The sequence below is a fragment of the Cornus florida genome, unplaced genomic scaffold (genome assembly GCF_030987335.1).
Source record: "Cornus florida cultivar Cherokee Brave unplaced genomic scaffold, ASM3098733v1 CherokeeBrave_3.0.0_Hap2_Chr04, whole genome shotgun sequence".
Classification (NCBI taxonomy): Eukaryota; Viridiplantae; Streptophyta; class Magnoliopsida; order Cornales; family Cornaceae; genus Cornus; species Cornus florida.
In genome coordinates, this window is record NW_026775574.1 from 82,203,904 (window position 1) to 82,275,992 (window position 72,089).

Genomic DNA, 72,089 nt, shown 5'->3' on the forward strand with positions numbered 1-72,089 from the left:
ATTACAGATCGAGGTATTAATATCTAATTATTTATTTATGCATTATAGATATTATGTGAAAATTATGAAGTTCTAAAATATGGGATTCATGTAAATTTGTGATTAATACTTGACATGAATTATTATAGTTTACATGTGGTATCAGAGCTTATGGTTTAGGAACTCATTATTTTTTACTAAAGTTAGCATAAATAATATATATATAAATTAAAATTAAAATTAAATAATTAAATTTGTTTTGAAATCGTAAGTGCATAATGAATTAGTATGATGGATCAGTTGATCAATTTATTTTGGTTTGCATGATCGATTTTTGAACCTGTAAATTAATTTTCATAAATTGATTTCTTAACGTTGTTGAATTGTTTCATAGTTGAAGTATATGTATGAGTTTGATTTTTATTCCGTGCACGATTAGAATAGCAATTGGAATTGAAATTATTAGTGTTGCTTTTTGCGTAAATCAATGTGATGAATTTTAATGCTAACTATTGGTTTTGTACAAACTTATATATATACCTGTTATCATATATCATTAATTACATATATGATAAATTAATGGTGAATGATTTATTTTATTGTAGAAAATTAAATTTCTGAAATAATTTGTGAGTTTAGAAATTTAATTTAATTTTGTTTGACATCAAATAATTTATTATTTTGTATCCAAACATACATACATATTGGAGAATCAATTTTAAAATGATTCAATTATGATCTTCAAGTCCGAAAATAAAAATAACATATTTTATTATGTATATAAAGTATAAGGATGTTTTTTATTGAATTTTTGGACTATTAAGTTTCTGGAATCGAACCTACCTAAATTTGGATCGATTAGTTTGAGTATATATGTATAATATTAAATGAGTAAATTAATGATTAATTAGTTGCTAACTAATTTAATATTCATATTATGTAAGGGTTAGTAGCTACCAAAGTGGCCTAACCATAATGGTCGATGAATATTAATTTTAGTAGTATATATAACTTAATGATGATTTAATCTCTGTCTAATTTAATATTCATATTATGTGAAAGTTGGTAGCTACCAAAGTGGCCCAATCATAATGATTGATGAATATTAATTTTTATAGTAGACATAATTAATCATAAATTAATTACTATCTAATTTAATATTCATATTATGCAAAGGTTGGTAGCTACCAAAGTAGCCTGACCATAATGGTTGATGAATATTAATTTTAATAGTAAACATAATTGCAATATTTCATGAATTATGATGCTTATTATTTTTTGTGATATTCATGAACATTGAGTTTATTTAATTATGAGAAATAATTCTCCAAAGAGAATTGATTTTTAAGTGATTAAATAAAAATTAAGGGATTGCATGTATTTTTTACTTAGGTAGATATAGGATATCCAAAGGTAACTTATCTGTTTAATTAAATAATGCATCACCAATGAATGTATACATATAAATACAAAATAAGTATCATTATTAGTATTTTATAGTTGTCACCCAAAGGGATACTATAGTTATACATTGTATTTATATTTTTAAGTTATATAAATGTATTGTTAACTCAAAGTATTATTGTTGTGAACATTTTATCATATTATATTTATTTTATTATATCCCTTAATTCGCGTGCTATATCTGTTATTATTCTCAATAAGACTAACTTATTATAATGGAATGAGTAAGTTGGGTTCAAAATTTAGATATGTTAAATCAAGATTTAACATTTTAAATTGAGAAACCTACTGTTATTACTGATAAAAAATAGTGAGGAAGAAAAAATTCTCCATAAAGTTTGGGAGAGATCGAACAGAGTAAGTATTATGGTTATGTGAATAATTGTTTCCCACAGTGATAGTGCTAAGGAATATTTTGACTAGAAGAATGTTTTCGTATTGTAGATAAATATCTAAAACAAAAATTATTAATTTATATTATTACTATGCAAATTTGTTAGTACTCTTACCATGTGTGGGTATGTTCTTAAGATAACTAATATTGCTACAAAATTAAGAACCTTACGAATGATTATGGATGTGAAATTTCTCATTAAATTTATTCTCAATTTATTGTCCACTCAGTATGAGTCATTTCAAATTAAGACAAGTGGAAGTAAATGAATTGACCATTATGTTAATTTAGGAAAAGTCAAGGCTTAAATAGTTGGTAATCATTATGGTTATCTAATTACTCAAGAAACTATAAATAAATTTTGTGAATAAGCTTAAAAAGACATTAAGTGAACAACACCCAAAATTAAAAGATTTAGGTTAATCTACTAAAAGAAATGAATGTAATAATGAAAAAATATCATTAATGTATTGAATGCTTTTAGAAAGATTATATGAAATATAAAGAATGATGCGAAAAAGAATAGTAAGCTTTTGGTTTTTGTATATTTCGAATTACTTATTAAAATTCTTTCTAATACATGATATGTTGACTTAAGTTTTAATGTTTATATTTCTAATAGATGTAAGAATTTCTTATGGCCTAAACCACAAATTCAAATAATAATTTCTTATTTATGACAATTGAGAAAAAGTTTTGTTGAAACCATTGTGACATTATGTTTAATGTTAGACAGTGGATTTTATTTAAATTATGTTAAACTTTTTATGTTTATTCAATTTTCTATAATTTGATTATATTTCAAAACTTTATGTTAATGGTTTTTTATTTAAATTTGATAATAATGTTTATTCAAGAAATTCTAATTTGTGAGTTATCGTATTATTGTTGATGATTTCTGTAAATTCAAACTTGATAGTTTATTTATTAAAAATCTTTGATCTTGCAACATAATGTAAGAATTAAGCGTAACTCAATTAATAGAAAATTTATCTTTATTATGGCATAAAAGACTAGGTCAATATTTAGTGAAATGTTAGAAAAATTAGTAAAGGATGTGATTCTTCTAAATCTAAACTTTACTGATTTTGGTGTGTGTGTGTGTGGATTGTATTAAGGATAAATAAACCAAACACATAAAAAAATGAGCCACAATAAGTACATAACTTCTTAAAATTATTCATACAGACATTTGTAAACTTTCTGATGTTCTATCTTTTGGAGGAGAAAATTATTTTATCGTCTTTATAATTGATTTTTCACGTTATGGATATATCTATTTGTTGTATGAAAAATCTCAAGCAGTGGTTACTCTTGAAGTATACATAAATGATGTTGAAAAACAATTAAATAGAAAAATGAAAATCATAAGGTCATATAGAGGTGGTGAATATTATGGAAAGTATGATGAAACGGATTAATACACTAACCGTTTGTTAAACTCCTTGAAATGTATGTCATTTGTGTTCAATACACTTTGTTATACATGCCATAGCAGAAGCGTGTAGATGTAAGGCGTAATCGTACTCTTATGGAATTGGTTAGGTGTATATTAAGTAATTCCTCGTTACCCATAATATTGTGGTTGTTAAGTAATCTAAAGGGTACAAGTTTTACTATCCTAAACATAATATTGTGGTTGTTAAGTAATCTAAAGGGTACAAGTTTTACTATCCTAAATATAGTACGATAATTATTGAAACCGATAATGTCAGATTCTTTGAGAATAGTGAAGTCAGTGGGAGTGATAAAAATAAGAATGTGATCATTCAAGAAATTATGGTACAAATTTATTTATTCATAACTTCTAAGGAAATAGTTGTTCCTTCAGTTGTTGAACCGTATAACAATGAAAAACAATTGAATGATTAACAACTCCATAATGAGATTGTTACCAATGAATAGATTGTAGAAGAATCATAAGGAATAATATTAAGACAATCTCAAAGAGAAATGAGATATGCTATTCCGGATGACTATGTGATATATCTGCAAGAATCTGATTTTGATATATAGTGAGATATATACGGATCCGGTTACATATTCATAAGCCATTAACAGTAATGATTTTAGTAAATGGATTAGTGCCATGAATGAAGATATTATAAAGAAACTTTCTCTTCAGTATCTAAGAAGGAATCTTTTAAAATATCATGGCATTAGTAGCTTATTATAATTTAGAGTTACATTAAATGAATGTAAACGCAACTTTTATGAATGAAAGTTTATAAGAGAAAGTCCATATGGAACAACATGAAGGCTTCACATTAGAGGGTAAAGAATTCATGGTCTGTAAATTTAAGATGTCAATATATAGATTTAAACAAGTTTCCTAACAATGGTATATTAAGTTTAATGATACCATTATTTCTTTTGGTTTTAAGGAAAACACAGTTGATCAGTGTATATACTAGAAGGTTAGTGGGAGTAAATTTATATTTCTGATTCTATATATTGATGATATTTTGTTTATTAGTAGTGATCTTAGTTTATTATATGAAACTAAAAGTTATCTCTAAGAACTTTGAAATGAAATATATGGATGAGATATCATACATGATAGAAGTAGAAATATTTCACGATAGATCATCTGGATTTTGAGAATTGTCTCAGAAAGCATATATTGAAGGAGTTCTAGACAGATTTGATATAGAACATTATTCAACTAGTATAGTTTCATATAGAAAAGGTGATAAATTCAACCTAATGCAATCCCAAAAAATGAGTTACCCAACTGTGATACTCCTCGGATCCGAGAAACGGGTTGATCAGGCCCAAGCCCAAACCCGAGGGAATATCTGACAATTAATATTTTATAATGAACACGGAATACTAAATGAATTAAGAAATGAAAGGAACTAAAAATAGAATCCGCAAAATATTATAATTATTAAAATCCATCAAACCCAAACTCCAAAACTCCATCAGTTTACAACTCGGGAATCCAACTCTAGTGGACCCCTATTAAACATCCAGACTGAAATAAATCAACTGTAATAAACATCCAGAAAAACTATGGGGAGAATCCTACATCGTCGGAAGAGTAAATAGAGACCTTTACTCAGCACGAACACGTCTAAGCTTGGAACTGTCGTGTACCTGAAAAATAGAAGTAGGTCAGGCCCACGCGTAAGTTCTATAATACTACAATCCAAACAGAGGCCCGATACGCATATACATCCTAAACAATTCAACAATAGCTAATAGTTCGTAAATATATATAGTCACACTAAAGGACTCTCACTGGACTACAGGCCGGTCTCAACATGAATAGAGGCAACATGCTAAAACGCACACGAAGTGGGCATGTGTACCTAAACCTAAACAGGGTACACCTCTAACCATCGTATCCAGTTATGTATCCCAATGCATATACGCTCCCAAACCGTCGATCCTGAGACTCAAGCTCATATCGAGGTACCATAACAATATATTTAAAGTCCCTCCTGAATCCTAGTAGTGCCGCTCAACTAGTCGTTGCCATGACACTACAATTAATAGGATTTAACTTTTAGTTAATCCATTTCATAATCCAGAGTGGGTAGGTTTTGGTATTTTGAAACCAAACCGTCCCTAGTATACCACCGTCCCATACCGGTGTATACTATCTAATCATTCAGCAGTTGATAATATCAACAATTAAAATAAACATCCGCTAAATACATATTTCCATTACTGATACTAACAGGCATAGTGTAAGCATCAATAAACAGAATCAGCTATATACATAAACAGATTCAGTTTTAAATCCAACACTGATACTAACAGGCATAATATAAACATCAAGAACCATAGTCACAGTATAAATATAAACCTACTCAGTTTAGGTTGTTTTATAAAATCTGGTACAGTGATAGGATTATTTCAAATTGTTATCCAACACTTAGCAGTTGATACTACAGCCATTTAGAATAACCATCAACAAGTTCATTCCTCCAATAGTTGATACTAGCAGTAATAGTGCAAGCATCAAGATAGAATTACAGTATGTATATATACATGCTTAGTTTTGGTTGTTTCACAAAATTCAATTGATGCTAAATTTAAAACTTAGTTCCATTTAACACTAACGCATCCTACCCATATATAATTCAAATACAAGATCATGGTATATGGTATAAGACATGAGCCTCTTCTAAACATTACATATTCAGTTCGAACCTCATATGAAAAGTTCCAGAATCATCCACTGCATGAAAAACCAACTAGAAACGAAGAAAAAATTGAAAAACTGAGCAAGGAGACGTCTCCAAAAATTGGAGCCGCCTCCTTTAGACCTTGGAACCGCCTCCACACTAAGGGGAGCCGGCTCCCTCCCTCTCTGCTTCGTCGTTTCCTCCTCCGATGAACTCTGCAGCCTCTACACCTCACTGTTATGGCTTCCAAACCCTGTAACCTAACCCTAGTGTGTTCCCAGTTCGTGTTTAAGTCCTTATACCACTACTAATGATGAATTTAAATCAAGAATTAGGCACACAACTATCAAGTTTTAACAGTTTAACAACCATGCAACACATACTGGTGTGTATCAAACTTTAGCACGAACAGAGAAACTTTTTAAGTTACAATTAATCCTGGAACAGTTTAAGAATGCAAAGAACACGAAGTCTAAGGGAGAGAGTAAGGATAGAACTTGCCTTTGAGATCTCTGTTCAAAATCTCTACGCCATCTTCTAAGACCTCCGGCGAACAGAATTGTTGTAAACCTCCTCTGTTTTTCTCTCTGCTACTTCCACAGACGTGTGTTGGTTTTCTTTTCTTTGTGTTTTTTTTTTTTTTTTATTTGTATGTAAAACCCTAGGTAGCCTCATTACGTCTATTTATAAGGTTACATAAAACCTAAAGCTCATTGAAGCCCTAATGTGAAACCTAATCGACCCATAACACCATCTAAGTGAATAAGCATGTCTGCTACTTACCACCAATCCTACAGTAACGTGAATTTAGGAAAACAAGTAACTTTAATTTATTTTAATTACCAATTAACCAAAAATTAAATAAAACAATTAACAAAGAATTAAAGAACACAATTAAGCAAATAAAATTAAACTAAGTAAAACAATTAAATAATTAAAGTCAATAAACAGGGTAACCAAACAACTAATTAAATTAAACCAATTAAACCATTAAATAAAATAATTAATGAAAAGAAAAAAATTAATCAAAATACTGAGACTATCATTTTGAAAATTAGGGGTACTACATTCCTCCCCCTCTAACAAAAAGAATTCCGTCCTCGGAATTCGCTCTTACCTTCTTCCAAAATTTCAGGAAACTGCGAGCGACTGACATCCTCTCGTTCCCAAGTAGACTCAGTCTCATTGTGATGACTCCACTGGACACGAACCAAAGGAATAACCTTATTACGAAGGATCTAATCCCGATGATCTACAATACGACACGGTGGTTCCAAATAAGTTGCATCCGGCTGTAACTCAATCTCCCCAACATCGATATATTGATACCGATCCTCATCTCGCAGAAATTTCTGCAACATGGAAACATGAAACACGTTGTGGACACGATCCAAAGTATCTGAAAATGTCAACCAATAAGCAATAGCTCCAATGCGATCCGTAATCATGAATGGACCGACAAATCGCGGTGACAACTTCCCTTTCTTCCCAAAGCGCATAACACCCTTCATAGGAGACACTTTGAGTAGAACTTGATCCCCAACCTGAAACTCCAATACCCGAATACGACGATCAGCATAGCTCTTCTGCCTACTTTGGGCAGTACGCATGCGATCTTGAATAAGAGCTATCTTCTCAAAAGTATCCTTGATGAACTCAGGACCCAAGAATCTGCTCTCACCAACCTCCATCCAACAAACAGGCGATTGACAGGGTCGGCCGTATAACTCATCAAATTGTCCATCCCAATAGTCTTCTGAAAACTATTGTTATAAGCAAACTCCATAAGCGGTAAGTAATCCTCCCAGTGGCCCTTGAAATCAAGAACATATGACCGAAGCATATCCTCTATAATCTGATTCACCCGCTCAGTCTATCCGTCAGTCTGAGGATGATAAACAGTGTTAAGATGCAACTCTGTATCCAAAGCCTGCTGAAAACTCTTCCAGAATCCCGACACAAAGCTCAAATCCCTGTCCGATATGATAGACAACGGAATGCCATGCAACTTCACAATCTCTGAGATGTAAAGCCTTGCCAACTGCTCCAAAATGAAATCAGTGCAAATAGGCAAGAAATGAGCTGACTTGGTCAACCTATCCACAATGACCCATATGGAATTATGCCCCTTGAAAGAATTTGGCAGTCCTTCCACAAAATCCATAGATATGCTCTCTCATTTCCACTCCAAAATCGGTAGTGGCTGTAGAGCTCTTGGCGGCCTCTGATGATCAATCTTAACCATCTGACAAGTACTACACTGAGAAACAAAAAGAGCAATGTCCCTCTTCATACCTACCCACTAAAACTGCCGCTTTATATCTTGATACATCTTGTCACCTCTTAGATGAATAGAAAGCTCATAGTGGTGAGTCTCAGTCATCACATCCTTCCTCAAATCATCAGCAAAAGTGTGATACCCCTCGGATTCGAGACACGGGTTGATCAGGCCCAAGCCCAAACCCGAGGGATATCAAACAATTAATATGTAATACGAACACAGATGGCAAAATGAATTTAATAAATAAAGTTTAAGCTAAAAGAAACTAAAAGTAAAATCCTTTATAATTAAATACTTAGAATCTGATAATCCAAAACTCCATCAGTTTAACAACTCGGGAATCCATCTCTAGTGGATCCCTAATAAAAATCCCACACTGAATGAAAGTAAAAACTGAAGATAAAATCCAAATCTAATATCTGGAAAGAAGTCCTACGTCGTCGGTAGAATGGAAGATCGTCTCTTCTTAGCACAAACAAGCTCTAGACTGGAAATGTCCGATACCTGAAAAATGATGAGTGGGTCAGGCCCACATGCAAGTTCTATACTACTACCACCCAAGCAGAGACCCGATACGCATGTACATCCTAACCAATCCAACAATAGCTAATAGTCCGTAGATAAATATATATATAATCACACTACAGGACTCTCACTGGACTACAGGCCCGTCTCAACCTGACTAGTAGGCACCATGCGAAAATGCACCCAACGGTGGGCATGACTACCTAGTCCTAGCAGGGTACACATCCAACCATCATAGCCAGCTATGCATCCCAATGTATATACGCTCCCTAACCAACGACTCTGAGACTCAGGCTCATATCGTGGCACCATAAAAATATATTTAAATTCCATTCCAAACCAACGTGTCACTCAAGTATTTATTGATCTGACAAAAAAGACAGGTAGGACTTAACTTTTGTAGTTAATCAATCCCTTGTTCCAGAGTAGGTAGGACTTAGCATTTTTAAGCTAATCCCCCTAGTATGTCACCGTCCCATACCGGTGTATACCAAACATCCATCTAGAATTGATAATATATATATGACAGCATAACATATCAATATCAACATATCCAATCATAACCATAACAAGAATGTTTAACTGGCAGGCTTGTTTAACACATCCAGTACCTGATTCTCCAACAAATTTTAAATGCAGAGAATAAATATAACCATCCTGTAACTCACAATAAGCATAATAATAACATTAACAGAATTTACATGCTTACTTGTATTTACTCCACAACATCCCACAAGTTGACATAAACAATTTTTGCTAATCATCAACTAGTTCCTTATTAAGTATTAACTGAATTTATATTAGTTAATAGGCTTAATCCCATACCCCTGTTATATGATTTACATATTAAACACCTAATTCAATTGCTAAATTAAAATTAAACAACTTGAATCATCCGCACAAAGCAACCATGTAAACTTTCTTAAAAGTTTCATAATGTCACTTCTACTAACCTTCTATGGTATAATATGTATTATCATGCCTTCTGAAGTTTTAGTAGGAATTTAAACATCACTGAGAACCTCTAATTAAACTCTCAGTTGCCCCTGGAAACCCATTAATCCAAGCACAGTAGCTAGCAGTTTCGCAGAAAACCAAAAAAAATGAAAACCCACGAAGGAGCCGGCTCCACCCAAAGTGGAGCCGCCTCCATCACCAAGTAGAGCCGGCTCTACTACAAAGTAGAGCCTGCTCCATCTTTTAATTGAGCCTGATCTACTTGAAATAGAGCAGGCTCCTTCCCCTGTGCGTCGTTTTTCCAATTCCGGCGGTGTCCGGCTGTGTTGATCCTCCAAACCAAATTTCTTGCTGATTAAAACTAAGTCCTTGGGTGTTCAAAAGTTAATTAACTTCCTTGATTAATAATCACATTCAGTGGGAACAATAATTAAACAAAATAGTTTTAAAACGATTAACATGCACCTAAAAGAAAACATGTTGTTCAACTTCTTCTCCAACTCCGGCAACTTTGTTCCTCCAACCCAAGTTTCTTGTTGATTTAAAACTAAGCCCTAGGGTATTCCAGAGTAATTTAAATTCATTATTCATTAATTGAATTCAATTGGAACAAGAGTTACACAAAACAGAATAAAACATGCAAAATACTTAATCGGAAACACAACCTATTTTGAACAAATTCCATGCAACCAAGCAGTTTAATTTAGTTTTTACCCATCCTGAGATTGTGTTAGAGATGCAAAGAACACAGGCCAAAGAGATAGAGCTAGTATAAAACTTGCCTTACACCGACGTCGTTCAACAATCTCCGGCCAACTCTCTGTTTCTTCCTTTTGTTGCTTCCCAAATTTCTCCCAGACTCCTCTAAACTTCTCTCCATTTTCTTTATGTCGTGACTAGGGTTTTTGATCTCTAAACCCTAAGTAGTCGTCTAATACTATAATTATAGGCTTAAGTAAAAACCTAAACCCTAATTCTAATTGAAAGAGAATTATACAACCGACAATATAACAATCCTATACTACGTTGGCTACAACAATGACGCTAAAACAAAACCCTAATTAATCCTACTAACGTAAAAACTCATTTACTTAATTAAATTATTTAATAATTAATTCTATTTAAAGAAAACAATTTCATCAAATAATTAAAACCCAATCAATAAACAATTAAAGAATTAAATAGAATAAATAAATTACAACACTTAAACAAGTCACAAAATTCAAATAATTAATTAAATCCAATGAAACAATTAAACCAACAAATTCACAACTAAACACATAAAACACAATTTAAATAATTAAATAAATTCCAGAATTATCCTTGTTAAATTAGGGGTATTACAAGAAGGTACCACTAACCGTCCCTTGTACCGCAAACCTCCATCAGCCCCAACATAATAGAATGGAACCTCTCCGGAAGCTATCTCTGTAACTTTGTCGATACACTGCTGATCGGTGAGTTGTGCTTGTAAAACCTTGTGAATGATGGAAGGTGTAACCACCATGCAAGTAATCGGTTGGTCAATTATACATCAACCTTCGCAATAGCACGAATCATTGTAAAATAGGGCTATTGGTCGGGTAAGTCGAACCACTGGGACTGCGCTAGTCTATGGCGACCTAAGTGTCTAGAATCGTTCTTAGAATGATAAGGGGTAATAAGGGTTTGTTTGTTTGTCACTGAAACTACGAATTCAGAATGCATAAAACGATAAATTGAAGGAGATTAAAAGGAGTGAAACTTAGGTGGAGAGGACTAGGGAAATGAATCCACCACACACCTCATAAACATGCTAGCTTGCAATTAACTTGGGGAACTACTTGTGTAAATGACCATGATATATAGAGATGCATGATAACTACACTATCTTCAAGAAGTTCATACAATCAGAGCTAAGTATAAACCATCTAAGTATAATCCCCTAGGAATGGCCTATCAAATCCCTTACTTTGTATGGTAAATGCACATGTAATCAAAGACTAAGTATAATCCATCCACGGTTGGTATGAACCATCTACCTAACTATATTAAACTAAGGGTGTAGTATGGTTCATCGTTCCTAGGAATGGACTATCAAAACCTTCACAAGACATGCCAAGAAAATCATTTCATATTCTCATCTCCATTCTCACTATGAAGATATAAGCCCTATAATCATGAAAACATACAATCTAAGACAAGATGATACATTTAACACAATCATTTATTGAATTGAAGAACATTTACAACATGTGTAAGTCTCTAGAATACGAAAAGATCACAAATGCACTTCATTCCCCAAATTAAAACAAGATTATAGCATGCTTACAAAGGAGGCTTCATCGCCTCCCTAGATGGAGGTTTAGTTACCCATTGATGTACTAGAGGAAGGAGGAAGCAAAGCCTTGACCTCCATTTTCGAGCTCCCCTCTTCTAGCTCCAAGAACACACCTTTCTTGCTCTCTTCTCTCTCCTCTATCTTGTAAAAATGAAGCTTAATCATTTTGTGTGGCTCTCCCCCCTTTATCTAGATAAGAAATCCACCCAAAAAGCCCTCTCTCTCCTCCACGAAACATCCCCAACCAACTCATAAAGGAGAGCTTCCAAAGTAGGTAAAATCTGAGCACAAGTGGGCTGAGTCGTGTAGAATTCTGCCCTAATTTCGAGTGCTCGAAATAGGGCCTCGAGCACTCGAAAATTGGGCAGAATGCCCTATGCTTGGTTTGCTCCGCCCGGACCTACTTTGGTAAAATGGCCATAACTTTGGCCTCCGAACTCCGAATGATGAACCGTTTGAAGATTTGGAAATCTGATTCAGAGTTCTAAAAACTTTATGTTTTGGTGGAGATCCAATTCTCAAGTCTAGTTGGTCGAAATTGAAGATCAAGGCAGAATTTCATTGCTGCCAGGCAGTTCTGCGCACCTCTGGTAACAAGGCCATAACTCTCTGCTCCGAGCTCTGAATGACAAACCGTTTGAATATTTAGAAAGCTAATTCAGAGCTCTAAATCTTTCATGTTATGATGGAAGTCCAGTTCTTGAGTTTGGTAGGTCAAAATGGTGAACAAAGTTTGGGCTTCACTGCTGCCAGAAATTCAGCTTTTGAGCACATTGTTGATCAAAAATCCACAAGGGCTTATTTTTGCTCCCTTTTTGCAATTAAACCTGAAAATGCATAAAAACACACAAATGAAGATAATCTACAGAATTAAACAAACAACGGACTTAACTAATGCAATTTAGGGCGCTTGAATATACAGTATTCGGCGCTTATCAGCAAGCCATAAAAGCGTCCGACAACTCATCTACATTCTTCAAAGCATCCACTCAGTGGTGAATAAGGGAGAAAGACTACCAATCGGTTGGCGACTGAGTGTATTCGCCACCACATTCGCTTTTCCTGGATGGTACTGTATAGAAAAATGATAATCTTTCACAAACTCCAACCACTTGCGCTGTCTCATATTCAGCTCCCGCTGAGTGAATAAGTACTGCAGACTCTTGTGATCACTAAATAACTTGAAGGACTCACCCAACAGATAATGCCTCAAAATACGCAAAGTAAAGACCACAGTTGCCAACTCCAAATCATGCGTTAGATAATTAAGCTCATGAGGCTTAAGCTTCCGAGATCCATAAGAAATGGGTCGCTCCTCCTACATCAAAACACATCCAAGACCCTGCAATGAAGCATCCGTATAGACAAGATACTCTATCCCGCTCTGTAGAGTAGCCAGAACTGGTGCAGAAGTCAACTTCCTTTTGAGCTCATCAAAAGCTCGCTGACAGTGTTCATCCCACACGAACTGTACACCCTTCTTGGTCAGATGAGTGAGTGGTCCTGCTATCTTGGAGAACCCCTGGATGAACCGACGATAATATCCTGCCAAACTGAGAAAACTCCAAATCTCGGTAGGTGAAGTAGGCTGTCCCCACTCTACCACAACTGAAACCTTGGCTGGATCAACAGCCATCCCCCTCTCTGACACCACGTGACCCAGAAACTTCACTTCCCGCTGCCGAAATTCACACTTCTCGAACTTGGCATAGAAATGGTGCTCACGAAGCGTCTGCAAGACTATACGAAGATGTCTAGCATGGTCGTCCTCAGTCCTAGAATAGATCAAGATACCATCAATAAAGATAATGACACACTGATCCAAATAAGCCTGAAAGACTCTGTTCATTAAATCCATTAACACTGCAGGTGTATTAGTCGTCCCAAACGGCATGACACGGAACTCATAAGAACCATATCTCGTGAGAAACGCTATCTTAGGAACATCCTATTCCCTAACCCTCAGTTGATAATACCCAGATCGCAGATCAATCTTGGAGAAGTATGTGGCTCCCCGTAACTGATCAAACAAATCATCGATCCTGGGTAAAGGGTACTTGTTACGAATAATAACCTTGTTCAACTCCCTATAATCTATACATAGGCGAAACGAACCATCCTTCTTCTTCACAAACAGAACCGGTGCTCCCCAAGGTGATGTACTCCTACGAATAAAACCCTAGCTGAGTAACTGCTGAATCTGATCCCTGAGCTCTCTCATCTCCACTAGTGCCATCCTATAGGGTGGCCTAGCAATAGGCGCAGTGCCTGGAGCTAAGTCTAGCAGAAAATCGATCTCGCGACTAGGTGGCAACCCTGGAATCTCCTGAAATATATCCGGGAAATCCTATACAATCGGTATGTTATCCAACGATACAGTAGTCCCCTCATTCGTTTCTTCCTCCACATGAAACAAATAGGTGCTAATGACTCCGCTAGAACGCAACATGGTGACGACATACATGTCCTGACCAGGTATGGTAAACACAATAGACCTATCAAAACAATTAACTTGGGCATGGTAGTGAGACAACCAATCCATCCCAAGTATCACATCATAAGTGTGCATGTCTAGGACCAATAGATTAGCTAGAAACCTGAGTCTGCCAATATCTAGTGCCACAGGCCCATCACTCTCATGTATAATAGCTATATCACCCAATGGTGTAGAAATACCCTGAGGTCTAGTGCATACCCTCGTCCTCATCCCAGATAAAACAACAAAAGTCCTAACTACAAATGAATGTGTAGCACCCGTATCAAATAAAACACGTCCATGAAAACCATGTATAGGAAACTTACCCTCAACAGCCTGAGGTGCCTGCATATCCTGTGGCTTAGGGTTGTACACCCTGCCATAATGTAACTACTGCGGTGCCTGTCCCTGAGGCTGCGGCGGTGCCGGTAAAGCCAGATGTGTCTGTCCTTGAATCCAAGGAACCTGTGGAACTGGTAAAGGCACTGGCGCTCTCTGTCCCTACTGCATATGCTGTCCCTGTCCCTGTCTCTGTCCTTGTCCCTGTCTGACTGTAGGACACTGCCTGGAACTGTGGCCATACTCCCCACAGGTGTAACAACTACCCTGGAAAGTACCGAATGGCCTCCTTTGTCGGTTAGTGATAAGCGCTGAATACTGTATATTCAAGCGCCCTAAATTACATTAACAAAGTCCATTAATTGATTATTTTATGTAGATTAACTCCATTTGAATGTTTTTGTACATTTTCAGGTTAAAGTGCAAAAAGGAAGCAAAAATGATGCCTTGTGGAATTTTGAACAAAAAGGGTGTCAATTCTGAATTTCTGGCAGCAGTAGAACCTGACTTTTGTTGCCATTTTCGACCTAGCAAACTTAAGAACTGGACTTCCATCATAACATGAAAGATTTAGAGCTCTGAATCAGCTTTCCAAATCTTCAAGCGGTTCGTCATTCAGAGTTCGGAGCAGAGAGTTATGATCTTCTTAACAGAGGTGCGCAGAACTGCCTGCTGAAGTATTGCCTTTCTCCCCATGAAGTTTTTAAAGCACTGAATGAGCTCTCCAAATCTTCAAACAGATCGTCATTCGGAGTTCGGGGCACAAAGTTATAGCCGTTTTACCAAAGTAGGTTAGTGCTTAGCAAGAAGAGCATGTTGCACATTACACTAATTTAGAGTGCTCGAGACCACCCTTCGAGTGCTCGAAATTCTGGCAGATTACACTCAGAAATGGCTCAATTTCAGCCACTTGCACATTGGTTTCCTCAATGCCATCTTCCTTCTTTATGAAGTGGTTGGAGGTGTTCCTTGGAGGAGAGAGAGCCTTGACTTGAGCTTGATAAGAGAGAGGGAGGACCACACAATAGCATTATCCTATATTCTAGCAAGATAGAGGAGAGAGAAGAGAGCAAGGAAGAGAGTGTTCTTGAGTGCTACAGTAGGAGCACGAAAATGGAGTCTTGGATGGAGCTTCTTCCTTCTTCTAGCTTAGCAATGGGTAACTAACTCTTTCTCTAGGGAGGTGATGAAGTCCCTCCCTTGTAAGCATGTCCTAGGATAGTCTATTTTAGGGATTTGCCATGTATATTTTATGGTCTTTTCATAACCAAGAGCACCTCATTTGTTGTAATGAATGTTGATACATGTATGGATGATTTCTTTAAGTTGATTATTTTGTTTTAGATGATGTCCTAGAGTAATCATATTGCTTGAGTTTTCATGGTGAGAGTGGAAGCAAGGTTATGAAATGGTTTCATGGCATGTTGATAGGTGACTTTGATAGACCATTGCTTAGGAAATCCTTTGATGGTGTATGCTTAATCTCTAACTCCATGTGCTTTATCATTTTGTCATGAACTTGATAGTCTCTCATTTAAGTAAATGTGTATAAGCTACACCTTAGTTAGGTAGTCTAAGCATGTTTATCTTTTGATGGATTATACTTGTTTGAGACCTAATGTACCTCTTGACTACTTACATGGCAACCATGTGTTGCTATGTAAGTCTTAACCATCATATGTTGTTTTTCCCCCAATTTAGGTCTAATCTAGCATATGTATAGGGATGGAGGCGAATTCACTTCCCTAGTCTCCTCTTCTTAATCTTTTCATCCTAAATTCCTTGCAAATTAGTGTTTTATGCACTTTGAATTCCTAATTTAAGTGACAACAAACAAAACCTCTATGAACACCCTTTTATCATCCTAAGAATGACTCTAGACACTTAGGTTGCCCTAGACTAGCGCAGTCCCAGTGGTTCGACTTACCCGACCAATAGCCCTATTTTACAATGATTCGTGCTATTGCGAAGGTTGATGTATAGTTGATCAACCGATCAGTTAGCTTGTGGCTGACCCTGTCCTGCCTGTGGTCCCCCATTCTGCTGTCGCTGAACAGGTGCCACATCCCTGGGAGCATCTGAACCCCCCTTGTGCTTCTTCCAAGGCTGCTGTCCTTGGAATCTGCCCCTGTTGTTCTGTTGGTGTCCGTTCCCATTCCCTTTCTCAACTGATTGATTAACAGATTCTCTATTACCCCGCTTCTCACCCTTGGCCTTTTTGATGTCCACGGTCAACTGATACTGCTGTAGAGCGGCGTCTACCACCTGAGCATAGGTAGTATAGGCTGGACTACTTGTAATAGCTCTCTTGATAGACCACATCAGTCCCTTGACGAAACTGTTGCGCTTCTTCTCTTCTATATCCACCTCCTCCGGTGCAAAGAGAGACAAACATGTGAACTGTTACTCATACTCCGCCACTGTCATATTCCCCTGTTGCAGATTTAGAAACTCAGTCTTCATAGCTGCCCTAACTGCATAAGGAAAGTACTTTTCATCAAAGCGTGCACTGAACTGATCGTAAGTCAATGCCATCCCCTCCTCTGTGGTGGTAATTGACTCCCACCATTGTAGTGCATCCCCAACCAGTTTGAATGTAGCAATCATCTACTTCTGAACCTCTGTGCACTGAACCAAGCGAAAATGTCGCTCGATATCCTATTTCCACTGGTGAGCTGCTCTCGCATCGGTGGAGCCTGTGAACTTAGGGGAAAGAGCTCCTAGCCTTTTCCCACGGATCCGTCTGAACCACTGATGCTGGTACAGGTGCCTGTTGAATCTGTGGTTGATTCCAGAGTGCAGCCATAACTCCTACTTCTATAGCTCGAGCAACGAGGTCATTAAGGTGAGGAGGAATCTCTGGATCTCTGACCTGGTCCAGAGTTTGCTGAACATTCTCCTGTTCCTCCTGAAACTGACCCATGTTATCCTGAAACCCAAGCCTTTGCTGCTCTTCCTCCATTTGCTGACACCGTATGAGATATTGTTGCCTACGTGCCGCTCTCATTTCCTTCCTAGTTCCTTGTATGTTCTGTCTGTTTCTAGCGTTAACCATCTGTTAACACGAAAGGACAAACATCAGTACCATCTGTCTGTTTCTAGCGTTAACCATCTATTAACACGAAAGGACAAACATCAGTACCATTTCTATACGAATCATAAGGAATACAATGAATCCTAACTTAAGCTCTAATCAAGAGAAAACGCTACGCGGAAGAGTTAATACGAAACATCCTAGAGACACTTGAACCTGGAGTGCTCTGATACCAACTATGATACTCCTCGGATCCGAGACACGGGTTGATTAGGCCTAGGCCTAAACCCGAGGGAATATCTGACAATTAATATTTTATAATGAACACGGAATACAAAATGAATTAAGAAATGAAATTAAAGCTGAAAGGAACTAAAAATAGAATCCTCAAAATATTAAAATTATTAAAATCCATCAAACCCAAACTCTAAAACTCCATCAGTTTACAACTCGGGAATCCATCTCTAGTGGACCCCTATTAAACATCCAGACTGAAATAAATCAATTGTAATAAACATCCAGAAAAACTATAGGGAGAATCCTACATCGTAGGAAGAGTGAATAGAGACCTCTGCTCAGCACGAACACGTTTAAGCCTGGAACTGTCGTGTACCTGAAAAATAGAAGTGAGTCGGGCCCACGCGTAAGTTCTATACTACTACAATCCAAACAGAGGCCCGATACGCATGTACATCTTAAACAATTCAACAATAGCTAATAGTTCGTAAATATATATAGTCACATTAAAGGATACTCACTGGACTACAGGCCGGTCTCAACCTTAATAAAGGTAACATGCTAAAATGCACACGAAATGGGCATGTGTACCTAAACCTAAATAGGGTACACCTCTAACTATCGTATCCAGCTATGCATCCCAATGTATATACGCTTCCTAACTGTCGATCCTGAGACTTAAGCTCATATCGAGGTACCATAACAATATATTTAAAGTCCCTCCTGAATCCTAGTAGTGCCACTCAACTAGTCGTTGCCATGACACTACAATTAATAGGACTTAACTTTTAGTTAATCCATTTCATAATCCAGAGTGGGTAGGTTTTGGTATTTTGAAACCAAACCGTCCCTAGTATACCACCGTCCCATACTGGTGTATATTATCCAATCATCCAGCAGTTGATAATATCAACAATTAAAATAAACATCCGTTAAATCCCTATTTCCATTACTGATACTAACAGGCATAGTGTAGGCATCAATAAACAGGATCAGCTATATACATAAACAGATTCAGTTTTAAATCCAACACTGATACTAAAAGGCATAATGTAAACATCAAGAACCATAGTCACAGTATAAATATGAACCTACTCAGTTTAGGTTGTTTCATAAAATCTGGTACAGTGATAGGATTATTTTAAATTGTCATCCAACACTTAGCAGTTGATACTACAGCCATTTAGAATAACCATCAACAAGTTCATTCCTCCAACAGTTGATACTAGCAGTAATAGTGCAAGCATCAAGATAGAATTACAGTATGTATATATACATGCTTAGTTTTGGTTGTTTCACAAAATCCAATTGATGCTAAATTTAAAACTTAGTTCCATTCAACACTAACGCATCCTACCCATATATAATTCAAATACAAGATCATGGTATATGGTGAAACATGTTCTAATACAATTTTCCATCTCAGAAAAAGCTATTACAGAGAACTAACACTGCAATTCTATCAACTCCAAACATAGTGTAAGTATTTGTTCAAGTTCTTTACTGTCTAAGCTATTCCAAATGGACAGATTAATTAACACCCCTTCTGGAACCTTAACCCAGACATGAGCCTCTTCTAAACATTACATATTCAGTTCTAACCTCATCTGAAAAGTTCCAGAATCATCCACTGCATGAAAAACCAATTAGAAACGAAGAAAAAATTGAAAAACTGAGCAAGGAGACGTCTCCAAAAATTGGAGCCGCCTCCTTTAGACTTTAGAGCTCCTCTAAAGTCTTGGAGCCGCCTCCACACTAAGGGGAGTCGGCTCCCTCCCTCTCTGCTTCGTCGTTTCCTCCTCCGATGAACTCTGCAGCCTCTACACCTCACTATTATGGCTTCCAAACCCTGTAACCTAACCCTAGTGTGTTCCCAGTCCGTGTTTAAGTCCTTATACCACTACTAATCATGAATTTAAATCAAGAATTATGCACACAACTATCAAGTTTTAACAGTTTAACAATCATGCAACACATACTGGTGTGTATCAAACTTTAGCACGAACAGAGAAAGTTTTTAAGTTACAATTAATCCTGGAACAGGTTAGGAATGCAAAGAACACGAAGCTTAAGGGAGAGAGCAAGGATAGAACTTGCCTTTGAGATCTCTGTTCAAAATCTCTACGCTGTCTTCTAAGACCTCCGGCGAACACAATTGTTATAAACCTCCTCTGTTTCTCTCTCTGCTACTTCCACAGACGTGTGTTGGTTTTCTTTTCTTTGTGTTTTTTTTTTTATTTGTATGTAAAACCCTAGGTAGCCTTATTACGTCTATTTATAAGGTTACACAAAACCTAAAGCTCATTGAATCTCTAATGTGAAACCTAATCGGCCCATAACACCATCTAAGTGAATAAGCATGTCTGCTACTTACCACCAATCCTACAGTAACGTGAATTTAGGAAAACAAGTAACTTTAATTTATTTTAATTACCAATTAACCAAAAACTAAATAAAACAATTAACAAAGAATTAAAGAACAAAATTAAGTCAATAAAATTACACCAAGTAAAACAATTAAATAATTAAAGTCAATAAACAAGTCAACCAAACAACTAATTACAATTAAACCAATTAAAATATTAAATAAAACAATTAATCAAAAGAAAACAATTAATCAAAATTCTGAGACTATCCTTTTGAAAATTAGGGGTATTACATTCTAAATCATATTTGTTTGATGTTGAATTTAATTCATATTTTTACTTATACAAGTCACATAAAAATAATATATGATACATGTTATAAATAAGTTCAGATGTTACATATAATTTAGGTTTGAAACATATTAAGTTCAATTCCTAATGTTATTTGTAAAATATATTTATTTGTGTAGGTGCAAATATTTGGAAGAAAGAAATTAATCCACACTTATGAAGAACCATAGAATTCTATTATTCAACCTAGAAAGAAAAATATTACTTAGTATATTGAAACTATTTAAAAATTTATTTATAATTTGCTTTCAATTTATAAGTTATATATATATATATATATATATAAAGGCTAAGTTGTACAAAAACATCTCTCTCTCTCTCAATTGTATTGAAGCTATTTCAAAATATTATTTTTTTCATTTATATTATGCCTATTTATATATCAATTATTATATTAATGTAATTTTACATTGCTAAATATATTATTTTGTGACTAATAATAAATAAAATGATATAACTTCAACTTACAATGGAATTAATTGAAGTTATAAAATGAAGAATATTAAGTAAATAATATAACTTCGCTATGCCTTCCTTATTGTCCTTTTCTACTCTTGTGCCACTGGTAGAAATTAGTTTTTTTATTTTATTTTTTATACAAATAAGATAGTGAAAACAAAATGTAGCCATTCAAATTTCAAGTTTCCCAAATGTATAATACCCTACTAAAAGAATTTGTAAAATTTTCTCTTCACAGCTTTTGACAAGATTTACATTGGAAATGTATAATAGTGGAGGTAGAAGAAGAAAGACGAACCAAACAAAATAATGGAGAAGAAGAAGAAATTAAAATGTTTTTTTAAAAAAGGTAAAAGTGAAATATGATGGATATTTAGTATAATAGAATAAAATTATTTTTATATAATATATTATATAACGTATAACGTATTAGTATATATTATATGAGATATTTGTACATGTGATAAAAGAAATTGTATGTCAGTAATTTTGTTACTTAAGTGGATGACTAGGTGCTGAGATGGCATTAAGTTAATGTTGACAAGACAAGTGAACTGATGTGGATTTGATTTGAGCGGTTGGATCATCACTGTATAGACTCTAAGATAAGTGAACTGATGTTAATGGAAAGGAATCCTCTCCATTCGCTTCTCACTGGAAATTGTCAAGTGAGGGGTTAAATGGCTGATGTGGCACTTCTGTAAAATGTGTATTTACTAATGGTAGTTTATACTTTGTACATCCAAGTTTTGTATACTCTGTACCTGTATTTGTATTTCACTTTCAATTTGAAATTACCCCCAAAATGAAAGTTGAGATTGGAGCCAAAACTGATATATATATAGTCAATCTGAAATATCCCTCTCATTTATGAAATATGCAAACTAAACTGTATGATCAAGTGCAACTGAGAAAGAAGACAACCACGAACCAAACATAGATTTTGGAAAAGAAGAAGATGAACTTAGGACGTTTTGTGAAAGACAAAAGATCTCTGTTCAAAGAAACTCCGTTTGGAAAAATCTCCATACATTCCGGCGAGAAGCTGAAGCTCCGATCATCCGGTCCGGCGAGAAGATGAAGCTTCGATCATCCAGTCCGGTGTAATTTATACATCTTCTTTATGCACCGTATTATTGCATTTTTCCAAAATCGTATTTGAGTTTCAATTTTTAATTTCTCCCCAAAAGGAAAGTTGACCTTCCCCTGCTATATATACTATGTCTGAAATATTAGATAGGAAATCTCTCTCTGAAATTTCAAATTCGGTGACGAAACTCTCCCAAAACTCTGCTATTTATGTTTACGTGTAAAAAACTCTCTTGGTGAAGGTGGAAGAGGCATAGCAAACAAAAGGAGATCTAGTCGGAAAAATCACCATATATTCCAGCAATAAGCTAAAATTTCTGAAAAGGAGAGATGCCCCAAAATATTTCTGATAGTCCGAAGCTAAAGCTCCAATCATTATAAGTATTAGGTTATTATTTTGAATTTCTTATAACTTTATTCATAATGACATATCAAAGTTTATCTTATATGACTGAAATCCAGTGATGATTACTGGTAATCAAAAAATTTGAAGGCTGGGTTCATCACCTACTTTTTGTAACAGCATACAGATTAATTTATTATACTCACAACTTATTAAAACATGCATCATGTATGAATTGCATATTGCATCAACATATTTTCTTAACACGTTAAAAAAATTAACTTTCACAACTCAATTTCACAATTCCTAAATTAATAATAAGAATCACAAATACTTTCAATATATATATAGGAAAATTTGCATATTCCATCACTTACTTTTTGTAACAATATACAACACAAAAGTTGGAGTCAAATTATTATTATCACAACCTTTTTTAAACATATATCATGTATGAATTGCATATAGGATCAACATATTTACTAACACGTTAAAAAAAAATTAACTTCCGCATCAAATTATTATTATCACAACTTTTTAAAATATGTATCATGTATGAATTGCATATAATATCAACATATTTTCCTAACACGTTAAAATAAATTAACTTCCACAACTCAATTTCACAATTCCTAAATTAATAATAAGAACCTCAAATACTTTTAACATATATGTAGGAAGATTTGCATATTCCATCACCTACTTTTTGTAACAGCATACAATACAAAAGTTGGAGAGATCAAATTATTATTATCACAACTTTTTAAAACATGTATCACATATGAATTGCATATAACATCAACATATTTTCCTAACACGTTAAAAAAAATTAACTTTCACAACTCTAAAATCTATATAATTAGTGAATTATTTCAAAACCCTAAAATTTCAAATAAATTTATATTTGGATACTGAACTATACCGATACATAATCAATGTTTAAGATTTGCAATTTTACTAAAAAGGAATGAAATTAAATATTTTTGTATATAATATATTATTATACTTTTATTTAGATACTAAACTGTAATTTGTATATATATATAATGTATAATTGTATGTTGTATGGGGATTTATAATTTTACTAAAAAGGAATGCAATAAAATATTTTTGTGTATAATATATTGTTATACGTATATTTAGATACTAAACTTGATATATTTTTGTATTTAAAATTTGTATATATATAATGTATAAGTGTATGTTGTATTGAGATTTGAATTTTACTGAAAAGAAATGGAAGAAAATATTTTTGTATATAATATAAGATTTGTATAATATTTGTATATATATTTTTGTATATATATAATGTATAAGTGTATGTTGGAGATATCGATTCTATGGACTATGAAAGGAGCGAGAAACGTAGACTGAAGTAAGAAAAAAATCTGTTGATAAATGAATCCCAATTTGTTGACTATTATTTATCAAATCTTGTTCTAAAATCTGGTTTGAAAAAATATCTCTCGTTTGTCCCTCCTGACCGAACCTGCCAAAAAAAGGGGCTCATCTTTGAAAAGCGCTATTCGTATCTCCTCTTCCGTCCCTACTCGAAGCAGAACGCAAGTCTGCACTTAAGGGAAGGCAGCAAGTATTCTACGGTACATATAAAGCATATAGCTAGCATTCCTTTTGTTGTATTAGTACATGTGATTAAAAAAAAAAAAAGTATAATCAGTAACTTATTTGAGTGAGTGTTGAGTTGGATTGTGTCAGGGATTGATGTGGCAAAAAGGCTGAGGTGGTTTGATCTCAGCCCTTGGATTCTCACTGAATTCTGTTAAGTGAAAGGTGAAATGGAACGATTTGAATCCAATGTTAATTTGATCTGAGTTATTAGATCGTCACTGTACAGACTCCAGTGAGAGGTGCACTGGAGTTGATTTTTGTTCCACACAAAATATGAATAGCTTGCATATAGCCGAAATTGTTGACCGGCAATGACAGCTTCCAGAAAATTCTTGATGACGCATTGTCCGTGGTCCACTTTCTTTTTTTTTCGTTTCTTTTTCCGAAAAATGAAGATGGTGCACTATTCTTCTGGACCAAGGAATTATGAAATATGGTGCAGCTTTGAAATTGATTTCACAATTTCCAAAGGTGGGCTACCACTTGCATACTTGCTCCCCACGGATGATGACGTTGGTGCAAGTGGATAACTTAATTTCGAGCCATATAAATTTAACAGAATTCAATTCCTTTTTCAATACCAATTTCAAATCCAAACCAAGCTCAAGCTCTAAGAAAAAGCAGCCTCTCCCTCTCTCCTTCCACTTTCTTACTTCGTCGACCTTTCAATTCTACCAGGTAACTGTGAAAATATATCTCCTCCCTCTCTCTCTCTATATATATATCTATTGTATGTATACATAGATAATGCTTTTGCTAGGACTTGAGTTTTGATAATTATAGGTGTTGAGTAATCATTTATTTTCGAATTTCCAATGTTTTATCGGCTTTTGTTTCGCTTAAAGATCTATTTGGCACAAATAATTCCATGTATAAATTTCGTTCTTTGGAACTGAAACAATATGTTGGCTACTTGGGGCCTGATTGGTGAAGCTGTGCTTGTGAGTTTTGGTAATTTTTTTTTTTTTTAAATTGATTATTTTACTTACTATTCTATTTATAATTGAAAAATAATAAAATAACACTTTTACTTTTACTATTTGAGTACAATTAAAAACAAAAAAAAAATAATTTACTATTTGAGTTTAATTAAAAAATAATAAAATAATGTTTTATTTACTATTAGAGTATAATTGAAAATGAATAAAATAATAAAATAGCATTTTTATTTTTAGTTTTGAAATACGAAAAGTCAAAATAGACTTACCAAAGGCATTATGCAGGTTTTTTATTTTTTAAATCTGTGTTCATCAACAGCATTGTTTGTTAGCATATATGCAAAAAAACCTATTTGTTTCCTCAACTAATCGACTACCATTTGTGATGTTTAGCACCAACATCCTGACTGATCAGATGATCTTAACTGTAGCGTCCTCAGTTTGACTGTTTCCTTGATAATTGGATGGGTCATTTGATCGGTGAAGTTTTTTCAGTCCTACTGTTTCGGTAGCCTACCATAGTTCTTTTGGTGAGAAATGGACATTCCTTCTTTAAAATTATTTTTTAAAATTAAAAACATTTCATTCCACTCTATTTTATTCTATTTTCATCTAACTAGCCTTAAGAGTTCGAAGTTATCACCAATGTTTTGAATACGAAAATAAATAAATAAATATATATATATATATATATATATATATATTCGATACCATTTAAATATTATACATTACATAATTTGATAATATATTTATAATATAATATTTATTATATTAACTACTATCCGATCAAATTAATTATAAATTATAATTTATATCTGATTTATTTAACTAACAAATTATCAACTTCCAATTGTTAATGAATTATTAGATAAAATGTTTTATATATGTTTGGAGTTATTAGATCGAATTCCAATAAGAATTTGATCCATACTTGCATCATGAAACTTGACACCCACCACTAGACTAGACTTGTATCCACTTTAATAATGGATACTTGCAATGTGAATCTAGAACTATGTCGTTTTGTACTTCAAATTTTACCATTTAAAGTAATGAATTTTATTACTAAATATGGGGAAAAAAATTCATCTAAAATTAGAGGCGTAGACAATTTGGTTTGTTCCAAATTTGAGATGTATCAAATCAGATCGAATTCAATAAATTTTAAGATATGAGAATCAAATCAAATTGTTAGATGCATTGGAGTGAATAGAATAAAATTATCGATTTAGTTTGGTTCTATAATTTTAGTGTTTCAATTCTTTTTTTAATTTTAAATAAAAAGCGAACTGAATTAAAGTTTAGAACCGAATTTGAACCATTGCATACTCAAATTAGATGAAACCGTATGGATTGATTTGGATTCCGGTTCAATTTATAGGTTTATTTTTATTTTTTATTTTTTTTAAAATTTATTATTATTATTATTTAAATTTTATTATTATTATATGATTTTGCAACCCTACCTGAGGAGTCGAGTCACACAGGATGCGGATTGAAGGAAGGGCATCTTGTTACAATTTTTTTCATTCCTAAAATACCCTTAAACGCAGCAGCCTCGTATATACTCCTCACTACTACGTTTTTGCTCCTCAACTCCGCGGCGTAGATCCGAGGAGTTTGGGAAACCCTAGCTCTAAGAAAAAGCAGCCTCTCGCTCTCTCTTTCCGCTTTCTCACTTCGTCGACCTTTCAACTCTACGAGGTAACTGTGAAAATATATCCTTTCTCTCTCTATATCTGTTTTATGTATATATAGATACTGCTTTTGCTAGGACTTGGAATTGGATTCATCAGATATATTTTTGTTTGAGTTTTGATAATCATAGGTGTTGAGTAATCATTTTTTTTTCCTAATATCATCGATTTTATTGGGCTTTTGATTGGCTTAAAGATCTGTTTGTTATAAATCATTTCATGTATAAATACGCATATATACATATGTTTCTTGGGTTATTAATATGTCCCATATTGAAAAAATCTGTGGTGAGGCTCAATTTGTTTTTCAATTAATACTGGTCTATATATATGTGTATATGCGTTTATATATACTCATTACATGGAGTGTACAGACTGGTTTGTGTTTATTTGACGATGGAGGAGAGGTGTGTGCAAAAGCTGATTTGGGCGTATGAAAAAGCTATTGTTTGAAGAAAATCATTTACCATGTGCTGTTAAAGTTGGTTCTTTGGATCAATCCTTCCAAGCCTGTTTGGGTTTGGATTTGGATTCTGTTTGTGCTTCAACCTTTGGACAGGGTTGAGGCATGGTATCTTTATTGGCGAAGGAAAAATTGGTGCTTTGGAACTGCAAACCATATGTTGGCTGGTTAATGTGTAAAACCAACTTATTCTGATACTTGTTGATATGCTAATAAATTTGCAGGACCATATTTCTAGAATATTTTGCTTGGATATGGCCTGGGGGCCATTTTGAAGTCTTATTATTTTATAGAGCTGTGTTCATCAAAAGCATTGTTTGTTAGTATCTATGCAGTATTTTTATTGCTTTTGGAAGCAAATTGAATTGATTCGGTTATAGTGTCCTGTACTCCAATTTTATTAGTCTGTTTTTTATCGGCCTTTCAACATTAGACACCTGGAAGCAATTCTATTTAATTGTTTACCTTTTTTTGAGTAGTAGGAGCTAGTTTTAATTTATTTTGAGCACTAATAATGTGTGCAGTAATTTTTTACCAGTAACCACGATTGCTGAATATAACAACATTAAATTAAAGGCCTGTAGAAAAAGGAGCACCTATGAAAAATAAGGCCATGTGCATATTGTGAAGTATCATAAGACTGCAACCTGGGATTTGTCGATATCTGCACAAAGTTCCCTTTTGTGAAAAGGGAAATGAGTGCTACCCTTGATCACTTATACTCCCCTAGCATTTGACTGCATTTTGAAGCTCAAATAATGCTTTAGGAAACTCCTTTTAAGTGGTCATTGAGAGTTATGATTGGCAGTGGCAAGACATGATGGTTCTTCTAAGTACCTTTTTGAAGTCAATTGAAGATGGTTTCTAGGTTTTTTTTTTTTTTCTCCTCCCTTTAAATTAAGAAATGCGAACCTATATTTTTGAAATAAAGAGAGGATTATAAAAGGAAATGATGAGATGCAAAGCACTTTAAGCAGAATTCTCAAACGTGAAATAAGATACGGGAGGCAACATCCTGTAAGTTGACACCTGGTGCCCAACATCATTCTTGAAGAACGCTTTATGATATTTGATAATATTTATCGTATATGCCAGTGTTGTGAAATGGTTATTTAGATCACTCATCAACTAGGTTATCAGTGCATTGGTGGTTGTTTTTTTTTTTTTTTTTTTTTTTTTTCTCCCACTAAATGAGTCTCTATAAACTTGAGGCCTCTGAACCATCTCCTACTGCCGCTATAATCCCTAGGGTGTGTGCATTTATTACATGCTTATATTTCGTATATGCCAATGTTGTGAAGTGGTTATTTAGATCACTCATCAACTAGGTTATATCAGAGCATTGGTTGTTTTTTTTTTTTTTCACTAAATGATTCTCTATAACGTGATGTCTCTGAACCATCTCCACCTGCCAGTATAGTCTCTAGGGGGTGTGAATTTATCACATGCTTATATCTCTATGTTTATGTTTAACTATCTAGTTTTTATGTGTTTTATATTTGATTTGGCCTACTTGGATGAGAGATACTTATTCAAAATTAAAAAAATAAATAAAAGGCATGTGAAATGGGAAGACTGCTTTGTGATTCTTTATATTGTGAAACACGAAAGTGACGAAACATCAATAGTATCTATCAAATACCATTTCAAGTGTTCATCCTATAAAACCATCTGTATGGTGTATACTGCCCCAAATTCATAAATTATAATCGGGGAATTGTCTATATGAGCTGCAATTGCTTCAGTGACATTGTGCTCAGGATTAAGATATGTTCTCTTTTCTGTTTGCACTTTTGCAGTCATGGCTGGATTGGCACCAGAGGGTTCCCAATTTGATGCTCGTCAATATGATACTAAAATGAATGAGTTGTAAGTTTCCTTTTTTTTTTTTTCACCTATTCCATAATTAAGTCATTGTGGTTGGACTGGCAATAATATGGTATTTTTGCAAAAAAGATGTCGTATTCCATAATTAACTTGTAGTTCACTGGCAATAACATGGCTTTAATTTTTGTTTTTGTAGCTGTTTCTTATCCTTCTTCCTTTTCTTTTTCCTGGTTTATCATTTTTACCTTGTGATACTGATGATTTTGGTTTGATGAATTGATGAGATCAGACTTGGGGCTGAAGGACAAGAATTCTTCACCATGTATGATGAAGTTTATGAGAGCTTTGATGCTATGGGACTGCAAGAAAATCTCCTGAGGGGCATCTATGCTTATGGTAGGGGGTCTCACAACTTGTATTAGTTTATAATAATTTCACAAAGGTAACATTCTGACAATTTTGTTTATGATAGCTGGCATAGAACCTATTTGTTTCCTCAACTAATTGATTACCATTTGTGGATATTTAGCATCAACATCCTGACTGATCAGATGATCTAAACTGTAGCTTCCTCAGTTTGACTATTTCCTTGATTAATGGATGGGTCATCTGATTGGGAAGTTTTTCAGTTCTACTGTTTCAGTTGCCTACCATAGTTCTTTTGGGGGCGTTTAAGCTTTAAAGTTTATGTGAACTAATTTCAGCTATTATACGAATCTGATATCTATCCATGCATTATACAATGTTTTGATCAGAATTGCTGGAAATTCATGTTGTATAATATAATGAGTTAATGCGTTCTAATTCTTGTTTATGTTGAGTCCCCCTTATTGCTAAAATGGAGAGCTGAAAGTTGGACCTGAATTTCTTTTTAGGTTTTGAGAAGCCCTCTGCAATTCAGCAAAGGGGGATTGTTCCTTTCTGTAAAGGACTTGATGTAATTCAACAAGCACAGTCCGGAACTGGAAAAACCGCAACTTTCTGCTCTGGAATTCTGCAGCAGCTTGATTATGGGGTAGTTGAATGCCAAGCTTTGGTTCTTGCACCCACTCGTGAACTCGCGCAGCAAATTGAGAAGGTTATGCGAGCACTGGGTGACTATCTTGGTGTGAAAGTTCATGCTTGTGTAGGAGGTACCAGTGTCCGTGAAGATCAGCGTATTCTTTCAAGTGGGGTTCATGTTGTTGTTGGAACTCCTGGTCGAGTATTTGACATGTTGCGGAGACAGTCACTTCGCCCTGATTTCATCAAAATGTTTGTGTTGGATGAAGCAGATGAAATGCTTTCACGGGGTTTCAAGGATCAGGTAGTTGATTTTTCTTTTCTCAGATCTGCTTTTCTTCACCATTAGCCAGAGTTGTTAGCGTGAGTTTGTCAATTGTTTATTTAGGCACATGAGGAATATCGTTTCATTGATTTTGTTCTATTTGTAGTTTTGAGCACAATTTGATTCTTTATGCTTTTATTGAAATGGTTCTTTGTCTAATGCTGTTAAATTATCCTTGTCAGATCTATGATATTTTCCAGTTGCTGCCACCCAAAATCCAGGTGGGGGTTTTCTCTGCCACAATGCCACCTGAGGCCCTTGAAATTACTAGGAAATTCATGAATAAACCTGTGAGGATTCTTGTGAAACGTGATGAGCTCACTCTTGAGGGTATCAAGCAATTCCACGTCAACGTGGACAAGGAGGACTGGAAGCTTGAGACACTCTGTGATCTCTACGAAACCTTGGCCATTACCCAAAGTGTCATCTTTGTTAACACCCGGCGCAAGGTCGACTGGCTCACTGACAAAATGCGCAGCCGTGATCACACGGTCTCCGCCACCCATGGAGACATGGACCAGAACACGAGGGATATTATCATGCGAGAATTCCGTTCTGGTTCCTCTCGTGTGCTCATCACCACTGATCTCTTGGCCCGTGGTATTGATGTCCAACAAGTCTCTCTTGTGATTAATTTTGATCTGCCAACCCAACCGGAGAACTACCTCCATCGAATTGGACGTAGTGGACGTTTTGGGAGGAAGGGTGTTGCCATCAACTTTGTGACCAAAGATGATGAAAGGATGCTGTTTGACATCCAGAAGTTTTATAATGTGGTAATTGAGGAGCTACCAGCAAATGTTGCTGATCTCCTTTGATGAGGTTTTGACTTGGTGAGGTAAATTATTCTCTGCATGGACTATGGAGGGTCATTTGTCATCTTATTCCTAGCGATCTAGTGCCTTAATTAAAGCTGTACTGAACTTAAAGTTGGGAAATGTGGGTCCTGTGCAATGGGGACTGGTCTGTTTCCCAATTTGTGTGTAGTAGCCTAGTAGGAATCCATTGTTGCAATTTTGTTGTTTTCTTTATGTACTATGTTGTGTTGTCTTTGAAACAACCCCGTGAACTGAATTGTTGTTTGAATTGATATTTATCGAGTATTACAGTTGGTTTTTATTGTGCTAGATATTAGAACATGATCAGTTGATTATGCAATTGTTGGCTTCTATGATATGTCCAACTTGATTTTGGATTCCAGATATGTTTTAAGGAGGGGGGCCATTTGTCATCTTATTCCTAGTAATCTAGTGCCTTAATTAAAGCTGTACTGAACGTAAAGTTGGGAAATGTGGGTCATGTGCAATGCGGACTGGTCTGTTTCCCAATTTGTGTAGTAGCCTAGTAGGAAATCATTGTTGCAATTTTGTTGTTTTCTTTATAGACTATGTTGTGTTGTTTCTGAAACAACCCCCTGAACTGAATTGTTGTTTGAATTGATATTTATCGAGTATTACAGTTGGTTTTTATTGTGCTAGATGTTAGAACATGATAGCAATTGTTGGCTTCTATGATATGTCCAACTTGATTTTGGATTCCAGATATGTTTTAGGAAGGCATAGCATTTCTGTTATTTTCTTCATTTCCTATTTCCTGATTTTAATTTGAGCTTTCTATATTTGTTTTCACAATTACCTACTTTGTTCTGCTCGTGCCTTCTCGATGCATCAACTTTTGCAGAATGAGGCTATATTGTGTTCAGCTGCTGACCCCTCCTGTCTTGCATCATGTGGTCGTTCTGTGGATTTAGTTAAGGGTTTGGGATATTTTTTTTTGTTTGAAATCGATATAAAATTTGGGTAAACTGCGGTTGTTTCTTGTTTCCCGGCAACCCTGCTTGGTTCATTTTGAGTTTTGATGGGGGCTTTAGTTAAGGTTGCAGTTCATTTTCTTGGATGCAGAAGTGTTTATATACAAATGCAGTTTTTCATGTTGATCCCATGTCAATATTATCTGTTTGCACTGTGCATCATGTTTATTTGTCCATATGAGTCTTATGCAATGAGTTTCAAAGTAAACTCACTTTATTAATAGTCCATGACCGGAATGATACATTGAAAATATTGTCCAGGAAAAAGAAAGTAAAAGCATATTGCTTAATCTGTGGTGGTAAAATCTCCACAGCTTTGTGACTCCTTAATGCTGTCTGTTTCAAATGTGGCCCAACTTTTTTTTTTTTGGTTGGAAATTGCTGTGAAATTATTACATGTTATGATGATTGTCCACAATTCAAAAGCTGCATTTGACAATTCTTTGGCATGCCCATGATAGATGTGGCATGACTTTTTAGGCTGGACCACAATTCAAAATCAGTTTAGATTGGACTGTACTACAAGGTCCACAGCCATCCAATAATTTTCTGTAAAATTTTAGGGGTTCTTGAATCCTTATCCTCCTATAGAATCATTGCCTTGTAACACTAGTGATTGAACTTGCGTTTGTGTGATTGAGTTGTGCTTTCCAGATTGAAATATGCCAATCAAACTTTTCAAATCTAGTTAACTAATTGGGATTTCTCCTCTAGTGTCAAATACTACGTGTAACACTACAGACGTCATATTTGGTTCAGGTTTGATTAGTATTGATTTTTCTGTCATAAATTTGATACTCTAGTATGCTGATATCATGTTCGATATTTACTTAAAACTCGAGAATGCCTTTAGAAAGTTTGAATAGATTATTTTGTCTATTAAAGAACATATATTTTACATTAAAAAATAATAAAAATACAGTGAGTATAATTGTGATTTAACATTTGGATTAAAATCAATACTTAGTGATTGGACTCTTCTTATAGCCTCCATAATATTTTACTGGATAGAAGTACCCATTCTACATGCAATTACTTGGGAATTACCAATAATGGAGTTGGTCTCTAATCCACAACCCTAAGTTTAGATATCCATATTCATGTAATCCAAAGGTATAAACATTAATCGGTCATTATGGTTCATTTTATTTATTATTACTTTTTAACACCAACAAGCATAACAATCAAGAACAAAGAGAGATACAGTATGCGAAGATATGCTCCACTCGACGTTACTACATTCGGCTTCAAGAGCTTTCTTACTCAATAGGGAATTATGGTTCATTTTATGAAAAGCTGAGTTCTTACGCAAACATTTTTGTACTTCTAAGGGAATCACCAAATTAAATTCCCTTTCTTACAAAAACTTGAGAAAGATCCAAAGGAAAAAGTAAAGTAGGCTATCTGCTTTCTTAGAATAACCTTAAATTTCTCTTTCTTACACAACAAGAGAAATATCTGAAAGGGTTTGTTTTCGTCTTTTGGTGGAGATATTGTACTACATTGATGCAATTTGTATTAAAAATTAATCATATCGTTAACAAATCAATTTCATGAAATTAATCATATATCTATGCTACTAAGTAAGTGTTATAAGGGAATATTTGTCCTATATCGGATTCGGATGAAAAATTGATTGAATATAAATAGGTGAGTATGAAGTACTATCTATCAGCTTAAACTTTTGGAGTAAATGGGCAATTGTACGTTACTTTGATATTAAGGTCAGATCCGATTGTTGATTCGGTATCATGTAAAGCAACTAGAGTTTAAAAAGTTTAACTGTAATGAATACAGAGAAGATTATGATAATTTTTTATTTATTTAAGTACTAATATTTACTGAGATTTGGTATTTTTTTTTTAAGAGTTAATAAATCATATCTCACGAACATCAATTGAAACTTTTGCCTAATAAGTCATAGCCAACGGCTAAAAAAGAAAAAAATATTGTAACTTTTGTTCTTGAGTATCGTATCGTGGCTCTTTTTGACTAGTCAGTCCTTGCCTCCTTGGATTACACAAAAAAATGTCTACTGGACAATTACATATATAATTATATATATATATATATATATATATATATGTAAGTGAAAAAAAAAAAAAAAAAGTGAAAAATAAAAACAATACAATACCCCGTCAACTACGGCACCTAGAATCAATTTTTGGTTCAATATCAATATATGTATATTTATAGACTTCTTTAGTCTTTCGTTAGCTCCTTATCTTAGACATTCGTGTTCTTTCCTTGCTAGACAACATCAGAGACCCAAATTCTTCCTCCTAATCTCTCTCACTGAACAAATCCATGGGAGATTACAGATCAAACACATATGCTGATGGGAGGATGCAGATGGTGAGCTACTATGGAAATAGACCCACCACTACAGACCCACACGGTTTCAGGTCATACAGTGCTTCTTACGGTTCTTCTGTTGCTCCGCCGCCAATCACCCAAATGGGTGGTGGTGCGAAGGATTTGAAGTTGAAGAAAGGGAAAAGCACAAGTGGGTCATCTTCAAAATCTTGGAATTTCAATGATCCAGAGTTTCAGAGGAAGAAGAGGGTTGCTAGCTACAAGGCCTATGCTCTTGAAGGGAAGGTCAAAGGGTCCTTTAGGAAGAGCTTCAGGTGGCTCAAGGATAGGTACACCCAAGTGCTCTATGGTTGGAGGTGATTCATTTATGGGTCATTTTGTACTATTATTCGTTTTTTCATGTTTTTGTGTTTGATAGTTGTGTGATGAGTTGAAATTTTGTGTCATGGGCTGTCATCATAAATACATTATTTGGATTTCCCAGATATGAACCAATTTGTTTCTGGAACTTTTTGTTACTGATGCTCTTTTTTTTTTTTTTATTAGTTGGTTTGTGTGTGTAAAATATGTTCAATTTGTATATACAACAGGGTTCTCAATTATTCTGTTGTTAGTGAAGGAAGAAAAAAAAAAAAAAAAAACAAAAAAGAAGCTAAAATGTTTGTTCTGTTTAGGGGAATACCAAAGGGTGTTTTGAGGAAGAGGTTTTAGTGGCTCAAGGATAGGTACACCTAGGTGGTCAATGAATGGTGGTTATTTCTATTCCAATTCAAGATTTATGGGTTTTGATAATAAATTCATGATTTGAGAGCTATTGTAATATTGAACTATGGTTACCGATCATGTATGGATGTTATTTTTCATGCTTTCATGTACAGAATATTTTAGCTTGCCAGATCATGGTATTGAGTGCTCAATGTTGTCTCAAATTTAGACTCTGTCGGTTTGAATTGGTGGAGCTTTCCCTCTGATCTTTTCTTCGTCCGATCAGTTTCAAAGGCGGAATGATTGAATTTTGTGCTTTGAGGTTGCCTGGTATCTGGTAGCCACTTTTGTAGGCTGCTGGCTCTCTAAATTGGATGTGTGTGTGTGCATGTATGTGTAGGGTAGAGGGGTTGAGGAGTGATTAATTAATTACCTTTTCGAGATTGAATTGAGTGAATGGATTCTCTCTTTGGTTATGGTTTACGGTCATACATGTTAAATTTATATAATTTCTGGACAAATAGAACCCTTTAAGTCTTCAAACTATTTGTGTGCATATGTTCTTTTTGATCCTTTAGTATGTGCACACCTTGTTTTGTATCCATTTATGCTAATAGGTTCATTCATAGTCCAAAATGAGCTTCAATCTTTTAGTTTATTGATTTGTTGGTCTATGTATTAATGTGGTTGTTACAATGTGCACACCGTGCTTTATGATAAGAGGTTAATCTTGCTTTTGGCATTCATAGTCTGAAATGAACTTCAAACTTTCAGTTTTTGATATGATTGTTGGTCGTTATGGCCAGTCCTATGAGCATGGCTTGTTCTTCATAGCGTTAGTGGTTATAATGCATATAGCACAATGAGAGACTGCATCATTCACTTATTTCATGTTACATAGACTGGGGTACGTGTGTGTCGGGTATGGATATGCATCCACGCGTTGGAGGTGTCAAAATTTTAAACAAAAAGACACATGGACACTTCTAAATATCCATTTTATTTTATTTTTTAGAATAAAGTAATGCATTTATGTAACATAGTGTTCAATATAGGCATTTCATTAATTTTGAAATAACAATGTAATAATATTGAATTATTGGATATGTATTTTTAGATGTATGTTCAACTAAATGTGTCGGACACATGTCCGACTAATGTGTGTCCCAAACACGAGTACTTCGCCTACCTTTGAAGAATATCTTTGACGGCCCAAGAGTTTTGTGACGTTTCTGTTTATCGTTTTTGATAATTGCATTCTAAAGGGATGGTTTCGTGTTGTCTGTTTCAACGAAAACACAACAGAAATAGTTTTTCTTTCTATGAGAAACATAGAGATCCCCTTCTCCAACCCTCAAGTTGTCGGCGGCCTATTATCATTCTTTCCTTGATATTATCTTATCTGTCTTGATACGTGTGGGCGTCTACTAAAGAATTATATCTGAGATTACAGTTGTAAATGCTCTGGAGCCATTCTTGATACAACTCTTCTATGAATTAGTCATTGTCTACAAATTCTCATGTATGTCAGAGTCTTGTCTACTTAGAGAAATGATTCTATTAGTATCAGATTTTGTTGTATACAATTGAAATTGAGGATTTAGAATGTGTGAAATGGATTTAGAAATGATTCTAGTAGTATCAGATTTTGTTGTATACAATTGAAATTGGGGATTTAGAATCCGTGACATGGATTTAGAAATGATTCTAGTAGTGTCAGATTTTGTCATATACAATTGAAATTGGGGATTTAGAATACATGACAGAGGTTCTGTTATTCCCCTGGAGTTTCTTATATCTTGTAAGCACTTCCTGAGCTGGGGGTTTTCTTAGTCAAGTGTGGGTTTTTCTCTCATCTTGGGTGAAGCTAGGGGTGTGTGTGTGTGCGCGTGTGTTTGGGGGGGCGGGGGGGTTTGTGTGTGTGTGGACGGAGTTTGTTGGAAACTCTGTTGAGAGTAGGTTCAGATGATTACAAGTAGCCTTTTTCTTTTCCTATTTATTCCTCTTTTTGAAGAGATACTACTTTTTGGTTCAAGCTGTGATATCATGCATACCATTTGAGAATTCTAAATCATAGAGAAATGGTATTTGGAAGTCCAGAGTTGGGGTACTCTCTCTGTAGGTTTCAAAAAAATTCGTGTGTTATTACTGAATCTTTTAAGATCATCCTCTATCATGGCACTGCTGAGCATTATCATTTTGCTGCCAGAGACTACCCATTTGTGTCGCAATATATATATATATATAATGACATAGGAATCATAATTTCTATGAATCCATTTTTTTTGTCATTAGTCATCCTTTGTTCCCTCTCCCTGAAGATGGTATTTATGATCAGTTACTATATATTTTGGTTTGTATCAGTAACATTTTGGTTATCAAATCCTTGTCACAACATCACACACACACACACACACACACGGAAAGGGTGGGAGAAGATGAAGGTGGATCAACAGAAAAAGTTGGGATGGAAAATAAGGGAACATAGTTTATTAAGATTTGAATACTCAAGACACTGTGATGCTAACTCTAATGTTAGGTAAATGAGCCTGTTGAATCTTCACTGTTCATTTTTTTTATCTTGACAAAAGATATGCTCACACACCCTCTTGTCCTTGCGGGGACTTGAATCTTTAACCTTATAAGAAAATAAGCTGTTCATTAGTCTGTTTATTTGCCGGCCCTATCAATTGTTGCATAGACTTGGCTAGGGTCAAAGGAAGGAGATACAGGGACTTTCCATCAACGTGATCAATAGCCATCTCCACCTTGCACTCATTGTTCATGAAATCACAGGACCAAAAGGTTCACCATTGCTTAAATGTGACTCATAGTTAGAGCTCTAAGAAATAATTCAAAATCAAATTTTTTTGGGCTTGTCTGGAAATTTTATGACCTGGCGTGAGATGCTAGAGCTCTTCACTCAAATCAATCACACAATTACGTTAATTGATTCCGTTACCATACTGACCCCAAAATGCATAGAATTATTGAGCCACAAGTAAGTGCCTTTAGTTATTGCATTGTATAATTTTCATCTTTATGCATATGGCATGTGACTATGTGAGTGATAAGATCTTTTCAAAAGGAAGATATGATTGAGGAATATTATGTGACGATGGCTCACTTTCCTCACGCCCCAATCACCATTGAACCATGACACTGACCTCATTAGCTACTAAATCTGGTTGTGAGCCCACTGATTGCTCTCTCATTAGAACACTACCTAGGGCATGCTAATTTTCTCGGATGCCAAATGAGTTGTATGTGAGACGGGGCGTGAGTCTCACAACATGACATCACAATCACATCAATGGTGAAACTTACACCCCCGCTACATTCTTCCCATTCCGATGATGTGTCTTAATTCTTTTTGAAAATAATTATCAAAAACTCCGAAAACGGGAAAAGTTTTCCAAAAACAGACTTTTAAGTAAAGTTTTCGAAAAAATGCAACCAAACGAAGTTTTTGCATGAAACAGAAAATCGAACCAAACAGACCTCACACGATCTCATACTTGATTGTGTCTTGGGCTTTAATTCCTCAACATAATGCTTGGTGGATCAGGATATCTTTTGGCCCATTACACAAAATGCTTTAATTCAACCCAAAAGCCCAATACTGGCCCAAATACAGTGCCTCTGGAAGCCCATTACAATCCCAACAAAAAGCCCAATACAGGCCCAATACAGTAGTTCCTCCTGAAATCTCATTTGCATGGTCAAGACGTTGACTATACAAATGAGTATATTATAATGGCATTACGACAATTATAGAAAATAAGAGTAATTGTGACAGCGACCAACACACGAGCTTTAACCAAAAATAACAACATCATGCCCACTTACCCTCCACTTTTGGCCTATAATTCCTCATTTGAGGCAATCTATAACGGATACCAAATGAATCAGAAAAAACCAAGAACCACCACTCCATTTCCAAACAGCATTTTCCTTCAAAACAAACACCAAAACAACCTTTCTAGCACCACTTTTTATGATCACAAGAAAAAGAAGAAGAGAAGAGAGAGATCAATCGATATTCTTCTCTCTTCTCCTTCTTATGTAAAACACATCAGCCATGGTACGGAAAATTCTCGCCGTCGATCACCGGTTAAACCATCCGATTCTATCGTTATATCTGCTCGTCGCGTGCATGGCGGCTTCCATTGCCATTGTTTCGTCTCTGTGCGCTCTGACGCGCAAGAAATCGCCGTCGCCTCCATCTGCAACAGAAGAGAAAACAGAGAATTCGAATGTAGTTATTTCACCAGCAGTACCAACAGAAACAGAAACAACACAAGATGAAGAACAACCACCACTACCACCACCGCCGCGAATGCTGAGGACGGCTTCCCAGCATTTCGACCGGTCAAACTCAACGGCCGCGAATGGGAAACTATCGTCTAGCACGAGCGTGAGGATGCAGAAGATGGGATCAAAGCAATGGTCTAAAAGAGAGGATAGACATAGAGATAAGAAATTGAACAAAGAAGACTCGATTTTGAATAAGAAAATTATTCTGGGAGAAAAATGTCAAGTCCCCAATGAAGATGAGACCTCATCCCATCGCCCAAAGACCCCTCCTCGTTCATTGTCCCGGCAAGAATCACGTATTGATAAAGCTGCACTTCCTCGTACATTATCCCGGACAGCATCGCGTGTTGATCGAGCACCTCGTTCGTGATCTTGACAAGTATGGCCTATTGATCCAGTTGCAATTCCTGGAGTAGGGAGACGAGAAACAAGGTGAAAAAGCTCTAGACTTGTTCATGATCATTTCTATCATCTGGGGTTTTTTTGTTTTTGTAGGCAATCCTGCAAATATAATGACGACGAAGGACGTAACAAAATTTATCATTTTCCGGGAAGAGATACAGACTTTGATTTGATTGTGTATAGCTTCGGATCAATTTATGGGTAATTACCAGTCTCATACTTGAACTAAAACTAAGAGGGTGCTTGCAGACATTAAAAAATAAAAATAAAAATCTTATTTGGATCATGTTTCAATTTGGCATGTGCAAATTGGTACATGGCTGACTTTTTGTATATTTCTTCTTCTTCATGGTCATTGCTATTGAAAAAAATTGTAGATATGGTATTTTTATCTTTATTTATTATTATTATTATTTCTTGTTCGGATACATGCATTGTGTGGGAATTTGATACAGAACACCAGGAATGGATATTTTCAATCAGAAATAATTCAAGACAATCCCAAAAAAACAAATTGTTCAACCGGGGCAAAAAAAAGAAGAGAAGGTTTCACTGCGTGTATTTATCAATTTAGCTAAAATTTTGGCCATAACAACTAAGATTTTTTCTCCTAAAAAAAGTTGTGTTGTTCTAAAACAACCAAATAATTGACATTGTTGACCATTACTCAGAAGAATCGAGACGATGAATTTGTGTGTGCATGCATCATGTTAAAATCATATGCTAATGAAGAACTGGGAGAGAAAAAGGAAAAGATATCTTCCTTCCCCTCTCAACCACCCTTCTAGACATGGCAACTCAGCAATAGTGTCTCAAAGAATGAATCTCCATACTACAACCTCACCCAGGACATCATTGATGTACTTCACATAATTCGTTGTGCGTGCTTCAAGGTATCTTGGGAAAGGCAGTTGGCCAAAGGGGGGAAGACATGACAATTTTTTAAATGGGAGAGTACGGGCTTTGGCGTAACGGTAAAGTTGCTCCATTGTGACATAGAGGTCACGGATTAATTTGATTTCGAAACAAAATCAATCTTTCTGTATGCAGAGATAAGGCTGCATATATCAAACCCTTCCTTTTCCTTGACCTGTAGTGATGGGAGTGTCCAGGCTAACCTTTTTAGAGTTCAGTAATAAGTTAAGTCTAAAAATTGATTGCACCATCCAAAGTGGGAAATAGATATCTGGATTTTCTCATATGAACAATCAGGATGGAAAACAGAACATACACCACCTGGCTTGTAAAGCTAGTTTCAGTAAGCTTATACTTCCAGGAACCTGCCAATAGTAACTTGTGCTCATGAGTAAAACTGTCTGCAAAAGGACCAAAATAGCATCAATTACTTCAACATAAAATCTCACGAAGTCGAAACTCAATCTGTACAAGCAATGCAACAGGTACCTTATTATTGGGAGAAAATAATCATTGTTTGGCACAAGAGAAGCAAATCATAGTCAAGCACACATAATAACACAATATTTAACATGGTTCGGCCCAACTTGACTTACATAGAAGAAATTTCATTATAATGAATCAAGAAGAGAATATACTAGTGTAGAGAATGCCCACTCCCTTAATGCTACATCTCTCTACTTTTGGTGCCCCCTTTGCACCCAATCTCTTCTCCTCGCTCACTCCTCAATTCTGTTTTCTTCTCTACTCTCCCAACTCAACACCATCTCTATATATAGAGAGTTCCTAACCCATAGCTGAGTGAGCAAGTCATACAAATCCTGGTGGGGCTCAAGGATAGTTAGTTTGGGCCCAAGTCTAACAATACATTTGCAAACCATTACAATTCAAAGCCCAAACCGATAAGAAGTTGAGACATACATAACACTTATCAATCTGACAAAACCAACTTGTAACTGGCTAACACCAGCTGCACCCTTTGATGATATGCACATTGGAGTAGATCAGGAAGAGAAACATTTGGAGGCCAATGAAAAGCACACTTGCTTTGAAGGAAAAACCAGATTTGACAATATTATTTCTTCCCAAGATCCTCTCAACTTCAGTACAGACCATCCACAATCAAATTCCTAGTAATGCAACATTAAAGCTCTAATAGGATGCAAGCCACCACCCTCTAAGGGGTAACAACCTTCTCCTAGTCTTGTTACATGAACTCTCCTATTTCCGCCAATGTATCATTGTCGATAGGACAAAACAGGGATACGGGTATAAGATATGTGTCCGACACACGAACCCCGAATAAGACACTCCAATCCTCTACATTAGATAATGGAAGAAATTAAGCTTTCAATTTTGATAACAAAGAAAGGTTTCCTAATTAAGACAGATGAAAACCCTTTTCCACCACATCCCATCTAATTTAAATTCTAAAGTAGTGTTATCCTTAAACAAAAACATCTTCTTTATAAGGTTATATAACATGCATTGAAATGTATTGGACATATCCATATTCTCATTACCAATTTTTAGTCTTAGACACATTACAAGCCAGGTCCCCTTTTCCTGAGAACTGGGATTTTTGAAGGTACAACACTTAAGACACACTTATAGCTGATACACATACTAGAATCCATGCAACATAGCTCCCGGTCACCAATAGTTAGTCGAATTCATGACATTTCGCGTAACATTACTTCTATTATTTTGGAAACTGAGGACATAAAAGGTACGTAACAACTAACATGATAACAACAGGAATAAATTGAGCTTTGACACTGATAAGTGCAGAATTCCAAAAACAAAGCTCCCTATAAACTCATCGGACTAAAAAAAACATAATCTAACGCGAACAAATTGCAAAGCTTTAATAATTTGAATATTACGAAAGTTATATATGGTCAAGGTCGAGCACTCAAAAACTAATGAATTAGCAACATCGAATGCAACCATGCCTTTACATTTCTTTTTTAAGCTAAATTACTCTCATCTCTTCAGCTAAAAGTTTCACTAGTCTATGCCTATTGACCATAGTAATGTTTGATTCCCTGATAAAGGTGGGGCACAAAGCGTAATAGAATATTTGATGGCAATTTCTTAATCCAAATTTCAGTAGTCTATTTGGTGTCATGTCCTTTGGCTTTGGGGCACAAAGCTCTATAGAATATTCGATGGCAATTTCTTAATCCAAATGCCGGTAGTCCATTAGGTGTCTATGTCCTACAAATTAATACAATATGTTCTTAAAAAATTACAGATCAAATACAAAAATCATCCATTTCTAGAATAATGTTTAACAGCAGCTTATGATGATTGAATCACCATTATATAACTCCATATTTCTGTATTGTTTATTTCCAGAATATGGAAATAGCTAGAATCTGCAAAGGTAAAGTCTAAAACCGAAATCATTAAAGCCCATCACGACCAAATTCCATCCCAAACAAATTTATCACGAGAAGAAATAATCTAAAGCTTTGGCTTGTAAACAAATTCCACTACCAACAAGCATCAGAATTATTAATTGGGCACTGAAAAAATGGATCGAAGAATCAAAATAAAGCTCAGTTGGTGCATTAGTATCATGCATATTCTGAAAATGTGTGAACTCTCTCTCTCTCTCCCTCTCCCTCTCTCTCTCTCTCACACACACACACACAAAAACATAGCATTCAATATTTTAATCTGTTTACCTGCGGTTCCAGTTGCGCTTTAGCAGCCCAATCTTTGACAGAGTATCAGAAGTCAAACAATTTGTCAACTAACAGATGAAACAGAATTATTATCTTTGGTTCAATTTAAAATATTCACAAATTTTCTTCGTCTGTTGAAATATTTTCTCTTTCCAAAATAATTTGATGAAAATGAATGATGCTATTAAACTCGTCAAATGTCATAAGGTCACATGGGAGTCTCCAAGATTGCGCTGTCTTGACAATTAACAAGAAGCACTCCATAAATGCACCGTTATGAAAATATATTTATGCTATGTTTGGGAGTACCAAATCAGCGGTTTGGATTTAGAATTGGGAGAAGTATAGTTAAAACTTTAAATTAAATTTTCTCCAACCCAAATCCAAAGTACGGATTCGGTACTCCCAAACGCAACATTACAATAAATTGACACATTGGATCTTCGTCCATGGTTTTCACGGCTACAAGAGCTGAATCGAAGTGCTTGAGCTCTAATTGTTCACCGAAGAGAGCAATGACGAATAAAACACTAACTCTAATGTTGGTTATATAGCAATGGAGAAAACAAAATTAATAGATCGATAGTCCGTACAGGCTACCTCATTGGTAAGACCTTTGGGGGTACTCCTTTTAGGTTTTTGGTCTGAGACTTACCAAAGTGAGACTTGGACTAAAATGATACACACGTTTTAGACAATAACTTGCATCCTAAGTTTGCAAATCATCCCTGATCCAAAGTGACTAGCAGGTAAGTTGATTCTTGGATATCAAATAATAATAATAATAATAATAATAATAATGATGATGAGGTTCAAATTTGAGTTAGGAAAGATAGAACTAATGGTGATAGTCCAATATAATATCACAGGAAGCAACAATTTCAAACTATTACAAGAATTACAAAATATAATATAAATAGCACTTGGAACAGCAAAAATGTATAAAATTATACAAAATCTGAATCCCCAGAAAACCACACTAATCAATAAAGAAAATATATATATAAGCAATCTAAACGAATCACAATAAGCGGATTGAAAGTTTGAAACTTACAAGTGCGTAAACAAAACAAATGTCCCGACGATTATTTTAAAAATCCATCTATATATATATATATACATATGCATACACATACACGAATTGTTCTGTTTGCACACAATGACTTACAGAAATAAATGCCTCATCGACGCCTAGTGATCGGAGGAGACTGTACGCTCTTCGATTCAATACTATGTTGATTTGGAATGAACTAAAATATACAATCCAATGCAACGAGAGGATGAGGCATAATGGTAATTTTACGTTCTACTAGTGTGTAATTAGAATGAAAAAAAAAAAAAAAAAAAAAAAAATTGCATTTCTACTACTGTGGCAAGAAGAAACATCACTCACTCATGTTACTATTATCTCTTTTAAGAACAGGTACGAGCCTGGAATTGGGCTCAGGAGGGGCCCAATCCTTGGCTTGTATATGCAGCTATATATATATATGCACAAATATTAATAACAAAACATAGCCGGCATTTTGTGATATTCAAAAATATATGTGGCATTTTGTATTATTATAAGAAGGTATGTATATAAAATTAAAAGCAAAAAAAAGTCACGGGAGCTGCCCCAGTGGGCATTAGCCGCCGCCTATTTATTATTGTGGCGACAGGCGAGAGAAAACATTTACCATCTACTATTGGGAAAAAGAACAAAAAAAAAAAAAAAAAAAAAAAAAAACAATAAAACAGAGAGACAATTATTGCGTTTGCTTTAAATGGCATGTGAATTGTAATTCAACGAGTACTTTCATACATTTTTTGATTGTTTTTACTGACAACACATACACTTATACACTTTTTTTTTTTTTTGTTTTTTTGAACAACACTATTATATATATATATATATATATATATATATATCAGTGGGATATTCTCAAAATTGAGTAAGGATATTTTCAAGATTTTAATAAAAAATACAGATAATTTTATAAATAAATTTTTTTTTTCAGTGGAACGATCATCCTGCTAAGTCGTCCGTCTTAGAGAGATTATACTATTGAGTTAGATTTTTTTGATATACAAAATAAAAGTTTGAGTTCAAGTATCCATATAAAACAGTGTGTGAGAATTTTTTAGACATTTTTAATTGATGAAAAAGTTTTACTAAAGTCAATTAATACGGACCAAATTAAATTTATTTGGGTCCTTTGACATCAAATGGGGAACTAGACCATCCGAAGGACCTTCTTTTGTTTAGCTATATATGTGCAACACAATTTAATTAAAATATAATATCGTTATATCAAGCTCAATCGTGTATGTGACACAATTATTTTCAACCTCAATTAAAAGTTGCTTCTCAAAATATTTGTCTTACCGTTACGATTAAAAAAAATATATATATAACAAGATAGTATATTAAATTTCAAAACAATGGTATTGCATAGATATAATAATACTACTGTACATGTATACAATACAAATTATACAATAATAATGTATAGAAAAGCTAAACTTGGAAGATGAAGCACCAAACACGTGTGCAAGCACCAAGCACGTGTGACTCATGTAAGCAACTACATCACCTTTCTATTGAAAGAGACTACCACAAGTCCACTTGTGACAAACCTAACTATTGATATATATATATATATTTTTTTGGCTTTTGTACTCCAGCTATGAAATGGTCACTATGGTCATTTTGGTCAATGCAGTAGAATAGCACTCCAACACGCTTCCACCAAAGCCGGTCCAAAATTTCCGAGAAGCTCCGACATTTAAATTAAATTATAATTTCAATTGCGCCTTCGAGGAAGAAGAAGATAATCGAAGAAAGCCCCCAAAATCAAACCTCCTTAGGTCTCCTTCCCAAGTCGAAGGAGAACGGGTACAGCTCACATTCTTAAATATTATCAAGTGTTTGTTAGTACCTGCTCTCCTCCGACCTAAATCAACCACTGGTATGTTCTATTTTATTTTTTCTCTCTTCTCTTTTCTTTCAATTTATTCGACATATTTTATTGATGAAACCGAGCAAAATCTAAATGGGTATTAATGCTTTTGTCTTAGATCGAACTAGGCAATGCTTATGTTGACTGCGTTTTGATTATTTGGTCTTTATTATTGGTTTTTGAATTTTGATAGAAATATTCCATTTCATTGATAAAATTGATCGAAATCTAAGTGGGTATTTAAGTTTTTGCCTTGGATCGAAGTAGACGATGCTTATGTTGGTTGGGTTTTGATTATTCTGTCTTTATCGTTGGTTTTTGAATTTTGATACAAATATTCCATTTCATTGATAAAATCGATCAAAATCTAAATGGGCATTTAAGTTTTTGCCTTGGATCGAAGTAGACAATGCTTATGTTGACTGGGTTTTGATTATTCGGTCTTTGTCGTTGCTTTTTGAATGTTGATACAAATATTCCATTTAATTGATAAAATTGATCAAAATCTAAATGGGTATTTAAGTTTTTGCCTTGGATCGAAATAGACAATGCTTATGTTGATTGGGTTTTGATTATTCGGTCTTTATTGTTGGTTTTTAAATTTTGATACAAATATTCATTTTCATTGATAAAATTGATCAAAATCTAAATGGGTATTTAAATTTTTGTCTTGGATCGAAATAGACAATGCTTATGTTGATTGGGTTTTGATTATTCGATTTTTATTGTTGGTTTTTGCTAAATGTTCAATTTAATAGATAAAATTGATCAAAATCTATATGGGCATTAAAATTTTTGTCTTGGATCCAAGTACGTAATGCTTATATTGACTTGGTTTTGATTACACGGTTTTTGTAGTTGGTTTTTGATATAAATATTCAATTTTTCATTGATCAACCTCAGGTGGATATTAACGATTTAGTCTGGGAGCTACGTGGGATAGTTCTATTTAAAGGGTTTCATCTCGACTGTTGTTTTTTGGGTTGGAGTATTGATAAATTTTGTCAATTTCCTGATGGGCATTGATGAATTTGATATAGATTCATGGGGGCAATCATACAATTGAAGGGGCTTTGATTATTCGACCTGTGTGGTTAGTTTATCATCATTTGTTGATGTATCTTGTCGTTATTGGGGAAGAGGATCGGCTTGTGAACATACCCTATACAATTCCGGGTGTTCTCGGGCCATCGTGTCTGCCTTTTGAACAAAAGGATTTCTCATTCTGTCCCCCGCGAGATAGATGGGATAAAGAGTTCTTCAAACTGCAGGGTGGATAATTGATTGTATCGAATTCATAGTTTTGGTTTGAGAACTTGGTTTGAGTAGGAATAATTTGAGATGGGTTCTTCGCAAGGGTCTTCTTTGTCCACAAATGTGGCGGGTTTTGTTGATGGGTCTTCTGCTCATAGGGAAGTTTCATTCATTGATAGTATGCCCATCTATGTCAAGGAGCTAATTGCTGGAGGTGCTGCTGGAGCATTTGCCAAGACGACAGTTGCTCCTCTGGAACGAATCAAAATACTCTTGCAGGTGAAGCTTCTTTATTCATTGCTTTCCTGTGCTCCATATCAACTTCTCTCTCTCTCTCTCTCTCTCTCTCTATATATATATATATGTCTCGTAGATTATTTTTAATTTGATTTAGTCAGTTCAATTTTACTGACTAATTGTTTGTATTGTGTACATTTCTTATCAAGTTTGTTTCTAATCAGAATTATACCAGATAGTCACATTTACGTAACAATACTACTATGCTAGGCTATATTCCTAGTTTTTCTCCACTTAACTTTTCCAATAAAACTCCAATTACATTTTTCCCTCGTTACATTCTCTCCATCTCTTATTATTATTTTTTTTTTTATATTCTCACATCTCTTGTTATGTTTGGACTCTCCTAATTTCTTTCCTTGCAAACTTTCATGTGTGCCTCAACGTTATACTGCAAAGGATTTGAATTACTATTTCGTTTTCAAGCCAAAAAAAGTAGTTTCTACTTGGGTGCCATAATTCATTGAAAGTTAAAAAAAAAAAAAAAAGGGTTAAGGAATTTTTAAATTAGGGTAAATTTTAAATAACAATTGTTAACTATTATTTTATGTTAACATATTAAACATTAAACTGTCACTTTTAGATTTTTCTCTAAGGCCTCAAATTATGAGCCGGCCCTGGACAATTGTACAGTTGTAATTCAATAATTATTTCATTGGGCCATTCACGCATGAATTATCACCACTTAAAGATAAGAATAACCTGAATGGACAGTTTAAAGTGGGTCAGCCCTTTCAATTCATTTGTGTAAAGAATATCTTGTTGGAAGATCCAAATATGCGATGCTTATCGTATGTAAAAAACCCTCAAGGGATAATTATGATATATAATCAAAAGATGCCCAGGGAAAAAAAAAAAAAATTCAAAAGATGCATCTCATATTGTCAAGAGAAAAGGTATGTTCTCTCATGTGACATTTCATTGCCTCATTTGGTCCTTTGGGATAAAGTGATATGCATATATGTATATCTATATATACAATTATACATATATTATGATAAGGCATTCAAGAGGGTAGACAAAAGATAATAAGCTCATATATTAGTAGAGTGTATCAATTATACTTATTTTGCACAGTTTTATTTGTAAGAAAGGAAATCAGTATTTTTATTCCATTGAGGGTTCTTTCTCCTAGAACTCAAGGTACTAGCCTGTGTCATTGTCTTTATTAAACTGACCAGCAATGGAATTGGAGCACTTGGAGTTGAAATTTTGTATTTCATAAGAGCTCTTTACCTTCTTTGGTACATTTTCTCTGATATACACTGTAGCTGTAGCCATAGCCCACAGGTGATTGGGTTGTAGCAGTTGAAGTCTATAATACAAAATTTTAGGTAGGGTTCTTCTGGCATTTGGTCAAAAGGCAAGAAGTGATCATCTTTTGAAATCGGTTGACAGACATCTATATCTTTATTTTCTTATACTATAAATATCTCTAATATATTGAGATTGATGTCCGTTTCAGTATTTGAATTTGTTAGTTATGATGATGTATTTGTTTTCAAAGTCCTATGGTTATGCTATTTTGGTGCTTCTATTGTATATTGGCGTTAGACAGTCATTGCAATGATATATCTTAGTGGCTTGTATTATATTCTATTTATTTTTGTATTAGGTCTTATTAACTTTTTCTATCCTTGGATATTTGTAGACAAGAACAGAAGGGTTCCACTCTCTTGGGGTGTGTCAATCTTTGAAGAAGTTGCTGAAGCATGAGGGTGTTTTAGGATTTTATAAGTAAGTTTAATTAAATTTTAATCATTTACTTCTTGGCATACTTCCCTCGTGAATATTATTTTAACTCATGCTTTACATGTCTTTTTAGAGGAAATGGAGCTAGCGTCATTCGTATTATTCCATATGCAGCCTTACATTTCATGACATATGAGCAGTATCGTTGTTGGATTTTAAATAACTTCTCTGCCTTAGGAACGGGGCCTGTTGTAGATCTTTTAGCTGGTTCAGCATCTGGAGGAACAGCAGTTTTATGCACATATCCTTTAGATTTGGCTCGTACTAAACTTGCCTACCAGGTAACTTGGTTGCAGCATATTTTAAATATGTTCTTATTCCCTTAAATGATGTGCGTATTTCATAACATAGCTTATGGTGATTAAAGCATGTCTTAGTGTGGATTTAGTATTTAGGATTCTAGTTTATGCTCACTCAGGTTCTTTCTTTGTGTATTTTTGTTAACTGTATCATTGTACTTATCATAGCTTTTAAATAGGTTGTAAAACAGATTTATAAATGTGTGTGCATACATATTTTTTGTTTTTCATGTTTTATATAATTTAATGAGATTTTTCTTTTAGTAGTCTACAAGATGCTTTGATGCATTGATTGTTGAGGCGCAATCTACCTCTACTTGTCTTGGTCTTTTTAAAAAGTTTGTAAAATTGGTTCTTGTTTATACACTTTGATTTAGTTTTTTTTTTTTTTTGTTTGGAAAGTGATAAACTTTAAAACACTTATTGATGTTTTTTTGTTTGTTTACAATAATTTGCTTTTAGATGACGTGGTTTTGATTCATGAGTGTAAATGGAAAACTAGAATTACGGATTTAAACATTATAGTCTTAACGACTCAAATTTATGTGTTTCATGAATTTATTAAAAATAAAACCATAATGCACATTAGTGGTCTATCAAGTGTAATCTCTCTTTTTCTCTTTTGCTTGCGTCTCTCTCTCTCTTCCCTTTCTTTTCTGTTTGTTCTTTAGTAGAGGTCCAACAAATCAAGATGACAGGCTATCTAAATATTTATGTTTGGGGCGAATTTCTTGTTTGTTGGTTAGTGTTTTGGAACAATTCACGCAAAAAAAGTGATTTTGGAACATGATTTCCAGTTACTTGGGTTTTTCATCAATTTGAGAGTGATACTATTGCCCATTGGCTGTTGATGGACGATTAAAATGGAGATGTGTATTTATATTGTTATGTGATTTTTTACCAAATAATTTAAGAGTGGAAATTTTGCAAAAATATAATAGGAGCTGTTATTTCTTATAGAGCAATATGTTGATGAACTGAGAAGAAACTAGTTCAAAACATCAATGTATCGGGATATGAAAGATGAAATTATTAACCTAGAGATTTAAGTATCTGGGGTATCAAGACTAGCCTCAAGATATGAGGAGATTATTAGCTCTTGATTGAGATAGTTTGATCATGTATAATAGGTTACTGGTGAGACAAGCAAGTGTAGGTGGCATTTGTGATTTTAACATTTGGATGGCAGTTGGCACCATTTTTTTCCTTTAATGGTAACAATGATTCTCGAACTTCAGTCATCTTGGAAGTTCAGTATATAAATATACTTGGGGAAAATATTGAAGTTGCATTTGTTGCGTAGACATTGACCCAGGAGCAGGAGCAGGAGGAGGAGGAGGAGGAGGAGGGGGTTAACAGCTAAAACCTATTTGGTTATCTAATGGTGAACTTCTAAGGTGATTTCAAAGTTAATTGACTTAGATGATTCAGAGATTTAGCTTCCTAAGAAAGATGGATATTTAGGCTTATGCTAATTTTTGTTTATTTTGTTTTCCTTAGATTTCATTTCACATTCTTGTTTAGTTAGTTTCTTGATTTTTTTCGGCTTGATTAGTTGAGTCAATTAACTGTGATGAAAAGCTATCTAAGGTGCATTCACACAATACACTTACATATTCTAATCGACATACAGCATATATAACATATATTAGCTAACACCATATATCATATATTGGATCAACTAATCCTGTCAAACACCTAGACTTAACTATAATAACATTAAGTCCTATCATACATCTAGTCTAAAGCATATATCAAACATCCATGCAACAAATTGTATTAGTCTAAACATACTAAAACACAATACACAAGTTATGCTAACGTACTAATTTAACTTATTCCAAAACATATTGGTTCCAGACATGGATAGACAATAATTAAGGAGTTAAGGGATAAAAAAAGCTAACACAACGATGTTACGAGGTTTGGCAAATCCACTTACATTCTTTCCTCAAGCATGCCACTTTAGGATTTCCTCCCATTCCCCCCATTTGGGCCTCTTCCTGTAGGTGAAGAGCAAAACCTTCACACCACTTGGTTACATGTCAAGTGAAAACACATTTTTTATGGGCTAAGAAGTAACCTCTCTTAATTACTGGGCTAATAGAAACCTACCTTTCTTATCAAGGTAGAGAGTGAAACCTTTGCGAAGCTTAAACCCAAGTTCGTCCCTACCAAGTAGCACTTGAACTTGATACTCACAAGAATATGAGTTCGAGCACAATTATTACAATGATATCTCTTGAAAGATAGATATATACACATTTAAGCTCACACACCTAGAGTTAATACACGAAGCATTCCATTTGAAAGCTCATCTCTAGGGTTTCAAACCACTATGAAGGAATACGAGTGATATTCAACGATAAAGCTCAATAGTGGTTCTACCCAAGAAAGATATTCAACAATAAAGTCCCATGGTAGCTTCTACCTATAATGGATGATAAATTGTATCCTCCAATGGTAGAATTGAACCAAGATATATCACTTTATCTTCTCTCACACCCTTGTGTATGTATATAATCTTTTCCCTCTCACACAAGAGATGTTCACTACAAGGTGTCTTTATATCCCCATTTCAAACTATAGCCGTTGAGCACAAATGATACACTGTGGGACTTCTGAACAAGCCATTTGAATTTTGTCTCAAATAGTTGACAGACTTTAAAGGCAGTCGACTGTTTTGGCTAGACCAGTCTGCTAATCCAGATAGATAAGTTGACTTAGGCATATGTCCTTTGAGTGATTAAACTCTATGGACAATCCTAGTCGATTGATTCAAGGGGATCTGCCATGCCCCACTTCCCACTCCCCACGGGTACATGAATTTAATTCACCCTCCAATTTAATGAAAATACCATAATTTCTAAATCAAAAAACACTCCAAGTCTCGAATCAACTCCAAACCGTTCAAAAGTAAATAATAAACTCAAGTAACAAGATAACTTACCAAAAACTTATAGCTATCCTACCTTTATTTCTTGGAGTTTGCCTACGAGCAAGAACCTGAAAAGGTTTTATGGAAAAATAGGGTGAGCTCAATGAGTCCAGTCGGTTCCTGGTGTGTTGTGAAAAACAGATAACTTTTTTTTTTTGTTAAAAATAACTTATTTGAACAATAGAAAAGATTTTTTTTTAAAGATTTTAGATAAATGAATTGAACATCTTGGACTAGTCTGTGAAACGTATATAACCATGTAAACAATAGTATCTTGATTAACCTATAATCCAACATCATTTCTAATACAACTCATCACTGATAAAAAACATGAAATCATGTTGTCATGAAACCGGACAATTTATCAAGTATAAAAAACTCAGGAGATAATAATGCCATATACAGTCAAACACTGTGTAACCTATGCGTCTTTAGGGACCTTTCACCGGGACCACTGCCCTCATCCTTCGGCTTAAGGGGCTCGCACCTGGTGGCCATGAAGACCCACTCATTAAACCCTCACCATTTAGGGTCTTTCGACCCAAGGGAGTTTCATGCCAGGCAAATACACAGTAGAGAGACAAAATCAATACCAAAGTACATCCATATACCATTTCCACGAACAAATCCTTCCCCTTTCCATCGTCATACTTGTATTAGAAAATTCACCATAAATCATGTATTTCATATTTCGAACAAACCTTGTATAGTCCAATTTATGGTTCAGTTTCTTACTTTTTGGGTTGATTTTCCAAGAGTTCAATTGTTACTAAATGGTCTGTGTTTTTGCCATTGTTAATGTATTCATCCTTTGTTTTTATAGGTTGCGGACACACGAGGAAGTTTTGGTAATGTTACGAGAAGTTTTCACACCCAGCCTCAATATAGTGGCATAAGAAATGTATTAGGAAGTGTATACAAAGAGGGAGGAGTACGTGGGCTGTATCGGGGTGTAGGTATATATTTGCTTGCCATGTTATTTTTTCGTATTTATGTTGTATTGCACAACTATTTTTGTTGCACAAATAGCATCTATGATCGATTCTTGATAAAAAAAAAAAAAAAAAATTGTAATTTGAGACTCAAATTTTTGGAATCTTTGTTGTCATTTTATTGTTGTTATTTTGATTACCAGCATAGTTGAATCTAATTGATTACCAGCTTAGTTTCATCATCATCATCATCATCCTTGCCTTTATCCCATATAATGGGGTCAGTTGTGTGATACCATTGATTGGATACTGTTAACCCTGTACTATTTATTGCTTTTAGCTTTAATTGCTCTCTCCATATTCAGCTGCGTGCTTAGGTTTTTTTGCAAATTTGTATTTGTTCAAGTGATCAAAAGGAATAAGCTATACTTTAAACAGGACCAACACTCATTGGCATCCTTCCTTATGCTGGTCTGAAGTTTTACATCTATGAGGAACTCAAAAGGCATGTACCTGAAGAGCACCAAAAATCCATTGTGATGCGTCTTTCTTGTGGAGCTCTAGCTGGCTTATTTGGGCAGACCCTCACATATCCTTTGGATGTTGTCAGGAGGCAGATGCAGGTATTGCCCTGTTACACCTATACGGTTTTGATGGAGTGTATTTTACCATATATATATATATATATATATATAAAATTCCCTTGGTGATTTCATAGGGGGGGCAGAGTGGATATAAATGAATGACCCATCCTATTTAGTTAAATGTGATCTATTTTATGACCTTGAATATATTAAGTTTATGTTAATAAGATATGCTAATTGTATTTACATAAACGTATATATTCATGCAATATAATGTATATTATATACTTGTGTTATATATAAGTTTTGGGGTTAGTTTACAATAGACCCAAACAGAAAGTGACTCAGGTTCGTTCTTACTTTTCTGACAAGATTTAGAATGTTACAAGAAATATGATATCAGCTTGGAACTTCTACATAAATTAATTTGATCTGGTATTTTCAATTAATTAGGTTATGTTGTCATCAGGTTGAACATCTGCAGCCTTCAATGCAAGGTGGTGCTAGATACCGTAGCACATTGGATGGGCTTACCACTATTATCCGGAATCAAGGATGGAGGCAATTGTTTGCTGGCCTCAGCATAAACTTTATTAAGGTAATTGATTACATTATATGGTCAAGCCATTATGCTGTGACCACATTGTAGAACGCTATTTGTCAAGATACTTGCTGTTGATTGTCTCTCTTATTCAATCAATGACTATGGTTTTTTATTATGGTCGGCTGCTATGAGCGTCATCCTATCCCTGATCCACATTGAAAATTTTGCTGAAGATCGAGACACATCTCGTGTAGTGCTAGTTAGCACTGCACAACTAGAACTTCTTTTAGTGGTGAAATTTAAAAACCTAGGTTTTGAGCCTTTTGAGCACACCATCAACTGATCTATTTCTTATTCCCCCACGTGATAGAAGAACTATAACAATATGGTTTGTTATATTCTTCCAATGGGTCTTAGAAAATGTCAATGCGATTTTCTGGAAGAACTTTGACCTGGGTTTAAATTGAGTTCTGACTTTTGCCACTTTGGACTCGGGAACAGTTAAACAAGTATTTTATTGTGTTTTTTCCCGAAAATTTAAATGTGTTTCTATCTATCTCTGAAGATTTAATCCATATTAAAAAAAAAAAAAAAAAAAAAAAATTCATCCAACGCTTACCATATGAACATTTCTGGCTTTTCTCTTGGAGGAAAAGAACTTTGCTTTCACTTTTTTTGTGGGATGGGTCAAACAAGTCAATATCATGTAGAACACAAACCCTCTTTGAGACGAGCTTTGTCATCTGAGACCCAACTAAGACCCAAAGAGAAGATTTTTATTCTAAATTGGATTTACAATGGTTCTATTTTATTATTATTCTTTTATTGAAAAATTGTAACTAATGGCATGTCATGATTTTTGTGAACAGATCGTTCCTAGTGTAGCAATTGGTTTCACGGCATATGACTCGATGAAGTTTTGGCTTCGGATACCACCCCGGCAGAAATCACAATCAGTATCCGCTGCATAAAATCCAAGACTAAATACATGCATCATTACAATTGAGAACACTTCTGAATCCTGTAGTATCATGATATTAGTACTATATTTGTATTAGAGATAGAAAATGACTGAGTTCTATATATACGTTAGTGATTGATAATGGTTCTCTTTCTCCTCAGGGAGATGCAGAAATAGTACTTCAAGATCCATTACGTGTCCAAAAGGTGTTTTGTTCTTCCTGGCATTGTTATTTTGGCACAAATATTTTTGGTTCTTAAAAAGAAACAGTCCGAGAATGTTCAATTGTCCGAAATGAATTTCTTTATTTGCGGATTTATAAAAAACATCAAGTTCATAAAAATTCTCGTTTGCCGATGTATTGTCAAAAAATTAAATTGTGTGATTATTGTTACTGATTGTCATTATGATTAGGAAGAAGGCACTCCTCATGGAATGAATATTGTTTTAATGGTTTGTATAGACAATTGTGAACTACTGTTAGGAATTTGGACTTTTGGCGTACCTGAGCGGTCATGCCTGCAGGCACGTATCGAACGCGAGGGGTCTGTGGTGCAAGGTCTGTGCCCGGACTAAAAATTTTGGTTCGTCTTTTTATGATTATGACAGTTGAAATTGTAAAAGTTGTGTGAAAATGCATACTGAATGGAACGGAACGGAACGGGTGGGGAGTGTTTGCGCACGCGTGTGATTGTGTGTCTTTGTCCATGTAGTGTGCTGCTGTTACGGGATTTGGACTTTGACAAGCCCCTTGACAGTCATGAGGTGCTATCAATGTGCACATGGACATTTTTGTAAATATATTAAAAAAATGAAGTTTGGAGTTTAGGTTTGGAAAAGTTAGGGGGGGTTGATTTGGTTTTGGAGGTTCAAAGAGTTAATTTTACTCCTCAAACATATGCAATGTTTACTTATGTTAGAGCGGTAGTTTTTCCTTATTCAAATGTTGGGAAGCACTCCTCAGCACCCATGTCCCTCAGCAAGGCCATGGCACGCCTTGCATGTAACACGCATTGGGAGCTTAGCCAACATGCTTAGGCATGATACACACCATCCGAAGGTGGTGGGTCAAGAAGGAGACACTCAGTGGCGCGTCGACAGCATGCAGGACGGGCAGCACGTGCACGTTCGTGCATCAACAAGCCCCAAGCCTTGTGCATGGTTTGGCAAACCAGCACATATAGGTCCTTGGATTATGCTAACTTGTCTTGGGCAAGGTTGCAGCTCGAATGGACCGAAGTGTGGGCATAGCGCGGGATAACTCATGAGCATGGGTTGGCTTGGTTTAATTTAGTGGGCTTGACACGAGCTAGGTTCACATAGTTGACTCAGATGTTGCTTAAAGCATGGACCACAAGTCATGGACGTGTGGCATGGTCAAGTAAAGGACATAGGCTCAAGGCAGTGGGTGTATACGAGGCTCAGCATGCAATGATGGCTCAGGGGACTCAGACATGGCTCATGGTTACTGAAAATGGCTAGGTGGGCTTAATCGGTTGGGGTGGTTACTAACACTTCCTGTGCATGTATTATGGGGAGTGGGGGTATGATAAGTAACCTGCCATGCACGTGGCACAATTTTGAGGCGACAACACACGTGATTGGGGTCAGCTTTACTCCATTATGCTGATATATAGAGTTATATAGATATGTGGTAGATGATAGGTAACCTCTTGTGGACAGATGGCATGTGCAGGGCATGTCAGCAAGCTAACAGTGGAGCTTGTCAACTATAAATGTAGTTTTGACATTTTGAGATTGTGCCAGCACGACCCTAGGTGGTTGGGGGTGTTATCCACCACTTTAGTGGCTATTGTGGGCAGTTTTGAGAGTTTGCCTATAAATAGGTGGGTTCTGTAGAAGAGAGGGACACACAGATAGATACACAGAGAGAAGGGTAGTGAGATATAGAGAAGAGTGTTGTGGGAGACTCTTGTATGCTTCTGTAGGTTGATGCATTTCCTTATACTGTTTTGTAAATAATAGTAAAAGGTTGGAAGCCTTGGGCTTCTGTAAATTTGTGGGTGTTCTTGTTCATACATTCTTGCATTTATACTTTGTGTGTGAGAGTGTTTTACTTGCTCTGTGTGTGTAGACATTAAGTGTGGGTTGGCTGAGCTAAGTCAGAAATTGAATGAAAGTTGTTCTTATTTTTGGCTTAGTGCTAGGGTTGCAACGCGGGCGGGTTGGGCAGGCTTGGCACTCATCTCGGGCTAGGCTAATGTAGAAAATCTTCAGCTCAAGCCCCGCCTTAAGCCTGAGCCGAGTTGCCCAGCTCGCACTAAGCTCACCTCAAAAGAATTTGTGTAAAAAGTAATTCAATTAATAATGCACTCATGACTTGAACCTGAAACCTTAAACATAAATCTCAAACACATTACCAACTTAACTACTAGACTCTTGTGACTTAAGTATAATTATAAATATATATAATATTTTCGGGTTCGGGTTGGGCTTCGGGTTTTATCCATATCAACCCAAGCCCAACCCGAATTGTTGAGACAACTACCTCACTTAGAATTAAGATGGTGCCTAGGTGATTTGGCTTTGCTAGACCAGCCCTGTTGATGGACCAAAATTATGAATTTAATAAAAGTTATGCATAACAATTCAAGAGGGTGTTGTGTTTTTGGGGAAGTGTCCTAGTCGTTTTTGCTTTAAACAAATTTACAGGGAAGTGCATTTCGTCTCCTCACATCTAAGTTTCTAATTTACAGGGAAGTGCATTTCATTCCCATCAAGTTACTTGTCGGTTATTGACCAACCATCGGGGACATACTCAGAAAATTATGTTAGGGGTAATAATGAATTTTTTAAATATTTTTAGGAGGAGCAATAGTAATTGTATACACAAATTTTGTAGTCTGCAAATACGAAACAAAATAGGGGTAAATATAATATTTTATTAATTGATAATGATGGGGTACAATCCTTTGTAATATTTTTTACAAAAAGAAAGGTCTTTTGGTTGGTTGGATCCAAGGGTTGCACGACTTTGATCTTGAATCACCATGGAATTTGGATGAAGAACGACACGATTTGATATGCTTGATGTTCTTCGCTTTTGGGTTTGGATTATGAATTTGTGTCTCTTACTTCTGAATCTCTGAATTTCTGGACTTCTGAATTTTGAATTTGTGTGTTTTCCTTCTTCCTTCAGGCCTCTATTTATAGGTTTATTGGATTAATAGGATGATGACACGTGTCATCTCCTGATAAAGATAAAATCATAACTGAGCCGAGCCGGTTATATTATGATAATTATCTTTAAATATAATTATTCTAAATATATTTTATTAGGAATAATTATCTTTTTATTTAATCATCTGGGCTGGGCTAATTGAATAATTTAAGTGGATCAAGCTTGGGCCAATTAAATAACTTAATTAAACATTAAGTCTATATTTCATGGGTCCATTTGTCAAAACCAAAGTCCACTAAAATTTTAGTGTCTACACATTGTCCCCACTTTGAGTCCCAAGATTGACAGGACTTATTTCATTTTTCAAGTGGGAATTGAACTATTCAACTTTCCTTCCTTTTTTTTTTTTTTTTTTCAACTTTGGATTGTAAGCTTTCCTCTTTTGCTTTTCTATCCAACTTTGGATTAAAATTTGACTTTCCTATTTGAATTGAATTATCCAAATCTCAATACAACTTGGAGGTATCTTGTTGCCTATATATATCCTCAATATTATAAGGTTTGACATCAGTTCCAATAATCTTTGAAGACTTGTCAGATTACAACTTCTAAAGACTGTGTTGGATTGCAGCCTCTGCTTGAACACAAATAATTGGTATGTCTGTGTTCTTTTTTTTTTTATTTTAATTTTTTTTATTTTATTATTTTTTTTCATGATTTTTTTTCCCCATGATTTTTAGTCCCTCTGGGACCCACTGTTTCGTTGGAACCCATTTAGTCCTTCAGAACCCATTTAGTCCTTCAGAACCCATTTAGTCCGTCAGGATCCATTGTTTTGTTGGGACGCAACTAGTTCGTAAGGACCATTGTTTTTTTGGAACGCATCTAGTCCGTAAGGACCCATTGTTCCTTTGGAACGTAACTAGTCTGTAAGGACCCATTGTTCCTTTGGAACAAAAAATCTTCCATGCATGCCAATCCACACTTTGATATATTTTATTTTTTTTATTTTTATTGTTATTATTTTTCCTTCAGGGGGTGCTAGTCAACCATAGTGTTTTTCAAGAGTTTCAAGCCCTATACTATCACCATTTTGGAGCGAGAGAACAACACCATAGAGAAAGGAACTACTTTGGATGTCAGAACTTCTCTTGTTGGCCACTTTGCACTGAAACCGCTTCACTCTAATCCTCTGTACCATCATTTGCTAGAGTGGTCCCGCATATCTTCCAGTGAGCTCTCCAACCTTGGTTATAATCAGAATAATGAGATAAGCTTGATTTCAAATGTTCTGATTTTACGCTTTCCACTTCATGAACTAATAAAGGTGCCAGAACATTTTTCACTTTTGGGTCATAGGATGTGTGCTAAAGGAGCTGAATGGGGCAATTCCTTCAAGATCCCTGATTTATCCTATACTGGTGGATATTAGGAATGGTCAGAGGACGTCATGGGTCGCCATGCTAAATTCCTTAAAGAAAAAATCTATATGGTGCAATATTTGCTTTGTTATTCACATATGATCGCGCTGGGCTTGTTCTTAAAGCTTTCCTTGAATCTTGGTGCTCTTCTACCAACACCCTCCATTGCTTAATAGGCAAATTGTCAATTTCTCTTTGTGACTTGTATGTGATAATACGAAGAAGTTATCCCTTATGTGAAAGAGTTATCAGACTCAGACAAAGATGGTAAACCTTTCCTTCCTCCTTACTGTCGGTACTTATTTTCTGCCTTCCACCATCTTTGTAAATATCACACAAAGGAGCAGACTGTGAAGATTTCTGATTGGGTAAAGTTTTGGTTTAAAGGCCCAATAAAGTATGAAAAATCTAAAAGAAAAATGTCAAAGAACAAAACCCAACGCCCCAACTAGACTCATAAGCATCCTTCTGGAGTGATCACCACCATTTATACTTGGACTTTGCAAGCAGATGAGCTATTCACCGGCCTTGGAATAGAATATGGGATGAAAAGGAAAACTTATTTAGCTGCCTTTGTAGCTTGTTGGTTATGCAAATTCGTTCTGCCTTCTAGCCCTGAAAATATGATTCGCCCTGGAGTTTTCAAAGTTGCCAGCATGATTGCAGATGGTGATGGGTTTTGTCTTTCTGTTCCGGTCCTGGCTAGCATTTACAAGGGCTTGAATGATATTGTTTCTTCTTTTACCCCATGGAATTCGGTAGTGACATTTCCCATTCACTATGTGTATGGATGGCTAGCCGAATATTTTAACACACACTTTATTTCTCCAGAGCACAACTATGTTCTTCAAATGATACTGTTCGAAGGGGAAGGGTCAGCGAAGCACTTCGATGAATCAGAAGCCCAAAATTTGTTTAGATTTTATGAAGGTGTCAAATTATCTCATTTGTCTAAAACATTCGAGCTAGAGCGACTATTTGTAGATGAGGGCCAGCAAAATTTCTCAATCTTTGAATATTTTACCTCTATTCGGTCGAGTTATTGGACATTGTGCCAAGGTAACCATTTTATCATTGAGCCTTACAGTCCGCACAGGTTTAGCAGACAATTTCATTTTCCTCAAGATGTCCCAGGGAGGTTAAAGAGGGGCATTCGTACTGGTAAATTAGAAGAGGTTATGAAACTGTGGAGATTGTCCACTTGTTTCCATACTAGGTGTAAGGTATTGCTTCCTTCAAGCTCCAATCTTCAAAAATTTGGGGTTACGAAAGCATATGCTGAATGGTGGGCCAAAGTCTATGTTGATCCATTTACACAGGAAGAAACTACCTCAAAGCAACCTAAACGCATGATTTCTCCACCAGAGAAACCAACTAAAATCAGGAAGGTTTTAATTAAGGGGCTAAAGTCAATCTTCCCATCTAAGCCAATGCCAAAGGCAACCATCGAATCTCATAATAATTATGATGTTGTTGGAGGGTCTAGTAGTCATCACCAGACAGCAAAAGATGCCCCACCACTAATCAATAAGCTTGTGATGAGGATCGTAACTGGAAGCATGTCACTGATAAGGTGAGACTTGATCTAGTACAGGAATGTGTTGCCACTTCTCTTGATTGATTTTTAAATGGGGTACCTAGCAGTTCAGAACCTATACAGGTATTATTTTAATTTATTATTATTATTATTATTATTTTTCCGCGATTTACCATCACTTTCTTTTCTTAATAGACAAAAGGCAATGAGGGATTTCTCTGGGAAGATGTCATCTTTGTTGCTAACTCAACATGTAGTGAATAATCTATTTATGGACCACCTGCCTTAGCGTTGGCAACTGCGATGGGAAAAGGTACAGAGGTTTCACTACAAAGAAGTAGAGCTATTCAACACTCGGATGTTTTGGGGGTTGCTGAAGTGACTAGTCAAACTATGGAGACAGTTGAAAAGGTTGGTATAGATCATATGGCTATCTCTTACTTGCCTATAAGAGAACAGGGTCCACCTTTGCATCATATTGCCCCCTCCGAAATGTCAATTTTCAATGCGAAAGAGATCATTCTTGATGTTCATCGCCGTGCTGCTTTATTCTTTATTGATTTCATAAAGGATATCATACGCGATACTCCTACTAACAAAATATCGTCTCGAGCACCTAAACTTCAAACACTTTATGAGGGACTTGCAAAACTCCCTGAAGACCATTCAGCTTTGAAGAGGCAAATTGACTCGTATACGAATAATGCGGGCAATTATGTTGTTATATCTTCTTCGTATGCTTGTATGATGACTTCAGACTCTTAATCCCAACGATTGGCCAATATTGATACACAGCTCACCAACGCTAGGTCTATAGAAGATGATGGTGCAAAGCATATACAATCACTTCGGTCTAGTTTGAGTGAAGCCGAAGTTAAAGAAGCCAGGTTAGTGAAGGAGTTGCAACAAGCCAGGGAAGAGACTGAGGGGCTTAAAGTCCTCATATCGACAACGGATGCACAGTTATCTCAGAAGAAGGAAGTCGTCACCAAACTTTGGGAAGATTGAAAATCAGTGGAAGAAGCTAATGTCATCTCTAATCACGATCTTGAAGTAGTGAAGCAGCTAGAAGAGATATTATGGCAAGAACGTGACGAAATCATAGCTATGGATTTTTAATATTGATAATCATTTATTTATTATTATTATTATTATTATTATTATTATTATTATATTTATGCAACTCCAAAAGTTGTAACTTTGAATCTCAGCAATAAAACAAATGATTTATTATCTCTATTTTTTAACAAAGATGTTGTCATTATTTATTGGTTTCACCGTTCACAGTTTATACTCTTGCGGACCAGGAGTATACGAAGAAATTTTTTTTTTTTTTTTTTATATATATATTTTTTCTGGATGACTGAACTTGGAACTAACCTCCAAGCTGCCTACATACCCTTACAAGGATCAAGTCAATGATAGTTCGGTAGAAAATAACTTCTTTTTTTATTTTTTATTCTTGGGGCCATACACAGTTTTAGCTCATGCGGGCCAGGAGCATAGTGCAGTTTAAGCTCATACGATCAGGAGCATAGTTTTTATGGGTAGTAGCGCTTCAGGAATTTGCCATTAATGGGCCCCACTCTTACTCCGTCTTCATCAATAATGAGATATGCGCCGTTAGTATAAACTTCGTGAACAACATATAGTCCATCCCATTTGGATACAAATTTATTTCCCTTTTGATTCATGATAATTGGTCTACGAACAGCTAATACTAAGTCTCGAACTTGAAATGACTGAGGTCAAACTTTCTTATTAAACGCTTTAGAAAGTCGAGCTTGATAACACTCTAACTGTTGTTGAGCTTCTAATCTCTTCCCATCCAATGCTTCCAGTTCTTGAAGACATAAGATAGCATTTTCTTCACTTGTAAGACCTTCTTGTATGGCTTTCCTTAACGAAGGGATCTGTTGTTCCAATGGAAGAACCGCTTCTAAGCAATAGACAAGAGAATACGGAGTTGCTTGAGTATGTGCACGATGCGTAATGCGGTATGTCCACAATACTTCTTCCATTCGCTCAGGCCAATCTTTCTTTGTCTGGTTGACTACTTTCTTCAATAACTCACAAAGAGTTTTATTGAATGCTTCCGCGAGACTATTTGCAGGGGCATTGTACATGGAGGATTTACGTTGTTTGAAGCCAAACTTCTCACAAAGGTCAGTTACCCAATTGTTTTTGAAATTCGTCCCATTATCAGTGATGATATATCGAGGGACACCATATCGATAAATAAGGTTAGGCTTGATGAAATTAACCACTGTTTCCTTTTTCACATGTTTCTAGGGTGCAGCTTCCGGCCATTTAGAAAAATAATTAGTGGCAACCAAGATATACAAGTGGCCCTTTGAAGACTTTTCTAGAGGACCAAATACATCTAATCCCCATGCATCAAATGGCCATGACGTCACAGTAGGGTGTAATGGCTCCGGTGGTTGGTATATGAAGTTAGCATAGAATTGACAGGCTTGACACCTTTTTGCATACTCCAAGCAATCTTTGTGTAACGACCCGATCATTTGCCTTCCTTTCCTTTTTCCTGAAATTTTACGAATGAATTTTTTTCGTTTAATTTTCTTTTCTGAGCTCTGTTTCGTGTCGCTTAGTGTCATCTCGAGTGCTCAGAATTGGTTTTTGAGACTCTTTTATGTGAATTGACAACTTCCTTTGAGGACCGAGTCATTTTCGCATTTTTCGTTTTTCGGACCTATGCGCTATTTCGTCTTTTCCCTATTATGTCATTTTCCCTATTTCGTCTTATCTCCGTTTGTCAGTTTTTGGCACAACCTCACTTCTCATGCTCGGAGTTGGTTTTTGACTTCACGTGTCTTCATCTTCAGTGGTTTCCTCGAAATACGTATCTTTACTTTTGCAAGAAAGTACTCTGGTTGCTCCCGGTATCCACAGGGACATAGATGCATAATTCTTCAGAATCTTTTTCATTTCTTGGGGTGTTTTTCGTAAATATCTTTTGAAGATATTTTATTTCAGGGGCATCTAAGAAAATATCTTTTGGAAGATATTTTCATTCTGGGGTAATTTCGCAGTTAACCATTTTTGTAAGGGTCATTGTGCAATTAACGAAAGTTGTTGCAAAAATGTCTCGTCTGGAGCCTGGATCCTCGTACGGGATTCATTTTCACTTTTCGTTGACTTATAAATTCATAGAATTTCCTTTTGGTCATTTTTCTCCAGTTTTAGAGTTTCTGGACCCTGTTGCCGCTGAACTTGTTCGGGGCATAACTTTCTGCTCGGGACTCAGTTTTCAACGCTGTTTCTTCTGTTGTTCATATTTTCTCATTTTAAATCTTTTTTGTTCATAGAGTTTTGCCGTTTGAGTGCGTTTGCTCAAAATCCACTTTTCCGGACCCGGCGGGGCCCTTTCGGGGCACTTTTTGAGACTTACTATAAATATGGGACTTAAGAACAAAAAAATCAGATTTCTTCTTCTTCTTCTTCCTCTCCCATGGCCGGCCAAGCTCCCCCCCATGGCTGCCACTTTCTCTCTCCTCATTTGATCCACTTTTCTTTGATGAAAAGTCTTCGGCCTTAACATTTGTTGTTCGCCTCGTCGTGCTCTACCATTACCCCTTATTAGAAACCATTTATGACCAAATTTCAAGTTCGGGATTGAGGTCAAGTTTGGATTTTCATGGGGCTTCTTGGGGATTCATATAGATCATGTTGTTCCCGACAAAACCTAGGAGTTTCGTCGGATTCGGAGCCGTTTCAATTTGGTGGGGATTTGGGATTTTCATCTCAAATTGAGGTAGGAGGTGTTATAGGTTTAATTCTTGTTATATAACATGCTATTGATGCTTATACAACTTGATTGCATGCTTAAATATGAAATCTAGAGATTTTATTATTTAATTTTCTTGTATTGGATTTGATTTTCCCGGTTACTTATGATTTGTTTTAAACATGTAGCATGGTAATATAATACTCTATAATATGGTCATTGACATATATTAAATTGAGGAAAATTGAACAAGTAATAAAGATTTTATTTAATAATTATCTTGAATAAAATATTAAATCATGTGGCCTTAACTAGTTCAAAATCAATATGTGTTAGCATATCAAATTAGGCCTTAGCATGCTCTCCAACATAGTTGAATTTGAAAGTAATTGGAGGTGTTTTGAAAATTAGTAATTATTAATTAATTAAATTAATTAATTTGCCCCGAGTGCACTATTCACTCTATTTGAATTCCGACTTGATATTTTTGATTTACATGCCATATAGCTTCACATGTATTTGATTTAGAATATTCGGTTAGGTTTCGAAACCTTTTATTTAATTAAATTCCATGTTTAAGATTTAATCCTCATGGTGATATACAACTTGGAATTGTATTGTGGCATGCTAGAAAATTAAGCTTAGGTATAGTTGTTCACATATATTAAATTGGGATTAATTGCATGAGAATTCCAACTTTTAATTTATATTTAACTTTAGTGAAAGTTTAATTCACATGGTCTTAAATTGAATGAAATAAACTTGTAATGTGATATTACATTACTTCTTGGCATGTTTTCCAACATAGGTTAATATGAGAGCATTTGGTTAAGTTTGAAAATCAAGAGATTTTAATTAAAAGAATTAATTAAAATCTATTTTGTGGTCATATTAGCTTAATTAAGGTTTTAACTTGATATTTGTATTGGCCATGACTTGTTTACTAATATATATTAATTTGGGACTATTTAAAGTTGTTTTAGAATCTTGGGATTTAAATTAGCATGATTTAATTAAAGTTCTACCTTGTTGTTGTATTTAAACTCATGAGCTTATGTTTTCAATATTGAATATATTGTTATCTTGCGTAATGATTTGCACACTTCATATTTAATATCATTCATGCATAGCGTGTAACGAATCGCACACTGAAGATTCGACATTCATCATATCATATTAGTTGTGGATTTAGAGCATGTATTGTATAGGTTTCCAAATTTGGTTGTTCTTGGTAGATAGTTGATTATCTTGCATATTCCTGTTGATATATGCGTTGTTGCATAACTTGTACATTTTGAAAACTTGGGGATGTCGTTGTTTGACTATGGCTAGGACGTGGTTCTAGTACGGGGGATAGTCTATCTATGTAGTCTAGTGCGCACATAGGGAGGTTACCCATGGGCTAGTAACCCTAAAGTAACTATGTTGTCGGTCTGATCCGGCGTGACGTCCGAGTATTCACTTTGTTTGATTTCTAATTTCATTTTCAAGTTAATAACTAGATGATGTTGTAACTTGTTGTTCCTTATTTGTCGTTCTATTTTAATTTACATGATGTTAACTTTGCGAAATTGTGCTTTATGCGTTGTATTGGAAGTTCCAATGTTGGTTAAATTGCATCGATATTGAAAATTATGTTTTGCCGTTCTAACAAAGCTTAGGATTGATCCTATTGATTCATTTATAAGTTAGACGTTAGGTGGCATGACCCACTTCTGTTGTTTTCGGGCTTTAGATTTTAAGTTGATAGCTTTAAGAAATTGTATTTTGTTGCCTTGTATAATATGCTTTTATGTGGTTAGATTGCATTGAAGTTGTAATTTGCATGGCCTAGGATGATTCCTTAGACTTATTTAGAACATAGACGTTAGGTGACATGATCACTTTAGTTGTTTCTGTATTCGAGATTGCAAGTTAATACCTTTAAGAACCTATATCTTGTTGCTTTATATAACGTGCTTCCATATTGTTTAAAGGGCATAGATGATGTGATTTATGCTAGAAACACTCTAAAGTAGCTTAGGATGCTTCCTAAGTCTCATTTCGATATAGACGTTAGGTGGCATGAACCCCTTTAACATATTTCACCTTAAGGTGATAAATTTATAAAATACTAGGTCGATGCATGCTCATCTCCTACGAGTAGCTTTATGTTACTCACCCCTACGATACTGGGGCATATTTCAGGTACGAAGACTTGGTTCGTGACGCCTAGCATTCCTTGGATGTCGTGTAGCTTTCAAGTTTCCATTTTATGCGAATGTTAGCATGAAATGTCATTTTGTAGACTTATATGTCAAAATATGTATATTTGATTTCATGAATGTAATGTGTACTTAAGTACACTCCTTTCAATGTATTTGATATGTATGAGATGAGGCCGGAGGCCAATGACCATTATATTGTATTCTATGTACTTTTTAACTTTATGAAATATTGTGAAAATCTCGAAAAATCACAAGTCATTGCTTCACCATGGTTGCATCGGGTGTGGGAATTCCATTCTCATTCTTTCATAGGGTCTTATTAATCTTGTATGAAGTGTGGCCAAGGGCCAAACGGTCAATTGACTCCATTTTGTAATTTTGGATTCCATGTTTTCCATTCCAAGTCCATTTTTGTCTTTTTGCCCGTTGGGGGGTCGGATTTTGCATCGGCTATGTTTTTAAGCCATGGACCATTGTAGCGCGTCTAAATAGGTAAGTTACGTTTGCGTGCATAGTCGTTTCCGGGCAAAACCTCATCGTTTGTGTTTTGAGCCTCCAACGGACTCATTTTGCGTTTTTGTTGCATATTCTGATCTAGGGGTATTCTAGACTTTTCAATTCAGTTTTATTTCCTTCTTTCAACATGGTTGAATAGAAAACATGATTTTAGGGGAGGTTTTTTTTTTTTTTTGTGTTTTTCCATAAAATGTCGTCTTGGCATTGGAAATCACTTACGAAGTTCAGCTCTCAGTTTTTCAATTTAGCAGCTTTTTGGACTTCCATGACCGGATTTCATGGAGGGGCATTTTGGGCATTTCACATTGTGTATTTTTCAATTTTTCTTGAGATTCACATAGAAAACTCAATTTTGAGGGGGGTTTCTTCTTTGAGTTTTTCTAGAAAATGTCATCTTGACCCTCAAATTTCCTTTTTTCCCGGAAAAACCCTTACTGCCAGGGTTTCTTGCTACCCATTCTGCCACCTTCACATCTAAACCGTTACGATGGGTTTTGTAACCGGTTAGATGAGTGTGGGCAGTGTATTTCTCATGAATTTTAGCCTCCTAACCGGTTAGGAAGGTCTCCTAACCGGTTAGATGTTCATAGGTTGCCTCTTTTGGACCGTTTTGCCCCTTCTTCTTCCGTTAGCCATATCTTCTTCATCCGAATTCCGAATCAAGTGATTCTTGAGTCTAAATTCATTAATTTTTATTGTCTTTCTAATGGTGTGCTCGGTGGCACCCACTTTTAAGCTGGAAATGACAATTTTGCCCCTAGGTTCTTTCTTGTTCGTTTTGAAACGTTGCATCTGCATTTGATTCATTTGGGTTCCGTGACCTCGTTGAGGGTCATAGTGGTGTCTTAGAGCCTTATAGTATCTCTAGAGACCGTTGTTTTGTCTTTTGCTTCCGCATTTTGGATCCGTTATCGGGTCATCTTTCGGTTCATCACTGACTCACCGAGTTAAAAAACTTAGGCCGTCACACTTTAACCATGGTGGGCCAATAATAACCCATTCTTTTGATGCGAAAATGAAGTTTTGGACCAGATTGATGGGCTCCACAAATCTCAGGATGTGCCTCCTTCATTGCATGGGTTGCTTCGTCATTTCCAAGGCAGCGAAGGAAAAGGCCCTCATATGAACGACTATATATTGTATCGTTGTAATAGATGAAATGAGGTGCTCGTTTTCGTATTTTAGTCTTATGACGTAGGTTTTTGGGAAGCTTTCCATGTTCTAGATAATCAATGATATGGAGTCTCCAGTCTTCTTCCTCTTGTGTCTAACAAGAAACCAAATTACTTTCTTTAAATTTATTCTCCAAGACTTGTGGTAAAACCCATCGTTGACATACAGGAACATCAACCAGGTCCTCATTAGTTAATGCCAATGTTGTAGCTAAATTTGCCAAAGCATCAGCTATCCGATTTTCCTTCCTCGGAATGTGCTCTAGTATGACGCTATCAAAGCGTTCCAACAAATGAGAGGCATAATGATGGTACGACATTAAATCATCTTTCTTAACCTCATATTATTTAAGAAGTTGGTTGATCACCAATTTTGAGTCTCCATATATTTCGAGATCTGTGATCTTCATCTTATTCACTATTTGAAGGCCGATGATCAAGGCTTGATATTCAGCTACATTATTTGAACAGTTTTCAGCGAGTGTAAAAGAATATGGCATAACATGTCTTTTTGGAGAGACAAAAACTACACCTGCTCTGGCCCCATCTGATCGTGCTGCCCCATTGAAAAACATCATCCATGGAGGGAGGATGTCCACAAGGAAGACTTCTTCATCAGGAAAATCTTCAGAAATTTCCCAATCGGTTAGAATAAGATGGTCCGCTGAAAATTTGCTAGGACTTATCCTTTCACTGCTTTTCGTGGCACGTAAAAAATGTCAAACTCATTGAATAAAATTGACCACCTCGCCAAGTGTCTGGAAAAGACCAGTTTAGACGTGACATATTTGAGAAGATCAGCTTTTGCAATAAGATGTATTGTATTAGCCAAGAAATAATGCCTCAATTTCTTAGAGGCGAAGATAAGTGCGAGGCATGTTTTTTCTATTAGAGGATAATTTCGCTCCGTCGGGGTGAGCCTGCGACTTAAGTAATACAAGGCCTTCTTTTTATGTTCTTCATTATTCTGAGCAAGTAGGGCACCCAGCGATTCTTCTTGCGCAGCAATGTAAAGTATGAGTGGTTTTTCAGGTACAGGTGCTCCTAATACCGGAGAATTGAGAAGGTACTTTTTAATGCTATCGAAAGCATTTTGGCAAGATTGGTACCAGTTGAATATAGCGTCTTTCTTCATGAGTCTATTAAAAGGCTGACAACGACTAGCCAAATTTAAGATAGACCAACGAAAGAACGCAAGTTGACCTTGTAAACTTTGAAGCTCACGTAAATTCTTTGGTGGTGGCATTTTTTGAATGGCCTCAACTTTATTAGGATCAATCTCAATATCATGATGACATACGACGTATCCCAGGAATTTCCCTGAAGTCACACCAAATGCACATTTAAGGGGATTCATCTTGAGCTGATATTTTTGGAGGCGATTAAAAACTGTGCGCAGATCCTGTAAACATAACATTCAACAATCTTGTGGAGTATGTCGTCGAAGATCCTCTGCATGGCGCGCTGGTATGTTGCTCTCGCATTTTTGAGTTCGAAGGGCATAACTTTGTAGCAATATATACCTTTAGGAGTGTGAAAGGTAGTTAGCTCCTCATCTTTCAGAGTCATTCTTATCTGAATGTACCCGGAGTAACAATCTATAAACGAGAGAGCTTCATACCCCGTGGTTGCATCTACAGTGAGCTCAGGGATGGGAAGAGGAAAATCATCTTTTGGGCATGCCTCATTTAAATCACGAAAGTCCACACAAATTCTAATCTGTCCATTTTTCTTCTTTACTGGAACAATGCTCGAAATCCATGTTGGATGATCTCATGAATGAACCCTACTTCAATCAATTTATTGAGTTTTTCCTCTATCCTCGGAACTAGCTCTAGACGGAAGAAACGTTGAGACTGCTTAATTGGATGTGTCCCATGTTTGACAGCGAGATTGTGCACTATAATTTTAGGATCAAGATCGGGTATCTCTTTGTATGTCCAAGCAAAGACATCCTTGTACTCAGACAATAATTGAAAGAAATCATTTTCTTCTGAGGTGTTTAGGAATGCACTAACGAAAATTGGTCTGGGCTGATCATCAATCCTTAAGTT

General features: G+C 35.4%; 3 protein-coding genes across 5 annotated transcripts; all 3 read left to right on the forward strand.

Moving 5' to 3' along the window:
• Nucleotides 1–24,957: 24,957 nt before the first annotated feature.
• LOC132303675 (eukaryotic initiation factor 4A-11) lies at nucleotides 24,958–31,758 on the forward strand. 3 transcript variants are annotated; one of them, XM_059801033.1, is made up of 6 exons: nucleotides 24,958–25,057; nucleotides 26,805–27,021; nucleotides 29,277–29,346; nucleotides 29,594–29,700; nucleotides 30,180–30,610; nucleotides 30,814–31,758. In XM_059801033.1, the coding sequence occupies exons 3-6, from the start codon at nucleotides 29,279–29,281 to the stop codon at nucleotides 31,447–31,449; spliced, it is 1,242 nt and encodes a 413-aa protein (XP_059657016.1). In that variant the 5' UTR covers nucleotides 24,958–25,057; nucleotides 26,805–27,021; nucleotides 29,277–29,278; the 3' UTR covers nucleotides 31,450–31,758. The 3 variants fall into 3 exon arrangements, with proteins under 3 accessions (XP_059657016.1, XP_059657018.1, XP_059657017.1); XM_059801035.1 differs by lacking the exon at nucleotides 26,805–27,021 and having other exon boundaries at nucleotides 24,962–25,057; XM_059801034.1 differs by lacking the exon at nucleotides 24,958–25,057 and having other exon boundaries at nucleotides 26,789–27,021.
• Nucleotides 31,759–34,599: 2,841 nt separating this feature from the next.
• LOC132303677 (uncharacterized) lies at nucleotides 34,600–35,275 on the forward strand. Its single transcript, XM_059801036.1, has one exon. It carries the CDS (start codon nucleotides 34,749–34,751, stop codon nucleotides 35,115–35,117), a length of 369 nt encoding a protein of 122 aa, XP_059657019.1. The 5' UTR covers nucleotides 34,600–34,748; the 3' UTR covers nucleotides 35,118–35,275.
• Nucleotides 35,276–46,465: 11,190 nt separating this feature from the next.
• LOC132303678 (mitochondrial carrier protein CoAc1) lies at nucleotides 46,466–56,635 on the forward strand. The gene is made up of 8 exons (XM_059801037.1): nucleotides 46,466–46,740; nucleotides 47,635–48,264; nucleotides 49,934–50,019; nucleotides 50,108–50,315; nucleotides 54,095–54,227; nucleotides 54,642–54,826; nucleotides 55,257–55,385; nucleotides 56,201–56,635. Exons 2-8 carry the CDS (start codon nucleotides 48,073–48,075, stop codon nucleotides 56,300–56,302), a joined length of 1,035 nt encoding a protein of 344 aa, XP_059657020.1. The 5' UTR covers nucleotides 46,466–46,740; nucleotides 47,635–48,072; the 3' UTR covers nucleotides 56,303–56,635.
• The last annotated feature ends 15,454 nt before the right edge of the window (nucleotides 56,636–72,089 follow it).

Excerpts from the sequence above, each read along its gene's own strand:
- LOC132303675 (XM_059801033.1), top strand. The coding sequence starts at position 29,279 with ATGGCTGGATTGGCACCAGAGGGTTCCCAATTTGATGCTCGTCAATAT. Across the intron at positions 29,347-29,593 it reads GATACTAAAATGAATGAGTT|ACTTGGGGCTGAAGGACAAG; the intron begins GTAAGTTTCCTT and ends TGATGAGATCAG. Across the intron at positions 29,701-30,179 it reads GAGGGGCATCTATGCTTATG|GTTTTGAGAAGCCCTCTGCA; the intron begins GTAGGGGGTCTC and ends ATTTCTTTTTAG.
- LOC132303677 (XM_059801036.1), top strand. The coding sequence starts at position 34,749 with ATGGGAGATTACAGATCAAACACATATGCTGATGGGAGGATGCAGATG.
- LOC132303678 (XM_059801037.1), top strand. The coding sequence starts at position 48,073 with ATGGGTTCTTCGCAAGGGTCTTCTTTGTCCACAAATGTGGCGGGTTTT. Across the intron at positions 50,316-54,094 it reads GTACTAAACTTGCCTACCAG|GTTGCGGACACACGAGGAAG; the intron begins GTAACTTGGTTG and ends TTGTTTTTATAG. Across the intron at positions 54,228-54,641 it reads TGGGCTGTATCGGGGTGTAG|GACCAACACTCATTGGCATC; the intron begins GTATATATTTGC and ends TACTTTAAACAG.